The sequence below is a fragment of the Clarias gariepinus genome, chromosome 25 (genome assembly GCF_024256425.1).
Source record: "Clarias gariepinus isolate MV-2021 ecotype Netherlands chromosome 25, CGAR_prim_01v2, whole genome shotgun sequence".
Taxonomy (NCBI): domain Eukaryota; kingdom Metazoa; phylum Chordata; class Actinopteri; order Siluriformes; family Clariidae; genus Clarias; species Clarias gariepinus.
In genome coordinates, this window is record NC_071124.1 from 20,583,779 (window position 1) to 20,648,270 (window position 64,492).

The 64,492-nt window shown below is 37.6% G+C and overlaps 3 protein-coding genes and 1 long non-coding RNA gene across 7 annotated transcripts; 1 reads left to right on the top strand and 3 right to left on the bottom strand.

Annotated features, from left to right (window-relative positions):
* Window positions 1–279: 279 nt before the first annotated feature.
* Window positions 280–8,156, top strand: LOC128512787 (ATP-sensitive inward rectifier potassium channel 10). Of its 2 annotated transcripts, XM_053486204.1 has the most exons (7): window positions 280–455; window positions 1,404–1,582; window positions 5,008–5,329; window positions 5,450–5,661; window positions 6,277–6,408; window positions 6,772–6,949; window positions 7,182–8,156. In XM_053486204.1, exons 2-7 carry the CDS (start codon window positions 1,580–1,582, stop codon window positions 7,568–7,570), a joined length of 1,236 nt encoding a protein of 411 aa, XP_053342179.1. In that variant the 5' UTR covers window positions 280–455; window positions 1,404–1,579; the 3' UTR covers window positions 7,571–8,156. The 2 variants fall into 2 exon arrangements, with proteins under 2 accessions (XP_053342179.1, XP_053342180.1); XM_053486205.1 differs by lacking the exon at window positions 1,404–1,582 and having other exon boundaries at window positions 281–455.
* Window positions 8,157–16,371: 8,215 nt separating this feature from the next.
* On the bottom strand, window positions 16,372–18,403 carry foxl2b (forkhead box L2b). Its single transcript, XM_053486671.1, has 2 exons — window positions 18,251–18,403; window positions 16,372–18,136 (listed from the first exon to the last, which is right to left on the bottom strand). The coding sequence occupies exon 2, from the start codon at window positions 18,129–18,131 to the stop codon at window positions 17,220–17,222; it is 912 nt and encodes a 303-aa protein (XP_053342646.1). The 5' UTR covers window positions 18,132–18,136; window positions 18,251–18,403; the 3' UTR covers window positions 16,372–17,219.
* Window positions 18,404–22,600: 4,197 nt separating this feature from the next.
* On the bottom strand, window positions 22,601–24,232 carry LOC128513363 (uncharacterized). Its single transcript, XR_008356375.1, has 3 exons — window positions 24,082–24,232; window positions 23,206–23,252; window positions 22,601–23,021 (listed from the first exon to the last, which is right to left on the bottom strand). It is a non-coding gene; the product is annotated as an uncharacterized LOC128513363 (long non-coding RNA).
* Window positions 24,233–53,000: 28,768 nt separating this feature from the next.
* LOC128512746 (nucleolar protein 9) lies at window positions 53,001–60,971 on the bottom strand. Of its 3 annotated transcripts, none has more exons than XM_053486148.1 (12): window positions 60,897–60,971; window positions 59,303–59,605; window positions 58,901–59,137; window positions 58,576–58,794; window positions 58,316–58,423; window positions 58,075–58,216; window positions 57,389–57,581; window positions 57,159–57,299; window positions 56,329–56,448; window positions 55,570–55,779; window positions 55,374–55,479; window positions 53,001–53,528 (listed from the first exon to the last, which is right to left on the bottom strand). In XM_053486148.1, the coding sequence occupies exons 2-12, from the start codon at window positions 59,526–59,528 to the stop codon at window positions 53,374–53,376; spliced, it is 1,857 nt and encodes a 618-aa protein (XP_053342123.1). In that variant the 5' UTR covers window positions 59,529–59,605; window positions 60,897–60,971; the 3' UTR covers window positions 53,001–53,373. The 3 variants fall into 3 exon arrangements, with proteins under 3 accessions (XP_053342123.1, XP_053342124.1, XP_053342125.1); XM_053486149.1 differs by having other exon boundaries at window positions 59,303–59,564; window positions 60,897–60,970; XM_053486150.1 differs by having other exon boundaries at window positions 59,303–59,561; window positions 60,897–60,943.
* Window positions 60,972–64,492: the final 3,521 nt, after the last annotated feature.

The window sequence follows — 64,492 nt, forward strand, 5'->3', positions numbered from 1 at the left end:
ATTTTGGTTCCATAAACAGTATACTGTACAGATGTTCAAATGTGTTTGGTTGTTGGTTGTTGTAATACTCGGTTGTTAGTTTGGTTGTTATATGTTTACTCTATAAACATAAAATTGTGTATATAAAATTGTGTTTTGTGGTTCTCCAGAGAGGGTGGTTATATAAATAATGAGCTGCTTGGCTAATCACAGAGCAACTGATGCGAAGACAGGGAGAGAGAGGGAGAGAGAGCGAGAACGGAAGACTGAGAGAGAAAGAGAGAGAGAGAGAGAGCTGCTTCCTCACCTCAGATTGTTTTTTGTTGTTGTTGTTGTTGTTGTTTTTTACCTCAGTGTGTGGGTCTCGAGCCACGCGAGAGCCGTAGTTATGAAGTAACGCGCGCGAGGAGGTGACGCGCGAGCGGACGCTCTATGATTTATTCTGTTCGTTTCTAGCGATACCACAACCTGAAAAGGTGAGCCTTAAACTCACATTCACACACTCGTACAATTTGTTTTTATGAAAAAAGTATATTAAAACTAAGTCTGAAAAGAAATATTAATTTTTATAGGCATATATTTTATTAATACTATGTACTACTTTTATTTTTTATTATGGTCTAGATAAATATTTAGAGACCATTTGCTTGCTTGATTTGCACAAATAATCTTTATCATCGGCCAAAACACAATATTGGTGCTGATTTTATATATTTCTTATGTTATACATATAATAAAGAAAATGTGTGTGCCAAAGAAGCTACTTCTAAATTGATGCAACATGGAAGTGACCAATCTTGCTTCCCTAAATATTTCTGAGCTTCTGACCTGTAAGCATATGACCAAATTGGTAATTAAATTGTTTTTTTTAAAGCTTAAAAATAAAAATAAAAAAAGTCTGTAGTGTCCCTGATCATGCCAAATTCATGTTGCAATATCTATAAAAATTTAGCATTTTAGAATAATACACTTTTTCAGGTTTATTTTATTTCAGATGGAATCTACAGTAAATTGGCCAAGTTTCATCTAAATGACTGTTAAGATTATTAAAGATTTGAATGAATAAAAAATAAAGAAATACTAACATTAAATGAAAGGGCATGAAATCGTATTTAGCAAATGTTTTTTTTATCTGATAAAAATATAAATGTTTATGCATATTTTAAAAAAACAGAGCATAAGTAGCATTAAGTATTATAAAAAATGGTGTAATATGATCCTATCTGAAAATTTTTCACCTAGGTGAGACACCTTTTAGCACCAATACCATGTTTTGACCGTATGCATGTATGTGTCAGGGTCATGGTGGATCCACAGCCTAATATTATCTCCAGAATTTACTCTGGATTGCATGCCAGTCTGTTGAGGGGCAAACATTTATTTTATTTATTTATTTTTTTTTTTTCAAATTTATTCACACTTAGTGCACTTTGGAGTCATCAGTGAATGATTTTGGTAGATGGGAGGAAATCTGAGAACCCAAAGGAAACCTGCATAAACACAGGGAGAACAGAGAGTAAGCTGAGCTCTGGACCAGGAGCTCTTGAGCTGTGTATACGGGTACTTCCTGGTTTGACAGAAGAGTGATTCAAAACTATCCATGGTAATGTTGTGTTTGAATCCTAGACAGATTAAATAAGAACTTCAGAACTTTGTTTCAGTCTGTGTGCATTTAGTTTGAATATGGTGTATGACTGAGTGTGTGAGTGAGTGAGATTCAGGTGCTGAGTAATGTTAACTTCTTTTTTTTTTCTATTTATAACCCTAACCTTAAAAATGGGTGGCAGGGTGGCGTAATAGTTAGCATGTCAAGTGGAGAACCTCCAGCGTCTGGGTTATATTTCCGCCTCAGGGTCTGTGTGCATGGAGCTTGCATGTTCTCTCTGTTTTTGGTGAGGTAAGTACTCTGGTTTACCCCGGCAGTCCAAAGACATGCAGATTAGGCTAATTGGTGTTTCCAAATTGTCCGCTGTGTGAATGACAAATGTGTGTCGAGCTGGCAACCCGACCGACCTCTTAAGTGACTGCTACAGAAATTACGGATATACTGTATCTCCAGGGTGGGGAGAATCAGTCGCCTAGTGTGCCGGATGGCACGTGGATAGACCATGAACTACAGATATCATATCTGCTGAAGGTAATTGCTGTGGGTGATGTTACATTACAAAGGAAGACAACATCAATTGGGAAACACCAATCGACACATGTCTTCGGGGGAAACCTAAGGACCCAGATACCATGCAACACAGAATGAAAGTGAGGGACAACTAATAGTCAGTAATAATAGTGCCAAGCACTAAGCCCCATGCCACTGCAGCTTAACTATACCCCAATTGTGGTGTCTGTGTGCCATGTTGATGGAAGTGTACTAGGCACAGCACTCTCTTTAGGTATTTTAAATGCTGTATACACCCACCTGCCTCATCCATCATGTCGGTCAACTTAAAATAATATTGAAGTTCAATTATTTGTCATGTGTTTCTTACAGGAACAAATATCATGGTTAGGAAGCTGTGGAAACAGCCCCCTTGGGGCAGATAGGGTTATGGGCCTTGCTCAACCATCAACCTTCCAGTCAGTAACCCAAAGCCATCATCATTTCAGACAAAATTACCCGGCTGTGAATTTTTATTTACTCACTTTTATTAGGTACTACAACATCTACTAAGTATATTATATGAAATTGTTGTCTAAAATAAATTCTATAAGGTCGGCATATGAAAATGAAATAAATCATTAATTGAGTATAATGTCAGAAATGCCTGGGCCCAGGTGAAAGCTGTGTAAAAAAAAGAAAAAGAAAAAGCTGTTTTTTTGTAGGAGGCTATAGAAGATTTTCCATTGAAACGTGCCAAGAACTGTGTGGGCTCTAGACCTAACTTGGCTAACAGATAGAGAACAGTTAGAAGCAGAGATTGGATGGCAGAAAGGGATGCTGAAGAGAGGGATCCTTTGAGTTTTGCCCAGGGGGATTATTATCCACTTTGAATTCTAATAAGGACCCTTTAGCTTTTGGTCATGTCTCAGCCCACATCGCTCTCCTTCTGTCTATTTGTCCCTCCCTGTATCTGCCTGGGTTTGTTTTCTGCTCTCTCTCTCTCTCTCTCTTTCTCTCTCTCTCTCATACACACACACACACACACACACACACACACACACACACACAGACTACAAAAATATGTTTGTCGTTGGTCTGTTGTTCCTTTCATCAGTGCATTGAACAATATAATCCATTGTACCAGAGAAAGAGAGAGAAAGTGCTGACCAACAATGAAAGTACCAGAAAGAAAGATCTAAAGAGGGTATAAGTTGTGATCCTGTAACTGAAGAAAGTGTAGAGAGATACCTCATTCAATGGAATGTGTGGATTTGTGGAATAAGAGTGGACAGCATTATAACCTCTCAACTATTTATAAACAGAACCATTATAAAACATGTTGATCGTAAAGAGTGTAAAAGTGCATGAAAAAAGGAAAGAATATTTTGTTATTGTAGCTGTTGTATTTTATAATTATACACACTGTTTCTTGCATAACTATATGAACATTGCCAACAGTAGAGACACACTGGAGATGGATTTAAATATGCTTCATGAATTAACAGTCTAGTGGCTATGCAAATTCCCCTCCTTAATGCATATGTGTTCATCTACAATTTATAATGCAACTGGTGTATAACCAAGCGTTCGTTGACCATGGAGTTTCATAGAACAAAAATTCTGCTTCAATTGACGGTTTAATACCTAAAAAATATTACATTGTGTTGTAAGAGGAAGTGTGATGTATTAAGGCAGCTGTACTTACAACCTAGTTGCAATAAGAGACCACAAACACTTTATAAATGGTTTTGAGAGCCTAAATAGATTTAGGAGTGCACCAAAAAGTACCAAACAGACCACACAATGATAGAACAGAATAAATGGACCACAGAGTATAAGAGAGAGCAACCGAGAGGAAATAGGTGTGTAGAAACAACCAGCAGAATTACAAATACAAATGAAGATGAAAAGATTGGCGAATAGCCTGGGAACTTGGAGAAAGAAACTTTTCTCAGTCATGTAATGCCTTCCTTTCATGCTTTTTTCTTTGCAACAAGTAGCCTCTTTGTGTGTTTAAGGCAGCTCTTGTGTGAAGCAATACTCCTTCCGGTTTTAATTCATCAGATAAACATGCTTGGGCAGGTGCTTTTACTTCTTGTGGTCAAACGAGAGAATGTGTCACAGTGGTAACTTTCATTTTTTTGAGGAAAGGACAAATACAATAACAGTTGAAGACTTGTTCCAGTCTGTTTACGCACATACCAGTCTAGTTTTCATTCTTCTGTAATATTCTAAATTTTTACTGTACACTTGCCTATATTCAACCATGTATCCCAATATACTTGCACCCTGGCCTGCTTGCATACCAGTCTACTTACAGTAAATACTAACTTACTATATGATCAGGCAGCATGGCGTCTTAGTGATTAGCACTGTCACTTTGCACCTCCACGTTCTGTGTTCGATTCCCGTCACGGGTTCTACGTTCAAAGACTTTGCATGTTCTCTGCATACTTGGTGGGTTTCCTCCAGGTACTCTGGTTTCCTCCCACAATCCACAGACATGCATGCTAGGCTAATTGACATTCATAGTGTATGAATTAGCACGTAGCAATTAGCATTAGCATGTGTGTGTGCCCTGCGATGGATTGGAACCAGGGTGTACCTCACCTCGTAAGCCTCCTAGGAAAAGCTCTAGGCCGTCTGGGTCCTGTATACAAGATAAAGCGGTAAAGACGATGACATTGGTACTAAATGAGCAACCTCCTCAATACCAATAAATTAAAACTAGCTTTCTAGAATGCTAATTTTGCTAATGGTGAAATCTCAGCCATGTGAGATTTTTGTCTAAACCTTAGATTTGTGGGTTTTATTTAAAACCAATATTACTTATAGCAAACTCCATACACACAGAGACAGGGATCGAACCAGGAATCGGGAATCAAACCATGGCGCCCTCAATGGTACATATAGAGCTTTTTTTTTTCCAGATGACATCAACACTTCAAGGGCAGAAGGTGTGCCACTCTCAGACACAGACAGATGCCATGAAGCCACTACTTGGAGGGACAGGATGCGGAATCGAATCGATCCGCCTCCGTCGCCGCCTGATGTCCAAAGATGGCCGGAGCAATGTGCGTGTGGAGCAGATGAGCGGGCAGCATGCACTGTACCTACGTGATCCGTGGACAACCTGTGTGGACCTGCAATGGAGATACAAGCTGCTCGTGTTCAGTGCCACCTTTGTGGGCACTTGGTTTGCCTTTGGCCTGCTCTGGTACCTGCTGGCTCTTGTCCATGGAGACCTGCTGGGTGAGTAGCAGGTAATAGGTAGAATAAATATGGAAGAGCATATATATCTATTAAGAAATAAAGAGACGGATTAAAGTGAATTTTGTATGTTTTACTTGTGTTTTGTCTCATTATGTTCAGAGTTTGATCCTCCGGCCAACCACACATTGTGTGTGATGCAGATGCAGACCCTAACAGGAGCTTTTCTGTTCTCTCTGGAGACGCAGACGACCATTGGCTATGGTTTCCGATGTATTACAGAAGAGTGTCCATCTGGCATTCTACTTCTTGTCATTCAGCTTCTCATTACCACCGGCATGGAGATCTTCATCACAGGAACCTTCCTCGCCAAGGTGGGACACAATCATTCCAACTCTCAGGTCTACTTCCACCCTAATGTTAAACTGTTACACTCATACAACTGATGTACATTGTAATGTTTTCATCGTCGATGTGAAAAGTTAAACGTCGATGTGAAAGCTAAGCTGTCCCCATGTTTGCTTTCTTTATGCAAAACTGTCTGATTGAATTCAGTGATATGCCCCCTACTGGAATCCTCTGGTAAAATGAATAGTATGTGAACAAAGACAGTATACTGCAAAAGTCTTATGCACATGCAAATAACTGCTGTAGAGTGTGTGTCTTCAAAAAGCTTTCTACATTCAAAAATAAAAATAGTAGTAGACAGTCATTAATGAAACAAGGTTAAATGGTACTGTTGCAACCCTTTGCTGGAAAACTAATTTTTAAATCAGATTTTTTTTTGTACTTACTCAATAACGAAATCATCAAATAAACATGTATAACAAAGTTTGTACTACAAGAGCGCATTGTTTAACAGCAAGTATATTTCTAGTTTTCCACCTAGCATATATTTAAGAGTATGTATTTGATCAAATATACAATAACCCTTTAAAGCTGAAGGCAAAGCCCCTGTCTCTTTCTAACACTCTCGTACTTTATGTCAGGTCGCTCGGCCCAAGAAACGTGGGGAGACGGTGCGTTTCAGCCAGCAGGCTGTAATAGCGAATCACAACGGGGAGCCGTGTCTTATGATCCGTGTGGCCAACATGCGCAAGAGCCTTCTTTTGGGCTGTCAGGTAAACTAACTAGTGTCTGTTACTAGGGATATGGAATGTCTCAATATTTTTTCTTTATTTTAATTAAAAATCTTTCATGCATAGTGTCAATGTTTTTTTCATTGTATTAAATCATACCAGGTGCTCAAAATGTGGATGTAAAGTCTGTTAAACACAAATGTAAAGTACAAGCATCGTTTTTCCCCCCAAAACAGATCCACTACATTCTAACTCTTTGGCTTAGGTGTACAGTTTGATAAACTCTGGTAGAAATAAAGTATTTGTGTTTCTCAGCAACTATGACGACTGGTACAGTATGATGTGGCAATTTTTTTTTAACTGGATGTGTTATGTGTCCGAGTGATACTGAGATGCACTGTACAGGTGACTGGGAAGCTACTCCAGCGTTGTGCACCTAAAGAGGGCGAAACAGTGCGCCTAGACCAGAAGAACATCCCATTTAGTGTGGACACGGCCAGCGAGAGCCCCTTCCTTATCCTCCCACTCACCTTCTACCACACTATCGACAACGACAGCCCCCTCCGGGAATGGGCAGCCAAGGGTACATTTAGCATAAGAATATTACAACTACAGAAATTTTATGAAGTGACCAGGCCATGGTTATTGATGGTGGTGTACTATTTCAGCCTAGCATATATAAGACTGGAATGCATAATATTAACAAATAATATATATATAAAAAAATGGCCAGTGTATATTATCAACTTTTAAATCTAGTCTGAAGTGATATCTTCATCAGAACCTCCATCTTTCTGTTTCCATCTGTGTGTTAGGTGTGGGCTGGACCGAACCGGAGGTGGCTGATTTTGAGCTCTTTGTGATGATGAGCTCCACGGTGGAGTCGACATCCGCTATGTGCCAGGTGCGCACGTCCTACCTGCCTGAAGAAATCCTCTGGGGCTATGAATTCCCACCCCTCGTCTCTCTGTGTCCGATGGGGAAATACGTTGCTGATCTGGCCTACTTCGACAAAGTTATCAAGGCTAAGACCCCACCCATATTCAGACAGTCCTCACCCACCACCCAGCGGAGTTACCATAGTAGTGAAGAGAGAGGAGACCCAGAGAAGATTCAGCTGGAGCTGAGCTATAGAGAAGCAGGCCAGGAAAGAGGGAGGGGGAAAGCCGGGAGTTCATCAGGAGTTAGAATAAGTAATGTCTAGCACATTTATAGTACATGTGCACACTGACACCCACACGCACAATGGCGTGTTTCATACTTAACAGATGAGGCCCAGCAAAATGCCCTGAGAATCGAAAGTAGCAAATCACCGCAACACTAATGTAAAGGAGTAACTCTGAAATCTTCATCAGCATTAGAAATATATTATGTCATTTAGATACAGCATCTTAAATTACTGTTAATAGGAAATAATCTAATTTACTTTTGTCCTGCCAAGAATTAAATAATGAGGCCATATCTCCCTCTAGTGGTTACACGTATTAAACCCCTAGTAAAGATGTAATATGACTGGTTTCCCTAAAATTTCATAATTTTTGGACACTGCTGAGCATATAAATAGTAATCATAGTGATGATCAGAAAACCCTTTCAGGCCGAAAGTGTGAGCAAGATGTTGCTGTGAGCAAGGGGTTTGGATTTGGACAAGCTGTTCGGTCACGTCATCATGTGCCTTGTTTTTGAACTGTAATAAATTGTTCTTGAACCAGGTGTCACCATGATGCTGAATATTAAGGATGCCTGTATGACACATCGAATGCTTAGAATAAAGGTTTACTGCATTGTGAATACTTTCATTAATACCCACAGATACACATCCACTAAAAATGCAGACTGACTGAAAGGGTTTTAGAAGTCTCTTTTTCTAGTTCTCGTGTTCTCATTGGAAATGAAAGCCGTTCCAGAAACAAACCACAGCATAATATAAGGACAGAATGGATTATCCACAAATTACTGTTTAGCATCTTGAGTTTACCCTCATTAGTTTTGCTGTTTGACCAGGATTTATATATCAATTCATACATATGTCAAACCTGTGTAATATTTTAATATTTCTGACTGAATACAGAATGGTCATACTACATTCACACCTATTAGTGCATTGTGAAAGGGTTTATTGCTGGATTTAATCAAATTGGAAGTTTGAAAGGTGAAAAAGCAATCAGACTAAAAATCACAAGTTCATCTTTTTGTTACACTACTTCATTTTAGTCTGCAAATTTATTCAGAAAAAAGAGAAGCAGATGGGATGTCAAACAGGTTTTTCTGCTTTGAGAAAAAACACATTACCTGCAAACACAATACCAGTCAAAAGTTAAACATTTTAATTCCATGGTCTTTTCTGATTTTTATTTTTTTTGCCCATTGTAAAACAATGCTGAAACTATTCAATAATCTCATTTGAATAGTTGATATTGAGATGTATATGCTACTTGTGCTCTGTAAAGCCTTCATAATGACTTTAATTTGAGGTGCTGTTTAATAACTGGTGATTTCTGAGGCTGGTACCTCTAAATAAAACTGGTATTTTCTCCCCTGCAACAGAGGTAAGTTTTGGTCTTGCTTTCCTGGGATGGTCTTCATCATGGTACTTGATGGAGCTTTTACGAAGGCACTTGACAATACTTTTCTTGTAAGAACTGTTCCTGAACAGCTGACATTTGTGTCTTAAATTAACAACTGACTATTGTCATTGTTGTTGTTGTTGTTGTTATTTATCTACCTAATGCCATATGCGTTATTTTATATAGTTTTGAAATCTCCAGTACTGTTCTTCAAAGCAGAAAATAAATCACAAAACAAAACAAAATTGGTACTACAATACTGGGACTGTAGTTTTCCCTTATTTATATATAGATCAAAAAAGAGGTAGTGGTAGAGCAGTCATGGTTTTTTGAGTAGCAGACAAAAATGGGAGAAATATGGTTCAGCTTAGACACACAAGAGCCAAGTATGGTAGTAGCAAGTGTAAGTGTTGCAAAAGAAAGCAACCACATTTTTTTTTACCAGCTTTTGAAATGTGGTCAGAAACTGACCCAAATATAATAAATTCTAGTGTTGAATTTCAATACAAAAATGACCCATCTGTAAACATGCAGCCTCTTCAAAGCTGAGTGATGACTGGGACATGGAAGCCACATTCACATGAATTCATCACCATAATTTTACAGGCAGTATGTGGGCCGGTTGAAGTGGTCACTAGGGCCCAGTTTATTTACTATTAGGGTTTGTGTATTTGAAGGTTGTGAAGTCAACATGTGACCTTGGGCAAGACATTTAACATGGACAACAAAAAGTATTTGTCACATGTAGATTACAGCCCAGTGAAAATCTTTTGTCACATATCCAAGCTGAAGTCAGAGTGCAGGGTCAGCCATGATACCACACTCTTGGAGAAGATTGTCTAGTGGTGCAGGGGCTTAAACCAACAACCATCTGATCAGTACTCCAGAGTCTTATCTATTAATCCACTGCTGCACATTTATGCCCATGCTTATGTCTCCAAGAAAAAAAAACTGCAAGAGATTGATTATTATCTAATGACAGCTGATGTCATACTTCGATGGACAAAGGTGATGTGTGAACAGTTCAGCAGAATAAGACCCAGGATAACAAAATCATTCATTGTGATGAACTCTATCATAATTCCTGGTGATATCAGGGTCATAATCTGGATAGGAAAATCAGTAACGCTGTCTGTAGCCTTTATGCAAAATAGTCAGCTGTGGAGGAACTAATGTGAAAATGAACAAAAAAAATCTACATAATATTTATTTTTATTGTGAGTATTATTAAATGTTCCCTAAAATATCTCTTGCATGATTAATTTACCTTCAGAAGCCACTTTATTCTGGCTAGAGACACAACAACCCTACTGTAGATTTTACTATGCCTAAATTTGTAAAATCTACTGAAAAGCTTTTAAATCATGGAAAAGTTATTAACAAAAACTGTTTTTTTTTTCTCTAAAGTGAGATTGTTTGCAGCTTCCTTGGCTATTGACCTCTCAAACCCAAAGACATGTGGATTTGATTCAAAGAATTTGCCTCACTCGAAATGTTTGGGAACACCTTGTCTTTTCTGAAGTGCAAAAGCTCGGCAAGAAATGTGGAGAGGAAGGTAATTCGGTAACCCAGTGGCCTGTCCAATCACACTAACCCAATTGAGGTTTTCGGAGAAAAGTTGGATCAAAAGGAGAGCGAGAGAGAGAGAGAGAGAGAGAAAGAGAGACATCCAAGCAGGGAGGGAGCATCTCTTAACAATTCTTTGTCATTCAGCATTTTTCTTTAAGAACACACATTAAATGTTTAACTGTTTGTTAATGATTATAGCTTATAAAGCATTTATCTTATGTGAATCATACAGTATATTGTAGTAGAATATGGAAGTCCAGATTAAGTCATACAGTAAGAGCCCAGACTCATTTTTCTTTTAGGGGACATTAAGGGAGATGTAACAAAGACCAAACAGTCCACATGGAACAAATTTTGAAAGACATCACATGCCATTTTTTCTGCCAATTTTAGGGTTAAAAGCTCTATGTGACATATGTCACAGGAATATTTTTTTCATTTACATTTATTATATATCAATTTGTTTATACATGTTTTAACTGCACCCAGAACATGTTAAATATATAAAATATGAGCTGTATATGTAATAATAATAATAATAATAATAATTATTATTATTATTATTATTATTATTATTGTTGTTGTAATAATAATAAGCTAGTTCTGTCACATGTTCTACCCAGACAGCACATCACCATGATGGAAAATATGTAATAGGCACACAAATTCACAGACTGTCACAAGACCATTCAGACACACTATAATGTTCATTAAATGTCAGTTAAAGTCAGTTAAAGTCAATGATAGGGAGGAACTTTCCAGAACATTTGAAAGATCTGTGTTAACTTTCTTACTATTATTATTTTCTAATAATATTAATAATATTAATAATAATATTTAAGCAGAAGTGATCACTTGTTTTTCAAATATTCGAAGATGCTGCCATTTTATTTTGAATCAAGTTTTTTTTTATTTTATTGAATCTGTTATCAGGTTCGTGTAGGTACAGTATGTATCAGCTGAGTGCAGTGCGAATGAGATGAACCTCCGCTGCACGCGCGGTGTTCACTGCGGTCACTACTGGATCTGAAATAAAACCCGGATCTAACTGAATGCACATTGGCATTCACGCTTTGATAGCGACTCAACTTTTTGTTTAGTCATTTTCTTGTCATTGGTATCATGCACACATGTACTTATATGTGATTATAACTAGCTGATCACTGTCTTTAAGGATATGCAACAAAATTGGATTAAAAACTGCGGTTCGTTACAAATAACCGTTAGGAGCAAACTCAGTAAATAAACAAAGACAATTTCGCATTTTTATTCAGAGCTGATTAAACTGCAAATGAGTTTAGATTAGGTCCGCAGTGCGGATAGATTTAAAAGGAAAAAATTAGCTGTTTACTTGTGAGCTATGTGCACTGCTACACGCCACAAGTGTTCTGCTTTTTTATTATTTCCTTCATATAAACAAAATAATACATAAATTACTAGAGAGATATTTAAAATATTTTAAAGAACACAATGACACAATGCAAATTCATTCATTGTTATTTATTCTGTTTATCTGTACATTATGAAGGCTATTTATTTCTATTTTACTTCATAAATGTATTGATACATTGCATTTATTAGGTTCTGAATGATTCTTTATTTGTATTCTGTTAAAACGAAAAAAATATATATATATTCACGCAATTTAAGTATTAAAATGGAAATATTCTTTATGTTTTTTTTCACGCCTAGTGTATAGTTCTATTTATTCATTCTGCAATATTATTACTTACACAAACACCTGATTCTCATGAGCTGGTTACCAAGGTCACAATAAGTTGCTTTGGGTATGTTACAAGAGGAAAGACACAACACTCTACAGGGATGCGACCTTCAGGACCTGTCAAAGTTCAGACAAAGTTCACAAATTTAAGATGCTAATCAAAAATAATGGAAATATATTTTAACTCAATAAAATAAATACATTCTGTATACATGTATGCATGTATATATATCTAACATTTGGGTGAATTAAATGAAAAGACACAAAGTGAGATTTAAAAAGACAGTGAGATTAGTGATATTTAAAAAGACACCATACAGAAATACTCTTATAGATTAATATTTTTATTTTATTTTATTTAGATTTTAGGATAGATGGCTTTTAATTTACTTAAATTTGTGTTTATTTTTATATGTTAACTTTCACTGATTTGTTCACGGTTAATAAACTCCATGCCCTTTGCTGCATGCACAGTACACTTGCTTCTGGAAATCAGTATAAGTGCCCTCTGGCGGTGAGAGACGTAAAGTGCGCAAAGTTTAATGTTTTTGCAACAAGATTTCACGTCTGCAAATTCGTACAAGTGCTCATAGCCTATATAATTTATCAGATGTCTAAGGTTGCGACACTGTCTCACAATTGCAAACGCGTAAGAAAACAAACGATATAGTTAGGGTTGGTCTGGGGATACGATTAGAGATTTTTTTTATAGATACACCTACATAATCCAGGCAAATCATTATTTACAATTTTAGGGGTTTGTGCAATCGAGCTGTTATCTCGGAAATAAATCATTAATCATCATGTGTTTATATATTTATTTCAGTTGTTACAAAGATATTATTGTTGCTGACTGTTTACTAAAATGTAATAGGCTATAACTTCAAAATTCAAACTCGAGATCCAACCATACGGACAAAGAGGAAAAGATAATGATTCAAACATAATTCTATTTCAACACATCAGTAACATTTAAATATCATCATCATTATTGTTCATGTAATAAATAATAATAATAATAATAAGAAGAAGAATATATTCTCTCATATAATATGGGGGGGGGGGGTAGTTTAGAAGCTCAGAAGTTGCAGCAGTCATAAATATAGTAATTATGTTTAAGTACTACCGAGATGGGAGAAAATTATAATATAAAAAAACTGAAATTACATTTTATTATGAATGCAAATACTGGCTTTATAGAACAACACCAATGATTTTGTGGGCTAAAAATGAAATGTTCTGTTGCTTTCAAATGTTTGAAATAATGCTGAAATAATAATAAAAATCTTGATATTTTTCACCGACATGAATAAATGCCTTTAAATATTATAAGGACAAAGATGCACACAAAGTTACAAAGTTGCATTGTTCGTCCGGATACAGTGATGTCCCTGTGTCACTCAATCGTTCTGAGTTAGTTAAAGAAGTTAGTTTTTACATTTTTTAAGTAAGCATTTTCTTTTGAATAACATGTGATTTAACCCTTTTGAACAGTCTGTTTTAGTAGTAGTGAACAATTCCCGGACTTGCAAAAGCCAGTGAGAGAGAAACCTGTATTCCGAGCAGGATTTATTGTACTGTAAATAGTGATGACCCTGATTCTTTCATTTCAATTGAGTTGAGGTGAAAGCTGCAAAGTTCAACTCTAATTTCATGACATGCAGAAAGGAAACACAAGAAAAAACCCGACTCTGCTGAATTTAATATAAATATTGAAAAGGTCTGTTTAAATAAATAAATACAGAACTAATTCAATGTAGATTGTAGCATCAGATTGATTTAATTAGATTTATTTAATTTATTAATTGATTTATTTAGATTTATTTAAATGTATGGTAATTACTTTAAATGTATGGTAAAAACTTATGGGAAACAAAAAAACTAATGAGAAATAATATTAAAGCTGAAATTGCAACATGTTTATTTGGGTTTTGGGTTTCGAATGCTCATGAAAAAAAAAACTACAACTATCAATCAGCCCGACATCACTGCAATGGATTTTTACAAATAATTAAACTTCAATTCAAAATATTTTTCTTCCGAATTTCGTTTACGTTTGCGCACATTTTCTCTTTAGAATTTGTTCCAACATGTCGGCTGTAAATAAGGCTCCAGAGCATCACTCAAGGTATTGAAGGCTATTGATGTAGAAGATAAAAAAAGGTTTGTTTTGATGCTTTGTTTAAAGAACACTGACAAGTGCCCATGTAAACATTGTACTTTAAGAATAAATGATGAGCAATTACCAAGTGCATGTTAGAAAACCGCACTGACCTCTGACCTGACCTTGAACACAACAAGCATTTAAATTTACTATATGCATATATATTAAATAAAAAACTTAAATTTACAGTGGAGAACATTTTAACCTCCCCGGTTTAAATCATTTTGACCCTCGACCTATTTCGACCTATATATACAGAATCAGCCAAAGTATTTATACACACTTGTATAAAAACTTGTATAAACATTTTAATACAACATTTATTGCTATCAATTATATGTTGGTATATATGATAATGTAATGATAATATTATTAGTATTATATACACACCATTCTACTGAAGTGTGTACCTGTAGCACAATAAATACGCTAAAAAAAATAGATTAATAATAAAAATAGTTTATTATGCTAAATAAGAGAACCAGTAGTAAACGTTGACGTTGTTAGTGCGGGCTGTTGCTATATTAAGTGCCTTGATGTCTTTTTCCTTTTTTTGTATTTTTTTTTTTATATGATTACATTCCTAAATGTGATTTCTAAGATGGTTGGTTGTTAATTGTTGATTATTCTTAAACTAAAACAACATAACTGCAAAATAACAACAAATCTAATGACCATTAGTTTCTCTACTACTACTGTGGTCAATAAATGCAAGTCAAAATGCATTTTTATATTTTTCTTACAGCATTATTTATTTAGATTTTTATTTCTCCGGGTTTTTTATTTAGTCTAGATGTTATTCCGCCATGCTATTTTAAATGTCCCTTTACTTCGACTTAGACGTTTATCTACAATTCACGATAGTCCACATTTTCTGCTCAAAATGGTCACTAGTCAATATAATTAGATTAAATTACATTTTTTATAACGTTATATATTTTTTTATTATTAATTATACCCTGAAGTATTCCGCATGGGACAAATAAGCTAACGACATGCCTTTAAAATTTTAATGAACTTACTTTTTGAAGATTTAAATCCCTTTAATCAAATATTTAAATCAAACAAGTGTTTAAATTAAACAGTTTGTGCGATTGATTTTTCCGCTTCAGTCATTTAAGCACAGGTTTGTGCCTAATATTACTGATACCTCAGTGTCAGTTTTATTTATAATTTGTTTACGTCTTTAGCGCGGCGTCATTCCATTGTATAGCTACAGTATAACTGTTGCCTGAGTCCAAACCCATATGGAGGCGATTTAAATTTTAATATTTATTGCAGTGCCATGCAGGACTATTGTGTATTTATCGTTCAATCATATTGGCATTCTTTTATATTTAGCCTCAGAACTATAAGACTTTTGCTTTTGTTTATTTTACAAAAATGACAGCGAAAATGCGTGCATCATGTTTAGATCGTCAAGCTAACCTTAGGCTGAAATAAAAATTAATTATTTAATGTCATGTCCAATTCGAACTTATTTATCACAGACTAAAAGAAAAGAAAACCTTACAACAATACAGATACACCGTACAGTACACCGATACAGTACCGACTAACTTACATTTGAAACAGGCTAATATTTGGGATTTATTTCTTTTTAATAAGATTAAAATTATTACAATTTACAAATATTTCTAATATGTCTAATATAGGCCTATCAGTTATCCCTATTTAAATGTTCAGCAATACGACTGAAAATGTTTGTGAATCATTAGTTATAGTATTTGTTAAAATGATTTCCTGATTTACAGAAAGAAAATGATTGTCATCAATATTCAAACCACTCAAATGATCTATTTACTAAACAGTCAGAACGCACTTTAAGTTCAAATACACTTTTTTTTTTTACGAAAAAAAATCTTGGTCTGTTTGTTGTTGTTTTCTTGGCAGGTTAATATTTCTTACTCAAACAATATACAAACAATGTGACCTGGAGACTCATATTCATAATATTCATCTGCAAAAGAAATATTTCACCAAAGTATTTTATTTAAAATAAGTGCCGATTTAACATGGTCCCGACAATGTCAACATTTCAATAGAGTATCAAAAAATATATCAACGAAAGGAGGTCTGGTCTGGTGATTTACGATTTTTAAAAAATACAGATTAATTTTCAATGATCTAAAAGCTAGGATGTCAGTATGCTAAAGGGCTAATCTACACTGGATGGGGTAAACAACAGACTGGGGCTACTTTAGCGCTTACAATTATCATAAAAACACTCAGCTTCATTTTTAAAACACTGGATGAAGTTGAATTTACACAGTCCAAGCTCTTTTTACACAACGTCTCATCATCCGTAGGTTGATATTCTTACATTATATACTTGCATGAGCGCTTTAGCAGGCTGCGTGATGAGGCGAAAAAGCATCCAAAAACATCATCCAAACTGTATGCGCAGCAAAACCCTCGGGGTTAAATTAAAACACTCTGTGCTATACGGACCCATCCGTACACAGACAAGTACTGTAAAAGTTCATATCACACGAATTTACGATTTTAAAATCTGTTGTTAAAATATTCTATAGGTTAAATGTGCAGGAGATCCTTTTTGGGCAAAATCTGCACTTCAGAGGCAAATTTTCAGGGTTGAATTAAGACGCTTTTTGACACATGAACATCTACGGACACATAAACTGTATCTCTACATGGTTTAATCCAACGTTCTTTTTTTTTTTTGCTTTCTTCAGAGCTACCCTGTTTCTATTCCGTGTAAGTCTCGAAGGGAAACTATTAAAAAAAAATAAAGAGTGAGACCTCCCAGGCGGCCTAGAAAACGTTCACAACAATGAAACACTTTCCAGGTTTGTAGCTCTCGATTTTGTCTAAATGTCAATCCGAGAGTGCAAGGCTGAATGTTTGGCTTCGTGGTCCCAGTACGAGTAGAGGTCGGTGGGCTGACGCGCGGCGCAGGCGAACTGGAGGCCTGCCGCGCTGTTGCCCGGTACGGGTGAAGGTGCGGATGCCGCTCCGCTTAGCTGCTGCGCCTGGTGCTGGTGATGGCTCACGCCGTTATACGAGTTCATGACGCTGGGAAGGCCCATGGCTTGCATGCGGGAGTAAGGATTGTACGGTGCGGAGGAAAGGCCTTTCACGTTGATGGCGCTCACGTCACCGCTCGCCATCTGGCACGACGCGTACGAAGACATGGGCGGCGGAGGCGGCGGAGGAGGCGGCTGAGCGAGCGGCCAGGCGTTATTCATGAAGCTCGGTTGGATGTACTTTGGAGGCGACAGGTAACTGTACCCGTCTGCCCCGAACAGAGACTTGCCGGGCTGAAAATGAGCAGTTGGAGGCCTGAACGGCCGCTTCATTCGCCGTCTTCGCCGGTAATTTCCCTTCTCAAACATGTCCTCGCACGCGGGGTCCAGCGTCCAGTAATTCCCCTTGCGCTCGCCGCCACCTTCGCGTGGCACTTTGATGAAGCACTCGTTAAGGCTTAGGTTGTGCCTGATGCTGTTTTGCCAGCCCTTCTTGTTCTTCTCGTAGAAGGGGAACTTGTTGATGATATACTGGTAGATACCGGACAGGGTCAGGCGCTTCTCCGAACTCTCGCGTATGGCCATGGCGATGAGCGCCACGTATGAGTACGGCGGCTTCTGGGACGGGTCGGCTTTCTCCGAGCTCGGCTCGGTCCGCACCGGCTCGTCCTTCACGAACTCCTCGGTCTTCACCGCGTTGGTGTCGTGCACCATCAGGGCCATTGCGTCACCCTCTAAGCCGTGGTAAGATGCCATCGCTCCTGAAACATAACAAAAACAAACCAAAACATCAACACAAAACACAAATCGAGACAGGTTACAATGGAGATAAAAGGCACGAGCCACGCGAGACTCTTTTCTGTGCGCGCACGTACCTGGTAATTTAGGAATTAAGTCCTCTTCTTTGCATGCCTTATCGACTGCCTAGACTACTGAAGCGCCATGGAAATGATGGTTAGAAGTTCTCCTGGGATGTAGATGCACCTCTCACGACTCCTGTGTCCTTAGACTCCAAATTGCGCCGCGCACTTCTGCCGCTTGTTTCCTCTAAAAAAAACTCACGGCGCTTTCTTCTGCTTCTGGCGCATCCTATTCGCCCACAGACCTGCGCCCTGATCATGCTCTGGGTTCCGCTTTCGTCACTCTCTCTCTCTCTCTCTAAACCAAGGCAAGAGTATCAGTTACCTCGTTTAAGTTAAAATTGGCCAAAGTTTTGGGTAAACATCTGGTAAACTATGAACACACATTCGTTTCCAAATATTAAGGAACTAAGATTGTGTGATCTGATTTCTTTATGTGATCAAAATAATTCAGATACATTAGTGTTAAGGTATCCCAATAGTTCTGGGGATTTTGTGTTCAATGTAGCTCAGCTAATTACCCGGATAATTTTCTTGCTTCGAATCAGCTTTATATTTAAATTCAATAAAGTCATGTCTTTTTTTTTTGGCAGTCATAAATGTTGGTTTGGAGAGGGGAAGAGGAAAGCCTTTTCTTTTTAATCATCCATGCAACGGGAGGTTTACTGGCTGGCTTGTGCAGGTGCAACAGCATTGTCCTGTTTGTCAACACCTTCCCTCCATTTACCTCCGTCTTCTTTTTACTGAGCAGATAAAATGGTAATAGTTACAAACTTAAATATGCTAATGTAATGTAATACTGCTACTAATAATATCAAAAAATAACATCAACGACGACATCAATAATAATAATAATAATAATAATAATAATAATAATAGGCTGAGGCTTTAAATAAAGGGTAAATATCGTGCAGTTTCTTGTCACCTTCTGGACCGTTATTGTGTATGTTTTACCTATTAAGGCGCCTTTACAGCTTTTCACTAAAAGCTACTGTTTGAAGCCTATTTATATATTGAAGCCCATTTATATACTGTATCATTAAAAATCCTCCCTGTTAACCTTCCGGGGTAAATATACACATACTTAGTTGTTTAGTGAGGATAACACAAAAAATGACAAGGAAAGGTACAGTTTAGTATTAAATAATAATAATAATAATAATAATAATAATAATAATAAGCTTTAAAAATAGACAAATTGTGCAGTTCCTTGTCATATTCTGGAATTTTTGTGTATGACTTTTACCAAGGAAGCTGCATGTAAATAATCATCATCTCAGGGTTTTAAAAAGGGTAAAATCTGTACAGTTCCTTTTCACATTCTGGACTTTTTGTGTGCGTTTTACCTAGGAAAGTGCATGTAATGTACCTTTACAGATTTTCACTAAAAAATGATTAAAAACACCTATTCACATTCTGGCAAGAGTATACACATATTAAGTTTATAAGATGTATACATGAGCATACCACCCCTGTGACAAGGAAAAGTCTAAATTTCAATTTTAGTACTCTATGCATTTAATAATAATAATAATAATAATAATAATAATAATAATAATGCCAACTGAATAATTCTTGCTGTTGTGACTTATTTTCAAAATAAAACTAAATTTAATTGTCCAGTTATAAATTCATCCATTATAAATCATATGACTATTTTATATTACACATGCCTATACCAGTTATGATGTTGGAGAGTAGGCTTTAATGATTAGCAAGGCCCTGTTTCAGTTTCATAATTCAAGAAGACCCGTACACTGCAAGACGTCATTTCTGAACCTCTACAAGCAAAGTGTGATATTTTAGGGAGATTTAAAACGGTTTTTAAACTTCCTGCCTGCTGCTTTGAAATGAGGATGTTTACGGTTCAGAGTGCAGGAATGCGGAGGGATATGAGCTCTGCAGGTCAGCGGGACAGCACACATCTCCTTCATTTTTATTTAGCCTGGACTCAACTAAAGCTCACCATTTAGCCCAAAGGCTACTGCTGCAGTGTTCAGAAAGCGAGAGCGTAACATAAAGACAAGCATAATTTCCTAAAAGATCACGCTTTGGAGCATGTAAAACCACTTAATGTGATTAATGAGATCATTAGATTAAGTTGCTGTGGTCTGTATTATTTAAGGTAAATACAAGTTGGTTGTAACAATCTGGTCAAGAACTTGGTGACTTTATGATACTATAAGTTCCAATTTTAAGATGAAATGAGATTCTTTGTGAAACTTTGGGTTCTTTATGGCTTATCCTTCCTATCACAGCCCTAATGAATCGGCAGGCGCTTCCTCACTTTGTAAAGCCCAGGATTGACCTCTGCCTTAAATTACAAAGCTGTACGGAGCACTGGTGCTCTTCCTGAAGGTGCTGCTCGGTGTGTCTGCTTTGAGAGTACAGACCATGTTTACCTTTCTTATCAGTGACAGGAAACTTATGGGAAACTCTGAGCCTTTCTTCCAAACAACTCGCCTGTCAAATTACTATAATGCATTGCACCCTGGGAAAAAAAAAATCCATAAATCCTTAGCACACTTTATGTGGGACCTACATTTTGGCTACTTCATTTATTTGATAGATAGTCCATAACGAGTCAGTGATTAAAGATAACAGCAGATCTGAGGTTTTAATTTCTTGAATAGGTCCTATATACTATATGTAATTGTTTTTAAAGCTGAAAGGTGGCAGGGTAACGAAATAGGAGCTGCAGTTAGAGTTCAGCTACTTCTAAAAGATGTGGTTTTGACAGATGTAGTAATTGGTTTGACAGTAATGCAGGTATTTTATTCTTGTAAATCCTTTCATTCTCGTAACATTGCAATGTGACCCAAACCAGCAAGGCTACTTAGAGTGAACAAGGGTAGCGTATACAGTATATAATTTATCCACAGTTTCAATGCAGACTGGGTAAAAGCCTGAAACCTTCCAGCCACAACTTTCTGTATCTTCATGCATTAACATTATAACCCTTGTATTCATTCTATTTGTTAAACTGGAACACATTGTAGTCCTTAAAACTAAGAAAATTTACCTGTTATTACCTGCATTTATTTTTTATTTTAATAATCATATATAGGGCTGAGTTGTGCATTATAGAGTGACATTACCTTGACCTTTTTTTCAGCCCAAAATAGGGAATATTATAAACTGAATTTTATATATATATATATATATATATATATATATATATATATATATATATATATATATATAAAATTACCAGCTATACAAACATGAATGAGTAAGAAAAAAAATAAAAGTAAAAATAGGTCAGTAGCACAGTCACATGTTTTTATGGTTGTTTTCTATGACCATGATAAGCACATGATATATATATATATATATTAAATGTCCTTGGATTAATTGTCCATCGACCTATACTTTGTAGCTGTCACAGATGTGGTTTTCTTTGGTTTAAGGATTTAATAACCACATATAATTTTTGTTAATCACAGCCAGCCTTGAGTATAACCTTTCATTAAAACCTGCCAGTGTTGTTAGACTATTTCCCCCCTATGAACTATATAGCTGACTCATCTGGATCTGGCCAACTAATATATGACTCACAACCATCAGAACTGAGACACATGTTCCAACTTGCCTAATGGCATAAAAAGAGCAATATTAGGAACATGCACTAAGAGTGATCAAAAAAATTGTATCAGATGAGGTTCATATGACATCACAGAAATGTAACTCACATGCATTGTGCCAGTATTGGCTAGAAGTGTGTGTGTGTGTGTGCGTGTGTGTGTGTGTGTGCATGTGTGTGCACTTTGTATAAGTCTCAAGCCTCTCCTCATTTCTTCATATTAAATTAAATTATGTAAATTAAATACAGGAAATTTGAACAAAACAAAGTGCGTAATTATGCAATTTAAAAATTGTTTGTTTATATAAAACTTTAGCAGCAACCTCATTTCCCCTCTCGTCTATTCCAACTGCATCACCAGTATACTAATCACCAGCCTAAGCATCTTAGGCATCACCTGTACCTGCACTCTAAAAAATAAAACTGTGCTGTACTCAATTTTTTTGGTGAAACATTTTTACACTTAAAAATATTGAGTAAATATAAAAAAATATAAAAATCATGTAAAATATACTTCATGAATTGAGTACAAGTCAGTAAAAAAATTAAGTAGACCTGAATAACTATATTTAGTACAATGATGTACAAAATTGAGTAAATGTAATGAAAATTAGAAGTTAATGAAAAGTGAAAATTAGTAGATATAATTGAAATGGAAGGTAGAAGATACTGAAAATTATACTATTATTTAATAAACAAATGTGCTACATTTACTAAATATTTAACTGAATGAAAGAAACAATGCACACATTTTTATTTTAATTAAACATTTATTTGGCAAATTTGACAAGACATGAAATCTAAACTCAACCTGGTTTACTTTGCAAATGACATGTAACAAGATCATAAACAAAGAGCTGAATTTATGTTATTAGTAAACAGTTTCAGAAACAATACTCCTGCCACAAGTATTATACAGTTAACACATGGAAAGTAGACTTTTGTATTAGAATCTAATGAGTCACATTTTACATCTGAAAGATTGCACACCTTCACACTTCAGTTTCCTGCAAACTGTGGGATCCATACAAATGTGTGTGCAGACCTTCTCAGGTCTTAAAGAAGCAATGACAGTCTAAATGAACACAGGACACTAAATATCCATGACCAACAGTACCATGCTTCACTCGATAATGATCGAAATTCCTTTTGATGATACGACAAATGTGCAGAGCTTACACCGCCATCCCATAATGCTGGCACCTGAAAAAGGAACAATAGTATACAAGTAAGTACAAGTGTGACTGTTAATATAAAGTCTACCAGACTGGTAAAATAGTACTTCTGTTCAAATACATACTTTTTGGACTAATAGTCTATTTCTATCTTTGATTCAATGGTTAAACATTTCATACTTCTGTAACATTTAAAAAAAGTTGACATTTACCTCCTGTTTTATCTCCATTCAACTTCTCTTCATTAGTGGTGTTGGTGCTGTGAAAGAGATATAGAAAATATATAACATGTTTCACACAAATACACACACACAAAATCAATCAGTTTTAGGTTCTCTTACTTACATATCAGAACATACATAATGTTTCACTTCAATATTTTAATTTCTTATTACTTTCTCCCAATTCTAATTCTGAGAGAAATGTTGTATTTTCACTAAATCTTTATATTTCATAGCTTTAATTATTAGTACAGTACTTAGCACTTTTATTTTATAACATCTGCTGCTGCTGCTTGCTTAGTGTTTAATCATGTTAAAAATACTCATATACAGTAACGTATAAAACAGTACCAGAGTCCGGACACTGCACCGCATTTCTGCTGTTTAAACCGGATTTGTTCTGAGTTTCTTCCTTAAAGTGTCGGAGTGACCGAGCAGACTCGCGGTTCAGTGTGTGAGGTGGACCGGTACACATGCTAGTTTTATATCCTCGCCACAGTGGCGGTAGGCTGCGCAAAATCACTGCATTTGGCGGGAGAAATTCAAATATTGCGGCACAACCGCCGCCGTTTACACCGGGAAACCCGGAAAAAACCCGAACATGCACGCGCTGCTGCTCGGTGTTAAATCTCTCCTTTTACACCAGATTTTAAGTGTCTGTATTAAACGCGCTTTAGCTGAGCAGTTTGGTGGTTGGAACAAACAAGCTAAAGCACACTGAACCCCAGGACTGGCCTGTTGCTAGCTATCGTTAGCTCTGGAGCTCGGCTGTGACAGGATTCAGAACAGTAACTCACACACTATAAAGTTGTGTGTGCAGGCAGACAGAGTCATTATTACAGTAACTTGTGTTAGCTGTTTACTCACCAGGATTTGTAAGGAATGTTCCAGAATGTTCCAGGTGCTTCATGTCCATTCTCACATCCTCACAGCCTTCTTGTCTCTGATGTTACACCAGACTTCCCATGAGCACTTGCACAGGGCAATTTACTCAATTATTTAAGTTTTTGTTGTTAAAAATAAAGAATATTGAGTTGGAATAATTTATAATTGTAGTTTTTGAAACTAATCAGTACAATTACTCCATTAACAGATATTTTGATTGAAATGTATAAAAAAATATTAAGTGCATGTTAAAAATATAATTCAGTTAGTCAAATACTGATTTTTACTAGTGAAGTAAACTTAAATTATAGTGTAAATTTAAGACAAAATGAATAATTGTTTTTTTAGGCATTTATTTTGATTTGTCTAACTCAAACAATCATGTATGTGACTTTTAGAGATTTTATTAAGGTAACATAACTTTTTTATAACTGTGAAATTTACAAGGCCGCAGGATCATTTTTTAGAGTGTGTTTCTCACTGGTTCATGCCATACTTTAGGTGGTTTTAATGCTTGAATTATTCTTAGGTCACTGTGTGGCTTAACAAACGACTGCTCTGGTACAGGGACTGAACTGAAAATGAGAGCCAAATCTTGCCAAAATTGAGACCTGACAAAGTCCTTGAGGAAGCCTGGAGAACTATTTCTCAAGACTACATTAAAAATACAAAATGGTCTCTTTAGAATCAAAATATAAAGAGGAAATTAGATAATTAATTATGAAATCATTTAATTATCATCTCAGGACATTATAAAAAATATATACATATTATAAGCAATCACAACTAAGAACCAGGGTATCCTATGCAATTAGTTCATAATAATCAGTATTTGTCAACGTATCCAATTACAGAAAAAGACTCTTTTAAAAACAAAACAAAAACAAAAAAATCAAGTTTAGGAAGAAGTACAGCACCAGGTAAAAAGTCAGTAATCATCTTATAATTATTGTAATTCTGCCATAATTTGAACACACAGTTATTTAAAGAAATAAAGATTTTTTCCACCACTGACCACTAACACTCTTCATCATAACGAAATGATTAATTCAGGAACTTGGGTATAAAAAACTGTGAAAATAAAACCTTGAGAAAGAGAAAGTTTAGGGGCAGGTTTCTTTTCTTTTTCCATATTTCTACAGGCACATTTCTACAGATAGGATAACAATATTATTTTACACACACACACACGCACACACACACACACACGCAAATGATGGATATGATGATAATATTATTTAATGTAATTAGTACCATATTAACGACCATTTAGTTTAGCTTTTTAGTTGGTAGAATTTGTATATATAAAACACACACACACACTTAAAACTCTACCTAACGTTTAGACATTGTGTACATTTCCATAAACAGCTTATTTCCGAATCCAAAGCAAACAGCTTTGAGCAGGTTCACATATTATTTTGAAATGATCAGTTACCTTATATAAGCAGAATGTCACAATAAATCAGTAATAACACAGTCAGTCGATTCGCGAAGCTGACTCGCTCATTCTTGGTCGCTTGCAGGCACGGTACAAAAAGATTTGTCTAACCACACCTAAAGTGAGGGGCTTAAGCAATAAAGACCTAAGTCTAACTCTCAAACGGGTTTTTGTTATACATAGACAGCTTTTGGGGGTTTGATCCTCATCTGCCACACACAGCAGCCATCACTCGAGGTCTTTGATGGCGTGTTCTCCGGCCCAGGAGGGAGCTTTCTCACTGCGCTATTTCTGTCCCGCTTACGCTCCTTTGTTTCCCCAGAAGAGCAGGTGAAGGTGCCTGTGCAGCTTTGATCAAGAAGACCTGGGCTCTGTAAACAAGTCCCAACACGGTTTAGTCAGATCGAGGCTCTCAGTTCGCCTGCACCTTTTCCTGAGCAGACTGAACACACAGCACAGAACAATAAAAAGATTAAAGACGTTTTTTTTCGTCCTAGAATTGTTGCATGAAAAAAACTAAAATAAAGATTGTGTATGCTTAATGAGATTGTCTGACTGAGATGGCTTAGAGGATGGAATTTACTCTTGGTCCGAAGATGTTGAGGAATCTTCAATAACAACAGTTCTGATTATAGTTCAGTTGGAAGACGAATCACAAATATACAGTATAATATACAGTATTATCCTTTCTATTGTAGCAAGAAATACGTATGCAAAAACAAATTATTGTTGATATGGTGAAGTTTTTAAAAAGAAGATGTTTGTTTATTATTGAGGGAAGGAGTCTCCGATGCCAGGCCAGTTTTTTGCCATCGGATCATCATCAGAACAGAGGACCTAGTTTAGCTTTTCTTGTTTCTTCAAACCAACAATAACATAATAAAAAATTGGATCATAAACATTGTATACCACTAGAAATGGTTTAAAAAATAGAGTGTGTTGGTCATCCAAGAAACTTTTCCAAAATGTTGGGAATTTCTGGAACAGAATGTGCTTTTACTGGGAAATGATCAACTATTAACAAAATACTCAGGGCATTTTTGATTATTTTTCAACAACAGCACACCCCAAGTGTTTAACTCCCAGACAGGAATAAAATACCCAGAAGGGAGACAGCTATCATGAAAGAAAAAGCCACAAACATGGCAAAAAAATAAAAAAATCCTTTTAATTATAACAATCCTTTGAATTTTACATGATGCGTGAATGCATTACATGAAATTCAGTTCTGAATAACTAATAAGCCTTGGTGTAAATTCACATTAACGTTTCTTGTTAAACTCCCATATTGGAATCGTGATGTTTTGGCGGCTTGCAGACACGGTGTTGACAGCCCACGTTCTGGGTCATTTTGCTGCCATATGTTCACACCCTTTTTGGTGAACAGGTGCACTGCCCTCATTTTCTTTCCTCTTTCTTTCTTTTCTCAAGTGCTGCAAATACAGATCATGTTCATGCTTCCTTCATCAATTCCCCAAAAGAGAATCTAAAATTAATTTTAACTCACAAATCTTTATGTTATCGTCAGATTAAAAAAAATAATTATTATAATACAGCTGAAAGCTAAATTTAATTAAGTAAAAGAAATGTCAGGGTTGTGTGCTTCTTGTTGCTCAAACATTTCCCCCCATTGTTATGTTGAAAATTTTCAGAGAACGTTTTAGCATTAGTGGTAGCATCGAAATATGTCATCAGGAGTCAGCTAGACAGGATGTTTAAAATAATTGGTGATGTTTTTCATATACGTTGGCATGTTTAATATTTAAAATCATAATCCCAGACATGCCCTCCAAGCTATATCACTGTGGTACTAAAAAATCTTTGATATAGAAATGCTTCTACGAGGTTATTTTTTTTCTATTGAAATACAGACAACATAAAAAAAATAAAAAAAAACTCAATATGGACTTGTCAAATCAGCATGGAGTAAAATTTACTAACAGAGACAGGATTTTCAATGTTTTGCCATGTGCGGTAAGGCATATCCACCAAAACCCATCATTGCCAAGCGACGTGAGTTCCTGAAAGGCCGTCTCTGTGTGCGGCTGAGCCGCGGGTGACGGCAGAGGCCGTATGCGCCTGCTCGGGATTCAATGTCCTGTTTATGTTGAACCTCAGTGCAGTCTTCCTGAGGGAAGCAGGACCATACGGATTTGGTGGCCTCGCCATTTGGACTTATCTAAACACACGTGTGTGTGCTCATGTAAATATGGAACACAACACATTCAATAGAAATCTCAGAAACTCCTAAATCTTACCACTGTTTCTGCAAAAGAAAGCATGTAACTCATATTGGTACTCGGGTAATATGAGAGGATCGGAGTTCTTCCATGGGGGACGGGTGCAGTATCCATGTGCGTGTTTGAGAGTTCGCAGAGGGACCGAAGGGACGACCGGTGGCATGCGGGTCACCCCCTGTTGGGGGCAGTGGAGGGTCATCTCGCAGCAGGCCCTTTCTCTTGGGGGGCAGGCTCTGGCTGCAGTTCTAAGCAGAGGAAGGAGCTGGGGCGACCCCGGAGAGAGGGACCCCAGCAAGGATCGGCCCTGGCCAATGTGTTCTCAATCATAGGAAACGCAAACAAAAAAAAGGAGAGCCTCATTTAAGAAAAGGCCATGGAGCTCTCCGGAGAAACCCCCCTTTGATTCCTCCACTAGAGCCACCCAGAGCCCAGCGTTCGGCTCTTGCCTCCTGGAGAGGGGGAGGAAGAAAAAGAAAAGAAGGAAAGGAAAGGTAAAAAAAACAAACACCTTTCTTGTTAACAAGGCACAGAAGCATCAGGTTCCTCCTGTCCCCCTTGTCCTTCTCCCCTATTTTTTTGCTTTAACCCCTCTGATTCTACCTCCACCTCAAGCTCTTCTGCCTTATGCATGTGTGCAAGTGTGTGTGTGTGTGTGTGTGTGTGTCTTAGAGTATGATGAGGATTTGCCCCCTGTGAAGCAAAACAAACAAATACAGAGCTTAAGGAGGTGCCGCCACTAATGAATGACAGCTGAAATGAGAAAAAGAAAACAATTACAGTCAGGTAATAGTGGAAAGTTAATACATGGGCTTTAGCAACAGTCAACACACCATCAGAACAAAGGGAAAGACATTAGCTGTAGTTGCTTGTGGGGTTTGGATATTTCTTAACGTAGTTGTACAGGGCTTTAGATTCTTTTAACTCTTTCTGTAATTTAGAATTTCAGACTTATGCATTTGTTAAGTGTCAAAGAAATTGAAAAGACTCCTTTGTGGTTATGGCACAGATTATTCTCATGAATGTTATCAAATTGTTGAACTATTAAGCGTGATCACACATACTTATAGGAACCATGAGTGTTTCTTTTGATGTAATATTGCACAAAAATTTTTTATTTTAGTGAATAAAATTTCCTATATTTGTTGAAATTGCACTTTGAATGATCACGCTGCATATTTCTTAAATTAGTTTAACTGGTATCATTTTAATTATAATATTTATTATGTACAGTGTTATCTTGAGAAACAGTCATGTTCGATGATGTTATCCTAATTGTTTATCAGGGTCCTTTGCAATTGTAAAAAAAAAAAAAACGCCTGGCACTACAATATTGCATAATAAACATTAAACAATATTAGAGGTTTTAAATATAAGCACTATTACAATAATCATAGGTTGATTCCGATTCATAATCCTTGAAAATCCAGGATATAAAAGTCGCCCTTTAAACTCTTAGATAGCATCATGAATCCCACACAGCACAATCCAAACTCATAATCGACCTGTTCCTTTTGGATTTGCTGCAAGCTTTAGGATTAATAAGCGAATAATAAGCACGCTTTCAGGGCTGTAGCGCGAAGGGATAAGATTTAAGGGTTTAAATTTTACTTACAGCTGTGTGAACAAGTCAGGCCACAAATATACAAAATATTCAAACCTAAAGATGATTTTTTGACTTGGCTTTTTTTCCTTTTTCTTTATCGAGCATGTCAATTTGCGTTCATGTGCTGTAAAGCCTAATTTTGCTGTTGCAGACAAAAATCACACCCATTTGATGATGAGTTGAGATGGTGTGAGGTTACATAATGTACTGTACTCACTGGCAGCCAGTTTAATGCCACTGCGACCAAAACATCTGACAACAAGTTTGAAAATTTAAAAAAATCCTAGATCATGATCCTTACCTAAAAAACCACCAATAAAAGGATGAAACACACAGAATTACCCTTAAGCTACAAATACAGTACTGTGATAATGTATAAATGTAAATGAAACACAAGGTTTTCCTACTACGGTACCGTACCTCAAGCTCATGAGAATGTTTCTGTTTATCTAGATAAATAAAATAATTATAAAGATTTTGTCAGTACAGTGGTCAGAACTCACTCTATCAATCATATCTTTACATTTCATTATGTGGTAGATGAGAGGGCTAAGGTTAGTTATTAATCGGAAGGTCCACGGTTCGAGCGCCTGCTCCACTAGGTTGCCATTGGTGGGACCTTGGGAAAGGCCTTTAACCCTATCTGCTTCAGGGGCGCTGTATCTTGGCTGAGCCTGTGCTCTGACCCCAGTTACGCTGGAATATGCGAAGAAAGAATTTCAATGTGCAGTAATGTATATTTTACACATAAAGGCTCAACTTTCAAACTTCATATATTGAATAACCCGAAATCAGTCTCAGAATGTCTGTCCTGCCAGATTGGTTGGTTGGACAGCATTAAACGAATCTTTGCCAGTACTTACTGTAGATATCTGCCTGAAGTTTAACCTGCATCACACTGTAAGTAAAACCAAAATGTTAAGTAAAAGCAATGTTATGAACTGTTATGTGAATTTTACCAGTGTTGCAGTCATTTTAAGACAACACTTCATCTTTATCCGATCTACTTTTTAAATTTCTCATCTGTGATTTATTCTCCGATTACCGAACAGGGAGTGTATTTGGTTTGGCTTTTGATGACAAAAGGAATACAATTTATTGTAAACAAGGTGTAAGACACTCAACCCTACAAAATTGTATTTTTTTGTATTAATAAGTTAGACAGAGAGTTCTGCCGTACAGAAAGACAGACAGATGTGTACGTGGGCTTCAACCTAAAATAATTATATTACTCATTACATTAAAGCTGATCTGATTATTTTTAGCTTTAACCTTTTATCCAACATGATGATGATGATGATGATGATGATATAAGCAGATCATAGACATTTCTGTCAATTGTGAGTCTATCATCAAAGAAATGCTATTGAAGGGTATAATCTGACATGTTTCATCCCATAGTCGATTATATATTTTAGTCAAGATTTTATTACAAGTACAATTAGACAAGTATTATAAGCCATTGTAAAATTAATCTGTAGTACAGTGTAACCGGTTCTTCTGTTTCTTCGGTTTCTGTAAAGGAAAATGGTTGCATCCAGAGACGAGATGAATAAGCTTTAGATGTTAGAAACGTCTGATCGGGGAATATTCCACTGCAGTGCTGGTTTCGGCGTCGGGCCGAGCAGCTGTGCCTGTAGGTTGATAAAAACAGAACAGATCTCAGCAGGCCACATTCCCAGAGCCTCTCCCTGTGGATTAGAGCTAACAAACTGCTGCAGTGAAGCTTTACATGAATTCAGTTACAACTGTCAGACATCCTTACGGTTTCTAATACTACAGAACAAGCTAGAAGTGAATTAGGTGGGGTGAGACAGGCTTAGGGTGTAGGTGGAAGGTGTGGGGGGGGGGGCGCAGTGGGCATGTGCGGTGAGTGTGCAGCATTAAAACTAAGAGAACTCATCCACATCTCGCACCTTTCGGGGCGATCAGTCATTTTCACACATGCTGCCACGACATCTTTCTCATCCTGCGTTCAAGCATGACGCGCGGCAGACAAAAGCATGGACACCGACGGCTTGCCTCTGCCATGTGAACGACCCCATGTTTTGTCTCACCCAGCTGATAAAATGCGATTAAGGTAGAGGGGCCTGCCACTGCACTACTTAGCTTCACACTCTTTTGTATGAGTAGCAGTTAACAGGAATATGAACTCTGCATGGTCTAAAAAAAAAAAAAAAAAAAAAAAAAAGAACGAACCGGGCTGCGGGATTGACAGCACACCTTCCTTGAATTAATGCAATGGAGTTCAACGGTTCAGGTTAATGCCGTCCATTCACTAAGTCGGGCAAAGAGACCCACATGGATGTTACCTCACATGTAGAACAAAGTCTTTTTTAAAAAAAAAGCTTAAGACAGTTCACACACCCTAGTCAATTTCTGGTACATATTGTACACTACTTCGTTTATGGTAGTCAGAGTTGGCAGAGAGGCAGAGACTATCCCAGGACGTAACACACAGCACACACATATCTACACACAGAGCAATTCAGCATACCTAATCCACCTACTAGAAACTGGAGAACTCGGAGGCAACTAGCAAAGATATGGGGAAAACTTGTGGGATGCGACCCAGACAGTAATTCAAGCTCAAAATTAAACCAATGACCTTGGAGCTGTGAGGCAGCAATGCTACTGAAAATAATCATGTCAACAGATGTGATTCTGTTGGATCTGAATCCAGGTGTGGGGGTCCCAAATGTGTCCTTGAGGAAATCATCTATATTATAGAGAAGAGCTCTTTTAGCTAATAGCTACACCAACCATTCATTCATTCATCTCGTTATTATCTAGACACATTTTTCTCACACATACACAATTTATTATTATTATTAATATTTTATTATTTTCTTATTATTATTATTATTTTTATAATTTATTTATTTTTTATTTATTTATTTATTATTATTATTTTTATTTTGAATTTCTTTCATCTTTGTGAAGCTGCTTTGAGACAATGACCATTGTTAAAAGCGCTATATAAATAAAATTGAATTGAATTGAATTGAATTGAACTAGTTTACTCAATGGCAAGTTAATGCTAGTTACTCTGCTCTAGGTAATGTTTTCACTTTTTCTTAATTTCTTTTCACCAATCAATCCATCTAGGAACCTCTGTAGTCCAACTAGGTACCATGGAGTCAGTGGCGACGACTGGAGGCCAATAGTGACCATGGTATTTATTCCCATTTTACTACCATGGTAGGATCTCTGGTCAACACATTCACACCCTAAGGACAATTTGGGAACACCAATTAGCCTAATCTGCATGTCTTTGGAATCTGAGAGGAAACTGAAATACCTGGAGGAAACCCACCAGGCGCTTAAAAAACATGCAAACTCCATGACCACAGATCCTGGGACGTGAATTGAACTCATACCCTGGAGGTGCTAGGCGACAGTGCTTACCACTAAGCCATTGTGCCACCCTTGGTATTTTAATATAAAACAAAAGCGCAATTGAGCAATGTGTTCCATTACTAAGTGTTGAAAATGTTTTACATTGTTTTAATCTTGTATAAAATATATATATATACATCTTGCAGGATGGATATTAGCAAGAAGTTAATCTTTTAGCTATTCTATGTTTAGTTTTCTCCAAATTGTTTTTTTTAAAGAAATAATTAATAAATCACCCTAACAAATTAGTTTTTTTAAAACCTAGATCACTTTGGTTAGCCAGCACTAACCTACATTATTTGGGATAGCCAGCACTAACCTACATTATTTTTGCAGCATACACCTTACATCCTTACACGCCTGATCCTTGATCCTTAATCTGCATCTGTCTGTGGGAACTGTCCACACTTTCCTTCACCAACATCACTTGCATATTACAGGAACTTGGCTGAGAGTCCTGACCTCCCTCCAAGCCATTTTCACACGTTTGGGCCATTAAAGGAGTTCCTGGGAGGCTAGTGTTTGAGACATGGAGCAGGCAGTGTGATCATGGCTCCGGCGTACTGAGAAATCGTTCTACCCTCACATTATCCAAGCACCAGTGAAACGCTGGGATAAGTGTATCAGCGAGGCTGCTTTCATGATTGCGTTCTGTTATTCTGCATGATCAAACATCACGGTTTGACGTGTACATTTCAAAACACATTGGGCTGCATATTAGCTCATGTCTCAGGAACAGAGAGATGGAGTGACTAGCTTACCAAGCAGGGTTCATTTTGATCTACACACCAGCCTCCCGGTAGGTCCCATCTCCAATGCTGAATGCCACCACAATCCCAGCGATAGCGGACGCTCTAGACATAACACTGCTCACTTTGTTTAGAATTCCGATTGTCATTTTATCGCCTTCCTCAGAACAGCGCCTCTACGATAAAAATGGTGCGACTCATAACAACGAAGCAACAAATACCCCTTTCTCAGCACCCCGACTTACAGGAAAAAAAATTAATTACATTTCTATTATCGGCTTCACGAAGTTATTTAAGAGCACACGACACACATTTGGCTAGTTTACTCAGCGGGTTATGTATCTCTACTCTAACACTCAACAACTCGGCTCAGTGAGATTTACCGGTAAGCTCTGGTGAGTCATATGTGACAAAATGTTTACTACAGTCTAATCTCCTTCAGATCTCATAACGCATAGTTGGCAAGATAAAAATAAAGGGTGTTTCAGGATAGTTCATTATGTGGACACAATTGTCATAGCAGGGATACCATGCAATAGATAATGGCTTAAAAAAAATATACACTTGAAATGGTTTTGCAATTTACACACAAACTTTACACAGACAGAAATGTACTTTAAAATCATTGCAAACAATACCATAGTTAAATTATGACATAATATTATTGCAAATGTAATATTCACTCTGGCCACTTTAATAGGAACACTTGTGCCCCTGTCCAGCAGTGTGTAAAATCATGCAGGAGTTTCGTTACACACGTCACGAAATGACAAAACAACAGAACAACACATGAAGCTCCATAGAAAATTTTAAGACAAGTGGATGTTTTTTTCCGCTGTACAGTTTTTTTTGGTAAACTTCTGCCCACTGTATCCTGAGATTTCTGTTCTTTGTAGGAGTGGAACCCCATGTGGTCTTTTTCTCAAGGTTTAGATTTTCTATTTTGTGTTTCTACTTCTACATACTGTACCTATTAATGCTGCTGTGGCCGGATGTAGCCTTATTTTCACATCGTTTTTATGTAAATTGGAAGAGTCTGTTGTGCACCTATAATGTTGAGGGACAGGATATTTTTCTTTTATCAATACAGTCTAGACATGACGGGTTAGTTCTGTGGCCTTAGACGTCCAGGGTCCGGGTTCGATTCCCACCTTGGGGTCTGTGTGCATGGAGTTTGCATGTTTTCCCCGTGCTTGATTGGTTTTCAAGGGATACTGTGGTTTCCTCCCAAAAACATCCAGATTAGGGTAATTGCCGTTCCCAAATTGCCCATAGTGTGTGAATGTGTATGTACGTGTGCACCCTATGATGGATTGTCACCTTTTCCAAGGTGTACCCGCCTTGTGCCCTAAGTCTCCTGGAATAGGCTCAAGCGCCACCACGACCCTGTATGTGAGTAATCTGATCTATCCATGCTACCCTAAATTATTCCTAAAAATGTTTTTAGTAAGAAACAGTCCTGGTTTTGGCCATTCCTTTGGGTTTCACTAGGTAATATTCCACTACCATGGAGGCAGGCCTTTTTTCAAAGCTCTCTATCGGACGCTCAGACCCTCATCAGTTCACCATGTTCTGCCTGTATCTTGGTACACGGCGTCACATAGGCACAGCAATGTGTGTGTGTGTGTGTGTGTGTGTGTTGGCCACTCTAGGCCTCTCCTTCGGGAAAAAGACTCCCACTTGTGCCTTATCAGCTGTTGACATGCAGAAGCTGTTAGACTTGGTCATGTCAGCTCTTCTGATACGATCACGTGTCATAGCTAGCGATAAATACAATACGAAGGAAAATTCTCGAATAAAATACTTCTCACAGCACTTGTCCTCACTAAGAGAGTGAATGATAGCTTGTTATGATTTGCTTTCGCGGTGCTCAGTTAGACTGACTAAGTAGCACTTTTGCTTTTTATCTCCATTTATTAGTCACTCGTCATAACCATTATGCAGAGAGCTGTTTTGATCGGAGAGACAGGAATGGCTGGTAATCCTCACGCAGTTGACTAAACAATCACAGTGTCGTTATGTCAAGCGAGTCCATGACACAGCGGCTTCCCCCGAGCTTTCACTCAGCCCTTTAAAGCGTGCCCTGTGTGACCCTGAGTGCAGGAATGCTAAGCCCGGCACAGGAAGCCGCTCAAGTGCTCGGTCATATCAAAGAGCCCAGGTGAGTGACAGGTAATCCCGAGTCTGAGAAGACATGACCCTGCTGCGCTTAGGCACAATAGCGGCATGCACCTGTGGTAGAGTGTGTGGAAGAGTGCTGGACCCCCCCATTCCCAAACCATGCTTAGACTTGACCATGTACAGACACACACACATATCACACTCCCCGCAGGTGTTCACAGTTATTGTTAAAAGCAGGTAAGCAAAACCATGGCTCTGACACTGGGGGTCCTCGGCAGGATGGGGGTGAGGGGCGATGACTTGAGGAACTGTGCTGGAAAAACAGACGGGTGAAAAGGGGACAGTTACGTCGATGAAAAATCATCCCAAGGGACTGTCAGCAAACTCTGACCTGGAAACAAACATATTGTTTTTTTATGTTTTTATGCTCCTGCATTTTCATGCTGCAGAATGCCTTAAATAATTCCGACACATAAAGTAACCAAGAATAAATTACAGAACGTATATGTGTGGAAATAATATCCATATTAAATGCAAAGAAATGGATTTTATATTTGAAATTTACTTATGTAATAGTGAAACTTATGATAACAGTATATGCAAACACTAATGCTGTGTAGATATACTGGGAGTCTTTACCGAGCTGTATAAATGCATGATAAATTTTGAACACTTTTTTTTTCTCTTTCTATAGTGATAATGCTCCAGTAATGTCAAGCGGATGTCATGTCAGTTTTTTCTCCCTGAACATTGGCAAGAACTTAGCTTAGCTACACGATTATAGCGGATTATAGGGATCGAGGAAGACATGCATCTAGACTGGTGGAATAAACTTTATCTAGATATCTGTGGCAATCTTTACAAAAAATCTGTTTCTTGGATATTTTTGTTCCCCCACCCCCCACCAAAGCATGATCCAGATGCCTAAATGTAAAGGTAAGAGAATACCATGTCTTACATAACTATTCACCCAAGTTTTACTAAGGAAAAGAATTCTGGCGTGTTTGTGCCGTTACTCTCTGGGTATAATGCTTGGGTGATTGCAAACATCTAATAACAACAGATACATTAATACTCTTTATATTTCCTCCCTGACATGTCCAGGCACATGTAAATGCTTGAAATTTCATAACAATGTACTTAACTCAAGATAGAGTACTGCATTCATAATAAATAATCATTCTTGGGCGTTTAAATTATTATGATTTTCGAATGAGATTACAGTATGTTGATTTGGAAGCACTGGTGTAAAAAGACACGTAAAGCTTTAGACGCAAGTGAACATGCAGTGAAATTTGTTACATATATTGTAAAATTCCGTTTTTAATACGTAGTTAACACATTGTTGAATTTTTTTTTAGCAACTTTAATCAACAAGCAAAAAATCACCCATGCAAACAGTCTTTCATGATCCCCGGGTCGACCAGATCATGACTCTGCTGATGTTTTACCCTTTCCTTTAAACTGAACCATGATGCTGTTAACAGTTGTAAGGAGAAACAAACCGAGAAACAAACCGATTTCTAAAGCGATGGTGGCCTAGTACTGTATTAGGTTTCTCAGCTTCCAATGCAGAAGACCTGGGTTTCGATTCCCAGCCGAAGCCCAAAACCCAGTACTGTACATTGGATGCAGTGCCGGTCCCAGGCCTGGATAAAGTGGAGGGGTGGCATCAGGAAGGGCGTCCAAACTGTGCATGGATTGGCTGATCGGCTGTGGAGAGTTTTTTATTATGTAATTCAACTTTTAAAACCAATATTTTGTTTTTTCATTTTAATCTCAGCCAAAATGTACCTCTGCCTGAAACTAATTAATCCTGTATGGTAATAAAATGTTGAAAGTTGATCAGAAGTGCTCCTAATAATATAATAGAGAAAGCATCAAATACAAGTATCAAAAAGCACTATTCTCGAAAGCAACACCAAATTACTGCAGAGTGACTAAGCACTTGTACTTCGCCCAAGGACAAACCGAGCCACGGAGCATCTGGAAGATTCCACTGAAGTTTGTCTCTATCTGAGACTGAGTATGGGAGTAGACAGGGAGTGTTCAATTCATCACAACATCTGCTTGATGTAAGAATCAGTCAAGTCCTCAATAGGTGTTTTTTTTTTTTGCAAATAAATTCAAAATTTAAACAACATCAGGCACTTGTTAAACCTCTTATTCAGACTTTTTCATCAGTGGCCATGTATGTGCATTTGCTTTAGAGAAAAGTATAAATAACTGTCATAGAACTATTCTATTACCATTAGCACACTGAGGACTTACTGGTGAAGAGAAGTCCAACTGACACTTTAGAGGGAATCATCGCACAAAGTCAAATCAGCACCAAGTTCTTCTTACTCACAGGGTTACCATGACATCAGTTACATCAGTGGATTGAAGTATTGTTAATCAACACTAGGCTACTGTGTATTTTCATTGATAACGACCTAGTGATATATTTAGTTTATTCAATGCTTTTGTTGCAAATGTGCAGGTCGCTTTAACTCATACTGACTCATATTTCAAACTTTTCAATAGCTTACAAACTGTTCTTGGGTTAAACCCCAAATAGTGTCAAATGGAAAGCTAGTGCACTATGTAGGGTATACAATCACTTGTTTTACACACTAAGTAGTGCCCTTGATCAGGGGTTAGACAGGGACCCTGTTTTGGAAGCTAGTTGGCCATGAAACACAATGCTAAAAGTTCAAAGGCACTTTGAAACAACTTGGGAGCAGTTACTAAGGAGGAAAAGAAGTGTTGTTTAAGATGACATAACGTTATCGTTAAGATGTGTTTTCTTGCTGAAAGTTCTATTGTGACTTTTATTGTAGGTGGGTTTTGGCACCGGCATTCGATAAGCAGCATCCCTTTTGTCATCCGGTAGTGAGTGGGACCATAGCGGACAGACGATGTGACATGAAGCGCAAAAGGTCAGTACTTTGTTTTTTCAAAGATGACCCCACTCCCATCCACAAATTGCAAGGGCCCACTGGATTGTTTGACAATGATGAAAATGAATTCATCAAATACAACCTAATAAGAACTATGGACTTGGAAACTATCATCAAATCATCTATTGAAACAATAATGCTTTGCTTCATTCAGTACAGTTTCAGAGACTTATAGGCATCCAGTCAAGGTTCTTGTGGCTCATGTTGGCTTAAAATGTTCAAGTTTTCCCTATTTATAAATAATAAACAGAGGGATATAAAAAGTCAAATAAAATATTTTAAATTGTGACACCTAATTGAGTCCCAAATGGCAGTAGTCTAGAGTAGTTTGTAATTGTGTGTGTATTTATATAGTTCTACCACTTTGAAGGAACACCCAGATTTCAACACATCGTTTAAGGGTCCAAGACCTTCCAGGTGTGAGTCTGTCACTATAAGTGTGCTTCCGTCCCCACCCACAGAAGTCTACCCGGTCTAGCCAGATAGCATTACCAGTGCCTGGGGGATGTTTACATTGAAAGATACGGATTTTCACTTATGATCGCTAATTTAAGACAGGGTTAATATTGCCGCATAACTTCTGCAAGTTGCTCTTTAGGAAGCATCTAAAGTCCAAGTCTACTGTAGGTCTGATAATGTAAAAATCAAAATTTAAGGAAATGCATGGATTTGTTGATGATGATGATGATGTTAATGATGATGATGATGGATGAGTAATCAACAGGATATACTGTAAGTCGTTTTTTTCCAAATATATACAGTACCATGTCACTGCATAGACACCCGTTCTATAGGTCCATGAAGAGCAAAGCAAAGTGAGCAGCCGAAGATGAGGCATTTGAAAGTTGTATTCAAAGACATACAGGACAAAAGCAAGACCCAGCAGGAGATGAACAGAGATAAATATCCTTGTAAGAGTGAGATAAATGGAAGTGGAATGTCCTTGCTCCCTCCTCCCTCATTCACAGAGTGAGCAAAGCCACTAAGCCCCTCTTGGTGAGCTTGTCTATACCTGCCTTAAGCCTCAGCAGCCCTGGGTTAGCTTGAACTCCTACAGAAGAAATGGGCTGCACTATCTTGTGGGCCCTATCAGAGCTGATGGTGTCATCGCTGTCTGGAGATTAAAAGCGGCTGAGTCTGCGACGCTGGAGACTTGGAGCTTGGGGCACAACGGTGAACAATAAGATAAAAACACGGTTGATGCAGATGATTCATCAGGCGTTTTGAAACTGGCAGGCTAAGCTACCTGATTGCCCCTCGGACAATAGGATCTCAGAAAGAATTCCTAGAAGTGTAACAAGTGATGGGAATCTATATAAGAAATCCAACGACTTTGCATTCCCATGAAAGGTGAATCATGGCATTCAATTAGTTTTCAGTGTCTACAGTGTCTTTAGACATTCATAATCAAGACCTGTCAACAAAAAAGATGCAGCAAAAAAAAAACTTTTTTTGTCATGCACTCATCCACTTGTCCAAACTTGACCTGCAGATTCCTACGTTCCAAAATCAAACCTTCCCATGCCACCATTCCAGCTCAACAAAATTTCCCCCAAATGCGGCACAACAGGGTAAAACTCCCACTCTGTCTAAGATGGCATGTGACTCAACGAGGACAAGTGAATGTGAGTGGTCCCATCTTGGGCCTGCCCCCTCCGTTGATGAAAAGAGCAGAGCCCCTGTGCAGAAGCCGGTATCATTGGGAGTGTAGTTCAATGGAGGATGTGATGCAGGCGATAAGGGTGCAGGGAGTTGCTTGGTTCAATGCCAGGCTGCTTTTTGCGTATGCTGGTATTCGTGACTACTCCCTCCGATGCCAGGGCTGACTGGCTGTAGGTGGTGGGTGATTGGGTTTTCCTCAACAGGTATGCTGATTAATGGCAGATAAGCATCTATTTCTAGAGGCGAGTGACAAACATGTTCTGGGAAGATGGTTGTTGGGTGGCTCAGCATGCTGTATATAGACAATAGTTCATCACAGAATGAAGTACATTATAATGAAGAAAAATATAAATTACAATGATCTAGATGACCTTTCTGGATTGGCACCACACAATTGTAGATGCATACATTCTTTCCTTTAAGACTACAGGTTAAGGTTCATAGGACGTCAGTTTCAGACTACAAGTTCATTGGCGACCAAATGACAAGACGTGAAAAAAAAAAAAGTCTTAGTTAAGATCAGTTATGAATTTGAGTGATGCAGTAGTAGATCTTGTTTAGGCCACACCCAGTTCAGGTGTAAAGCTGATTACAGTTACAGTTATTTGGAGCATTACACAGATATAGTGTTATTGCATTACACCGCCACTGTCTAGCTTGACCTACGGCATGGTTTACATCACATATTAACAACATTTGCTTAGCATAAGTGTTCTACAGCTTGCTGTTTTCAAAACAGGGTTTAAGCAGATCAAGTCATAGAAATACAGTCTCAATCTAGGACCTCGACTCTTTAGCGCTGTATAAAAGCCCTGCCTAACAGCTGCCTCTCAAATGCCCACCCAGTGGCGAGTGCTTACTATAGGACATCGTCAGCCAAAACAGCTTCTTTTTCTCATGTCTGCCCCCCTCTTGTCCTTCAGATCCATGTCAGGAGCAGGTGTTAAGAGCTAGAGGAAGGAATTCGACGCTCTGAGGGCAGCAGGGCAGCGGGTGTGAGATGATGGCTCTGTCACTGCTGTCAGCTTCCCTAGCCCGGACTTGGGTATAAGACAAGCTAAAGCGGACTGTACAGATGATTGCAGTGTGAAGGAAGGATTCAGGGTTGGGTTTATATTGACAAAAAAAAAAATGTTTGCTTAAAGGCTTCTTTGAATGGTTTACACAAACAAGGGACAAGTCACTTTTGTTGCTTGTAGTTTGTCTCTTGTGGGCATAATCTTTTGCAGACACATGCTTGTGGACAGCCGCTATTGTTGTCAGTGCACAAAGTGTTCAGAATTATTATAACTTCCCAATGCAATAACAGTAGTAGCTGTATATACTGCTTGGCCAAAAAGAATAAAAAAGAAAAAGAAATAAAGAAATAAAATGACCACCTTTAGCTTTGATTGCAGCACACACAATGTGCTGGCCAAGTCACATGTGAAAATGATTTCTTATACGCCTAGTACCACTGTTTCACAATCTGAGTCCTGAAATATGCCTGTACCATTATAGGGAAGATATGAACCTGGTCATTCAGTACATTCAGGTCATCAGCTGACTTCATTTTATTGCAACACCATGTTGCTGAGCATGGATATGACCCCAGATTATAACCCTCCAAAGGCTTGTCCAGTGGACACAGTGCATGATGGGTGCATCACTTCATGTGCTTCTCTTCTTACCCTGATTCATCGTCTATTGCTCTGAAATAGGGTCAGTCTGATCTCATCAGACCATGACCCTTTGCCGTTGTTTAAGGAAAGTCCAATCTTTAAGGAAACAAGTGGTTTCCTTAAAGCCACACAGCTGTTTAGTCCCAATCCTGTGAGGTCTTGTCACAATGTGTGCATAAAGAAACACTCTTTAGTGTTAAACATTCTTCTAATTTCTAATATACATTTTTACTATGCAACTTCACAAAATATTTAAGTGATCTTAGTTCTGGTTTTGATGTTTTAATCACATTCATATACTTGTAGGATTTGATCTGCTGAAGTGTTCCTAACCTACTGAAGTTCCAGTTTCAAATCTCCTTAGTTGTTTTTTTTGCTCGACGCAGATCAATAATTTGACTGAAACAACAATTTTAAGTATTCCATAAATATACAGCTGCAAAAAGTTAACTAATTAATCATAGATTAAGTAATGCCCAGTAAATAGAAATGAATTGCAGGGCGGAACTAAAGATGTGAAGGGAACTGAAGAAATGTTGGGATGTATGCACCATAGGATTGGTTCAAGCCAGTGGTTTGGATTTACTGTGTCATAGGATGTTTGCGTAGGTTTATGTGAACATAAGATAATGGATCGCGCCTTCCGTAATAATCTCTTTGATTCTGTAGTTTACTAAACGACCCTAAAAAGCTCCACTAGTAGGACAAACTAGTCTCCCCTACTAGTAGAAAAGACTGCTTAAGGGCATCATGAAGGCTTTTCTTCTCTTGTCATGTATTCATAGTTAAATTGTTAACAAGCCAACAATCTTTCAACTGACAAAACACAATAGACTTAGGATTAAAGTACAGTTTTGGGATAAGGATCAGTTACAAGATTCTCTGCTGTTTCACAAAGACTGCATAAAGATTAAATAAACTCCATTTGCCATTCTTTATCCTTGTTGATTTTCAAACTTTGGAGCTGATAATTCCCAAAATTCAGCAGGGCTTAGTGGCTAATTCTCTTAACTTTAAGCTGTTTATGTAGAACTGTAGTAAGGTTCAAGCTGCTCCATGAGATGGGTTAGAATTACACTCAGATGAGGTTTGAGGTTGTGGTAATCTTGGAAACCAGAGATTCTAAAAAATCTTACACAACTTTTAGTTGAGGTTCTCGGACGAAACCATCCATAAGACTGACCATAAACCACAAGTCCACTTCAGAGAGTCACATTTCTCTCTGTGTGTTCAGTGAGAATGCTAAGGCCTGTAAACAAGAGCTTTATTACTGGGTTCATGTACTGTAGGTGTCTGCTCCCACTACCATGATTTATCAAAAGGTTTCCCAAATTTTCCAGAATTTATAAAAACATGATTAAGATTTCAGCCAACACTTAGTATGAGTATTGCTGTATAGGAACCTTTTAAATTTGAAACAAATCTGTGGAAATTTTGAAGTGATAGTCAAAAATGTACAAGTGGAAGCTGACAAAAAGTATTTAAATATGATCTTTGTACAAGGTTCGTTCATGTCAAACCGAGAATTTTGATTGTGACGAATAACCAAAGAGCGTAGGAAATTAAATTTATTCCAGCATTCATGGATATATGGCACTCTTTAAAACATTTGCACCATTCGAAAAGTTTTACTGCGGTTACTGCGGTCTCAACACTGTACTGTGCTTGAAGTCATCTGTAAACAAGAAGAAATTGAATCAAGTCCAGGATTGACTTGAACACCACTTGTATGTTTAAATTATATGCACATAAAAAAAATTCTGTTGTGAATTTAGTAAATTCATACAGTATTTAAAAATATATTTTTTGTTGCTTATGCAAACAATTAAAGATTTTAATACAAAAATCAAAAATACAGATTTGGTGTAAATTTGTCATTTTAATGTAAAGGTGATAAAACACATTTTTAATGTATATAGCTAGTTCTCTACAGTAATTAACCCACTCTAGCGAGTTCTAGCTGATTAGGCTTTGCTAACTCTACCGTGCTGCTAAAAGAAAAAAGGAATTTTTTTTTTTTTTAGAAAATAAAACGTTTAGATGCACGTATCTCTGTGTCTCTTCAGTTTATTTTACATGATGTTAGCATGACAGTTGACTGTGATCAACTAAATGCTGAGTTTGGCCAATTTGAATGTGTTTTCTTTTACCTTATTGAATTTTATTTCATATTCCTAGGTAAAATTTAGATTATTCTCAAATTTTCTATTTTATCATAATTTTTTATTGTATTTGTACAACTTCAATTCCAGGATAAAATTTTAACTTTTTTAAAAGTTTATCAAAAGTCCTTGAATACAAGATAATAAAAAAAAAAAAAAAATCAAATGCAGAATCTAATCTAATTAGCATTTTTTTTATATATATAAATAAATTATTAAATGTATTTCAGAAAATGTTTGCATTCCCAGTGTACATACATGCCCTAAAACTCGATTTTAGCTTTAACCTTTAAAATCAGTAGGTCGGGTCCTTTCACATTCTTACTTCCTTTCCTGAAGTTGGCTCATTGCCAAATGAGTCTTTTATTGGACATAATGGCACGGCTGACGGCAGCTATTGTATTTGCAATGTGGAAATGGTTGTAAAAACACTTGTATCCTGCTCTGTGCCCGTCGGTGCGTTTGGGTGCTGCTCACTCGTATCACGTATGTCCTCTGGAAGTTTTCCTTTTTGAGTTGAAATCCTGAAACGGTGACAAAATAAAGCATGACTCTATTCCCAGTCGGATATAACGTTCTATTAAATTAGCAGAACAATTTTACACAAAAATTTCTTTTACTGGTCTTGATGAAAAGCACAGTTTGTGGTCAGCTTTGCTTTGACTGCCATCATTAATTGTGACATGTGTCCAGATCGCTGTCTTTATGTGTTGTGTGTTCACCCGTGCAATATCATCACGTAGTATAATCTGGTATGTTGGTACCGAAGCATTTGTACAAGTATGAGTATAATGAGCATGATATTGGGAGTGAAACTATTCGAAGCCATATTTGTCCAACCTTCTCATGATTTTCCCTTCACAAAGCGCTCTTTCAGGAAAGAAATACACCTTTTGCATCTGAGTTCTACCTTTCACCTTATCACCTCAGCGAGCTCATGTGAGGGGCACAAAGTTCAGAGCTGCCAGACTCAATAAAGCGTGAGTGTGAGTCGGTCCTGAAGCCGCCTGAGGCCACTGGACGCCGGGCCGGGCCACAACCTCGCGCTTCCACGGCTATGATTCTCGTCATCGCTGAATGCAACATGGCACCGCTTGCGCCGTTACCTCACAGAGGCATGGGCGGATCAAAGCCAGACGCTTCAGCTGCGGATATGGGCCAAGGAGAAGTAAATTAGATTTAAAATAAATGGGACAGGGTCCTAGGTTGACAGAGGGTGGAGGCAAAATGGGTTTTAATTTAGAAAACAAATTGGTAACCGATTTATTACGCAACACAATCCAGCCCCCAGGAGGCTCCGATGCTTTCGGCTCCTTCTGCATGCGTGATCTCCCGAGGCATATTAGCGCTAGTGACCTTTGTCAAGGCGGAGGATTAATCTGTACCTCGGCACTCTACTTAAGTAAAGTGCGTTCTAGAACAACCTGTTTCTTGTTTAGTCTTGAATGAGATTCTGCAAGGTTTCGCAGTCATTCACATAAGAATGGTTGGCTCAAGGTCAACTTGAAAGAGATAGGTTTGGCGAAATGAGCATGCTGGAATCTTGGAGATTCACACAAAAGCAAAGTCAATAACCATACATCAGGCATGAATATCAGTAGATATTGGTGGTCTATGTGTGTGTGTGTGTGTGTGTGTGTGCGAGAGAAGGGAAGAGGAGAGCATCAGCGCGAGAAACGAGGTGAAATCTGGAGAAACGTGACCTGGGTTTGCTCCGGACGGCCCCTCTCTTTGGGCGAACCCCTAAAATTCATCAAATTGGATCAAGATGACATCAATAATAGACTCAAGCTGGAGCACAGAGAGGACCAAATGATCCATACACTGTTTTTTTTTCCCCCTCGATAGCACATTTCAACTACGGTCACCATCACGTTTATGACATCAAAAGATTCATCACAGATGTCAACACATTGACGGCCTACAGGACCGTTTCATCTTATTTCAGGTCTTTATCGCATTAAGCCCAGCTCCCATAATGCTTTTAAATTCTATTAATGAGTCACCCTGCTCTCCTGAACAGGATCGCTGTCTGAAATTATTAACCATTGCCAGTCACAGTGGACAAATCCAAAGCAAATGCATGCAATGAGCCTGACTAACAATCAGTAAATAGGAAATTTGAGGCATAACTCAAGACTGGGGAGTTATGGCACACCACATACCTTATCTACTGTGTACGTCTGCCTATCATATCTAGCTATGAGGACTATTGTGACCTCACTGTTGTTGTACCAAGGTCGCTAATCAAATTTCCATTTTTTTTTCTTTCCCTCTCCAGTTGGAGAACGTGAAGGCCCATGATAAAATCCACGCCTGCCCTGCGCTGCCCGCTGAACACCCTTTCTCTCCTTCTTCTGGTCGATGAGGTCAGCCCGTGTGCAATTCCTGAGATGAAAGACAATCCTTATGTTTTGATTTGGCGAAAGTGAGGGAAAATCAGCTCTAGGTAGGCCCCCGCTAACCACCATATGGGGCAAAACTGTGTGAAATGATGGCGATGTTTATCAGGATCCGAAGTCGTCTTTTTCAAACGGCAAATGTTGAACAAATGTTTTAATTTCATAACCGTAGATAGGCTAGGCTTTTTTTTTTTAACCAAGATGTTTTTTTTTACTTATCCAAATAAAAAAATTATTTACAGAAACTCTAATCCATCTGTCAAATCCAACATCCCTTTTTGACACCACATGAGCATACACTGAAATGAAAAAAAAAAAAAAAAAGGCAGCACAAACCACATCCACACCTTCGTCCATCAGTCATCCGACCTGCCATCTAACATGAGATGTGGACGCCCGGGCCTCCACTCTATTCATGCCTCCATCATTAGAATAACAGCCGCATCCTTCCATTGTAAGTGGAATTGGCGAGTGCCAAAAACCTGGCACGTGGGCGACCCTCGGTGTGCAGTCTGAACATACGGACTTCCTACACCCAACGTCTTTTGAGGCACTTCGGCACTTTTCGGCCTTCCAGAAACCCTGAGCGGCTGATCTTACAGGAAACAGCCTTCGGATATGAGCCGCGGGCTCGCGTCTTAATGGATGGAGTGTTTTACTTGGCACCCCGGGGCTCACGGATTCTATCAGGACCAGGAGTTGCTCCATTTTTTTATATGTTTATTTTTCAACATGTCTACTCGTCAAAAAATAGTAGTGTACAGTATAGGGCAGATGTGGATGTGTTGTATGTTTATAATAGACTTACAGGAACTATTTGATTTTATTTTATTTAAACTCTTAAAGAAAAATTAAGTTTAGATAATATAACAAAAAAAGCTGTTAAATGAGTCAATACTGTCAGTATATACAGTACTGTACAAAAGTCTCCTGAACCATATTATCTTTAGTTTAAATGTTGGTATGTACAGTACAGTATGTTTATTATGTCTGTATTATTATTATTATTATTATTATTATTATTATTATTATTATGTACAGAATCATTCATTATTTCGGAACAAACCTCGAATATGATTAAATAAATAACAGTACAGAATAATATTTGCATACCTGTAAAGAAACAGACAAATGAGAGACAAGCCTTTAGATACAAGCAAGAAAATTTAAATAAAGTTGTTTCCAGGGTTTTGCATAAAAATAGAAAAAGCACGTGTGACAAAGTTACCAAAAGAACTCATATTCTCCAGCACTCTAGTGTTCTCTAGTGTTAGATGCAGATTTTATAAGTACTGTAAAACAGTTGGGAGGTTTTACTGAGTGTGCTGGAGAGTATGCCAGTTTCTAAAGTTTCTCTGGTAACTTAGATTTTTGTTTGTTAAGTGATACCTATGAATTATTCAAACACAAAAAAAAATGATGAGAAACAGGTGCAGATGATGACAGATGATCAGGTCGGTGTGTTAGTATACTGGTGATGCTGAATGCTGAGCAACAGACGAGAGGGGAAATAAAGTTGCTGCTCAGGTTGTTACATAAACAACCATTTTTTTAGGTAAAATAAAATATTTCTTTCAATAATTCGACAACATTTTCATTTCATTCTAACTGAAAAAAGGATAAAACGGTATAGAAGATGAGTGAGTGAGTGAGTAATTATATATATATAATAAAATGAATGATAGAAAAGCAGAATACATAGAAAAGTATCAAAATCTTATAGAAAAACACACTGAAATAGTATTATTTTCAAATCAGATAAATGTTATATCACACAGCCATACTACAGGTGTGAGTTATTAATCATTTGTTACGCTCACAATTTGTAATAAATAATAAAAATAATAATAGGGAAAATAATAATAGAACTTGTTTTTGTACCAGTGGAAAAAATTCATATCTAAATCTCCCATACACTCCGACATCTGTTTCATATTAGAACAGGGATAGACCGACATTTAACCACACAATTTCAGCACTAAATTTCTCCAAAAGCCTGATCTTATCCTTCTCTCATCTCATCCCATCAAAGGCACCTTCCTAATAATCATTACACACAGAATGTATTTGTTCTGTTTGTTTTTCTGGCGCTTATCTCAAGCCTTCACCGTGCATGTGGGCGTTTGGACAACTGATTTCAACCCATCTCCTATTGAGTCCTTCTCCGCTTGCTGGAGTAGAAAAACACCTCACACAGAGACAAATAGCCGGTTCCAGCTCTCTCCGAAATCCACCCTCCCCTCGCCATCCCAACACCCTCTTTCATTACAACTGAGCTAATTACTGAACGGCAGCATGAATAGGAGATCGGGCTAATTGGTGATGAGGGATCCATTTAAGCATCTCTCAGTCCTGGGCCTAATTAGAAGAGAAAAGTTAAAACAGCCGGTCAAACTGTATGGCTCTCTGAAACCTGAGACTCGAAGGAGTGTGTTTGAGCGGCTGTGTGTGTGTGGGGAGGAAGACGCGAGCTCGAAATTGGATTGGTCTTAAAAGTGATAGTTGGATAATAATGATGTTTTAAATTAAAATTCCAGCAGTGTATCCTAAACAAGAAATGTTTACAGTGGAACAATCCTCTGCACCAGGACGACTATTAATTCCATCTTACTGTAGGTAAGATACCTGATAAGGAACAGAGCTCTAATCTAATCTACAGATTGGATCATATAAGTTGCCTGTGACTGATTTACTGTTCTTAGACACACTCTGCAAAGACTTGCTCATCTCCAAATCGTTTCCCAGAAGTAGGGTAATATCTGTAGTTCTAAATATCGCAAGAAACCCAGAGCACACATTCAAGCTTAATCTAACATCACAATCACGTCACTTCTGTGTTGGGATGGGGGGGGAGAAGAAAAAAAAACCAGATAGCTCAGGCTACTCTCTTAAAAATAAGGGTACGAGAAAAGCTTCTTGTCATAGTAGAGCTTTTTTTTGTTGTTGCCACAAAAATGCTTCGATATGACGTAACGTTTATGATGCGGGACAATTTTTGATGGGTTCTACAAGACTGCAAGAAAAATAAAAACCGTTCTTGCATGGAATCTCAGCTTTATAAAAGAATGTAAAGTAGGAGATGAGCTAGAATATTACCTTAATCATTACTAAGTGATTAAAGCTTAAACATTACTATTAATCACTTAAAAGCAGAGTGATAACAGTGCTTAAGCAAACCAACCAATAATAATATAGAGATTTTTTTCCCCTGACAAAGCTCTATATTATTTTGATGGTCTATAAGTGTTTAAACAGGGAGATAAATAGTCTAAGACTTTTGTTTTTGATATTTGATGTACTTCTGGTACAGTGTTGGTCACAATGTGTAAACCAATTCATAAGCCTAAAAATATTTATTCAGTAAAATTGATTTGGCAGAAATGTATTATGGTATACCGGATATATATATATATATATATATATATATATATATATATATATACACAGGATATAGTGGTATAGAAGATGAGTGAGTGAGTATTATGTTACTATGGAAAAAAAATTATATATATATATATAATCACTCACTCACTTATCTTCTATACCGCTTTATCCTGTATTTTGGGTCGCAGGGACCTGGAGCTTATCCCAGGAGACTTAAGGCACGAGGCAGGGTACACCCTGGAAAGTAAAAAAATAAAAAAATTAAATAAAAAAATTTCTAAAGATGAGGGGCATTCAAATTAAACCAGAACTTTTGATTGTGCAAATTAACACAACACAGTAATGAGAGTAAGCCTCCCAGGAACTCCTTTAACAGCCTGTACGTTTAATACAAAAATAAATAACCTTTTTACCTTGAAGGTATTTAAGGACTAGTGAAACAGTTGGATAAGTACATTAGTGGAGCAGGGGATTATATAGACAAATAAAGGGAGTTTTGACTCTCATAACTGTGTTCTGTACAATTAAAAGTCCCAGGTTGACTTGAACACCCCTGTACTTCAGTCGGAAAAAACACAAATGAAAATTATTCTAGATTATTATTTTAGGCGAGATTGGATGTGTACGAGTTTTATGATGAAACTCACTAAACGCATAATTTGCTTAAAAACGTTCAACGTATTAATTGACCATATGTACTTTTTATAAATCTTATTTACTACATATTAAATTGAATGCAATAAAAAACAATAAAAGTATAGTATACTTTTGTGGAATGGAATAAAATATGTATAAAATGCAAGATCTCCAGTTTCACATTTGAGATAGCTTTAACTTTTTTTTTACACTTCTTGTTAAGATACATGAAATACAGAAACACATTTCAGTTGTTACAGATTTTAAATGTCCATGCTGTTTTCCCAGGACACCACACACTCGGAGGTAAATATAATTAAAGAAATAAAACAGTGACAGGTTTATGAAACCTCACTAATATTCAGTGCATCCCACTGTAGTTCACTTTGTAATGATGAATATGTTTGAATAACGGAACTCAAAGTTTTCTTTAAATGCTTTATATCTTAATATCTCACAACAGGGTTAATGAAAGAAGCAACGAGGCTATGCGCCAGAACAATGCACAATCAGCTAGTTCTGCTCTGTGAACGTTTGTGTGTGTGAGAGAGAGACAGAAAGAGAGCTATCCAGCTGGAATAACTCCACTGAAGGACCTCCTAACTGATAAGCGTCCACAGCTGCAGGACCGGAGCAGATGGGCAGCTCCAGAGCTGATCCGCAGCTCCACAATTAGCTGTGCTATCCATCAACGGATTGCTAATGAGGGGGGAGGTTACGGAGGCACTGAGCCCCCCAGGAAATCCCCAACATTCAGGGTCCTGCGGGAGAATCAAGCCTGATAACTGTCACCGGCTCACTGAAGAAAGGCTCCCTGAAGTTTGACACTTACAACGCCGTAATGAGTTTATCCGTGGAAAGAACGGACCAGTTCGAAATGAGGAGCGGAAACATTTTCTTAAAAGACCTCAACGTGTGTTCTGTTGCATGTCCATCAACATCATTGTTAAATAATTCATCAATAACCAATCTATTTAATAAAGGATCAATGTAATATTTATTTACATACATTGTACTAAAAGGATTTTACCCAAAACATTGTAACATCAAAAACTACCTTTCATTGTAGAGTGAGCAGCACAATAATCACTCTGTCTGTCATTTAAAATAAACTTTTAGGCAGGAAAGCAGACCTGCATCTTAGATCAGCATTGGTTTTATTAGAAAACATTAACATTGTGACTTAAATTAAACACATTTTTGATGTATTATTTATTAATATTATTTAATCAATTAATACAAAGATGTTAATGTTAAATCAATTAATGACTCAATTGAACAGTTCAGACTCAAAGTTTTTTTTTAATTACACTTTTTACAGACTGGCAACGGTTTAAGGACAAAAATAGAAGAAAAAAAATGTTCTTAAACTCCCTTATTTCGTCATTGAACAAACTCAACTCTAAACGAGTGCTTTGCCATAAGCGAGAACCAATACGTAGAGAATGAAAAACTAGTCATACCACTAACTGTAGTAACATATAGAATCAATAAATACATGCTTGAGTGATCCATGTTGGCCTTTTCCTAATGGAAATAAAAAAAAAATGGGAAAAAAAAGAAGGAAAAAAAGTCACATTCCTCATTTCTAGATTGTGTGAACTTTTCCCTCCTTTGGTGGAGTTTTGGTGCCAAAACTTTTGACTCTCAGAGTTTGGATTCAAGACTGAACTTTTTTTTCCCTCCACAATCCTACATTCTGCATCATTTAGGCAGAAATGAAACGCAATATAAACTATTGTAATATTTTATGACTTATCTTTTTTCCCCCTCCCCCTCAGCCTAAAAACATCAAAATAAGAATCAAAGTAATTTAACAAAGCGGTATGTGAGAACTGCTATCTACAATAACAAACCGGCCAGACGAAATCTCGTCTCTAATCTGTCTCGCACCGCTACATAAAACTCTTACTGTTCTTTAATGGACCACACCGACACCATCTCCTGCACCTCTGCGGATGAGTGATGGAAAGGCGCTCTAGACAAAACCACGGCGGCCTTTTAATTTAACTCATTCGCGCGGCGGCTGACGTTAATGGCCGTTAGCGAGAGTTGTTTGACGTTCCCAGGCCCTCATGTGAAGCGTTCTATCGGGATGGTGTTGACTCGGTCAGGGGATCCTCGCAGCTGAATGTCACATCGCCCTGTGATCGGGCTCGCAGGCTTCTCCCTTCTCTCCCACTCGAGGAAGAGAGATAGAGGGAAAGAGAAAGTGCAGGAGAAGTCACAGCTGCACTCTGATCGCTCTCTTGCTTTTCTTCCTTCACTGGTTTTTCTAGTTGTGAGTCACTAATCACTCAGGACACCTCCACCGCGAGCAATAGAAACGATTGTTACGGGTCAATGGGAAGAAATACCATAGATATAGAAATCATTCCATCAATGTCAATTTCACAAATGGATAATGTACATAGAAACACTTTCTTTTTACTGTGGGTCTTGTGAAATAATAATAATGCACTAACAAAAGAGAAATATAATCATTAAGTCTCAATACACTTCCATTTATCCAAAAATAGTTTATTGATTAATAAAATCTATCCTTAATCAATCAATTGTTTTAACATCAGATTATATCCCTGTTACATATGGCCCTGTTGCCTTAAACACGTCATGCTGTCATGAAAATTCTTCATGTATCTTGATATTTTAGACGACAGAGCAACTGCAGAGAGTAGAAAAGCGCACGGTTTTATTTGTACACGTCACCGACACAGAAAAAGCTCAAGCGTTAACATCTGACCAAATCAAATACCAGAGGATTAACTGTAACTCTGTCGGAGCGGTGTTAACGGTGTAGGATTTCGGTCCACAGGAGGTGATTTAACACTTGTTTAAGCCCTGAAAAAAAAAAAGTACCAGTTCAAAGCAGTTACTCCAGAATGTCACTGAACATCTTTCTCTTTTTCGATTCTCCCGTCTGAAGCTCCATCCAGGCACCGCGTCTCTTCTGGAAGTGCGTCAGGCCGAATTTCGCCCAGACGTGACGCGCAAACTGATCCGAGCGCAGCTGAGGCTCGCTGGGGACTGAGAGAAAACACACACATGGATTATTCGTTTATTTGCGTAGCTATAACGCATTATACGCGTACGTGGTGCTGCTTTTTATCTACTTAAGGATGAGAATTAAGGTCTCGATTAGCTGATCAACTGGAAAAGATGAGTGTGAAGGGAAAAGAGTTCGCTAAAGTAAAGGAAAAACTGCTTTTAGAGCCAGAAAAATTGAGGTTTTTATCCCTTTAGAAATATGTCCCCGTGGAACAAAATCAACCAGGACAGAATGAAACACTTCGGAGGCGTGCTGTAATAGGAAAATAAATAAATGATTGACTAGTTTGTTACGGTTACAAATAGAGATGGGTATCACCAGGGATCATCCAATATCATATTATTATTGTTATTATTATAATAATACGATACCGAGGTGTCGATCCGATTTGAATTGAGATTCTACAAATACTCCACAAATTTTTCGCTCGTACCACACACGATGCCGAGCTGCCTGCTAACGTGTGAAAAATTTAGCGTGCAGGATTATGGATGGAGAGGAATGGGCCAAATTTACCACCTTTTACAAACATAAATATAAATTACAATTTAATTTAAGTAAAATGGATTTCGATGATAAGGGGAGATAAACAAAAACAAAAACAAAAAATAGACAATACATAACCAAATAGATTTTTTTCTCCTATCTTCAGTTCCAAATTGATTATTATCCTAATATTCTACAACAGCACGGCTTTTAAAAACAGCAATTTTCCCCAAATTAATCAACATTATAATTTTCTGTTTTTTTGTTTACAGTTACATTCAATGTCTGTGTCTTATTATCCAATTGTTCAAGTCTGTTAATGTCTAATTTTATGTTGTAAGAAAACATGACAGGATCGGTTTGATGCATCGCAAAACAAAAAAATCTAAATTTTAGTCCAACAGCAATATTATTTCTATTTTATTTGATTTCTCCTGCAACACAGAATTGCAAAATAAATAAACTAATTAATTAAAAGAATCGCATTTCATGACTTTTAACCATTTAAATTTACATTTAACGAGGTGGAACCTCCTATCAGGACGTGTCCTTGTTATCAATTACATTACAGCCGCTATGAACTGTTTGTCATTTACCAGCCTCTTTTTATTTCTACCTTGAAGTTAATATGAAAAAAAAGCAGCTTATCTGTAACTAAACACTGCAATCTCAAATGACATTTTTGCACATTTCTAGATATCTGTAAAACCTTTAAGGTCACCCTAAATTTGAGTTTTTTGCCATAACATGCTGCTGTCAGGATTATGAGACTGATCAGAAAAGTGCGAGTTAGTGATGATGATAAAGATAAAAAAAAAAAAAAAAAGAGATATCATGTCATGGTCGCTTAACACTAGTTTACAATTGAATTTGCAAATACATAGTATTTTATTTGGTGGGGGCTTTTCTGCTTCAAAAATAATAAGACAACAATCAAAACAAGCAAATCTTAAATATTAATTTTCATAAACTAACCAAGTAGATTTACTGTACGTGGGGTTAGTTTATATACGTTTTCTCCTCGTATGCACATTATTGTAATTTGAACCATCTGGGTCTTGGGCATCATGTACCATCTTGATAACCAGCTGAAAACATGTGCACTTTCTGAAAACTGTTATTTTGACTCTAGATATGAATCTTGCATGTATATATAACAGGAAAAGAAACATGAGCGTTTAGTTTAGGTGTATCTTTTCATTTTTCTGTCTTATTTCTACGTGCATTGAACCTTGAACTAAATCTACAAAAAAAAAAAAAAAAAAAGGATCTTGATTTATACTCGGGTTGTGACGCGATACATTAATATGTGTGCGATACTGTATCCGTGAGCTCACCCAGCTGCTCTGCAATGCTCTGCCTCTGACTGATGGTGGCGCTGCTCCACACGGCCTCCAACAGCCGACTGCCGTATTTGGAGCAGGCCAGCTGAGTATAGATCCCCTGCGTGAGTGAGACAGAAATGAGAGACAGACAGATCAGATTTAAGCAGTTAGAACTTAGCCGAAGAGCAGACGATCTTAACTGTCTCACCTCCAGCTTCCTCAGGATCTTTCCTTTGCCTTTGTCGCTGGAGAGCGTGATGAGGGCCTGGAAGGCATGGCTGCCCCTCTGGTCCGTCCCCAGGCTCAGGAGCTCGGCTGTGCTCAGGTTGTGCAGGCTGTTCATCAGGATGGAGCGGTCTTTAAAGCGGGCCAGCGCTTGGACCAGGAGCGAGCCGTGGTAGCAGATCGAGAGGGGGCGCTGCGGAGGAGAAAAAAAAAAAAGAAAAAAGACCATCACACCATCCTAATCTCAAGGCCAGCTGCTGAAAAACAGGTGCGTGTCTGCAAACACACTGTTCCAGCAACATGGTGCTTCAACAAAACACCGGCGACAATTACGCTCTACAGAAATCTGTTAATGGAGATGAGGAGAGTCTGGACCCCAAAAGGAATCATGCACTTTTTATACATTAATGCAGATGTTCATGTTATGGGAGAAAAAAATACTGAGTGTCACAAAGAGCTGTCAGTGGAGACTCCATCTATTAAATATAAATAAAAGTCTCCTCTGGGAAACCTTTTCCAGAGCAACAATTACACGTTTGGTTAAACGTGTTTACGTGGAACATAACAGCGCTGGAATATATTAAAAAAAAAATTAAAAAGGGGAAGTATGCATATAAAAAAAAAAACTGCACTCCCTTTCATAACTCCTTCCTGGAAATGAACAGACATGGTCTTTTTTTTTTTTTGCTATTTTTGTCATGTTCTGGATGAAAGCCTGTCGAGGTGCAGGAGGTGTGTATACCTGAGGAACAGCGTCGCCCTCTGCTGCCTCCGTGTTGTAGTACACCTCGAATGTGAGTAAGGACAGGAAGAGGGGGAGACAGGAGAGGTGGCGTGTGAACGGCTCGCTGCAGTGAAACGCCTGCGAGGAAATCCGGTTAATGTCGTTTAATGCAAGAAAACATATTTCTTAAATTTACTACAACAGCATGGCCACTGCGTGGTTCATGATTGAGTTTTATGGTTTCATTATATTAAATTTAAATTTGCTTTGTTCATTAAGGCGGTGCATTAAAACAAACAAACAAAAACAATAAATGAATAAATAAATATAAGGTCACTTATTTAAAAAAGAATCATTCAAAAATATAAACATGTAAAAATAATATTCATATACACAATAGTACTGGTAATAAACAGTAGAAAATATACCACATCCTATTTCATATTATTATTACTATTATTATTATTATTATTAACAACAACATTATTTAAAATGTTTCTTTATAAACCAAAACAAAAAATAAAGCAAACAATATAATTTACACACAACTTCTGTAAATAAATTATTTATTTAGTTAATTAATTGTGTATTTATTTATTTATAACCTAAAGTTGCACTTATACAAAATAATAACAACAAACAAAAAAAGGATTATAATAATAGAGTGACTCCTGCAAGTGTAATGAGAATGCAAATTTGGAACACCACCAACCCTCCACAAGCCCCGCCCCTTTCACGGTGCTAAATCTATGCAAATATATACGCGTTAAAATGTGCAAACATTTGATTAGCCATAAAGTGTGTATGCCATGAAGGCTTTGTACAGAAAAAAAAGGTAACAGTTTCACCTCTAGGAGGAGCTTTAGCATGTCAGGCTGCTTCTCTTCTCGGTCTACGCAGCTCTCCACCAGCTGCACTATGACCCCCATGTGCCCCGCTGCCAGGATCGCCTCGAACCCGAGTGCCAGCTCATCAAACACCTTCAGGAACTGAGAAACAGGGAGAGGTTTACAGAGCACTGAGGAGCAATAAAAGAGAATAAATGCTAAAGATGATGTGGCTTTGAGTAACAACACACCACTTTATACTTGACCGAGGCTGCGATTAAAGACTGGATGGTGTAGTTTGCAAACGGATGGAGAGCGAGAGGCATGAGCTGGTTCTTCAGGTGGTTCTTGTAGGTGTCTCGAAGCAAAGCTTTATGGGAGAACTGGAACACTGTCTGGATGAGACGACTGCACGACTGATCCTTTAGAAACACCAAGAGGGGGCTAGAGAGAGAGAGAGAGAGAGAGAGAGACTATTACATGACAATGACGACATACATCTATTCATTTATGTCACATCCACCTGTCCATCCATTAACTCATCTACAATGTCACTTTTAATCTTTAAATCCATAAATACTGTCCCAACACCTATCCCATTATGCTCTTAACATCCATCCATCTGTCAATCATGTTGCTGTGCTCATTCACTAATTTATTCATTCGTAACCATCCATTCACATAATCATCCGTCCATCTGTTTACCCATACTGCACCAATTCATCTCTTACTCGACAAGTACCATCTATCCATAACTTCAGTTCTCCAACTCGTCCCATCCTCGCATATATTTTGCATCCATCTATCCAATATATCTCCTTCTTTCATTCATGTCCATCCATGGCATTAATCCATGTTTTCCATTTATCGTTATGCACCCTTATTTCATTCATCCACTCCCCCACCCACATGTCCCTCATCCATCCATCATCCTGACCTGACTCCAGGAGCTGAGCTAAGTGATGTCAAGTATTCCATGATGCCCTTGTTGAGCTTTTTGCCCAGAATGGGTCTCTTCCTGTGGCAGACGGTCAGTAGGGTCTGGAGCACAGCGCTGGCAGTGGGATTGGTGGCACAGACTGGAATGGAGAAATGAACAAGGAAAAAAAATTAAATACAACATAAGTAGGAGCTTGCTTCCACATTTTGTTTACTTTATCATATCATGCGGCACTCACCGTTAACTTTTTCCATCAGAGACTCTGAAAGGTACTTGAGCTCCCACCAGAATGACGTCGGTGCCTCAAAGTCGGTCAGCTCTGGTTCAGCTTTCTTCTGCTTTTTAACTATACAAAACAAACGCAAAAACAAACTTGTGGCTGCAAAAATGTTCCTCCTACAGGTGGTGCACTTTTAGACTTTTAACTGCGGTACAAATAAATTCGTAATGCACAATAATGAAGGTTGTTCTTATATGTTAGATCCCGGGTTCTCCCACCTGGACGTGCGTCTGGCTGCTCTTGGGTCGAACATCCCGCGAGCACGTGTATAAGCGTCCGGAGCACATGAGACCCGTGAGCGTCTTTCATCAGGTCTACCACGTTCTCTCTCACGACTCGGCACAGACTTAGCACCTGATCCTCCAGGGTCCCGCTTCTCGCGCCTTCTGGTTCTTCTTGTTTATTTTCGGACTTGCTGTCCTCTTCAGAGGGGCCGTCTTTCACAGGGGAAGACAAAGTCCATTAGGAATCAGGATAATACAGAGAAAAACGTCACTCATTCTTATTGTTCATATATACACTACAAACATGCGTTATTCTTACCTGTCCACTTAGCCATCTGCTTGATACCAGTTTCAATCACATGACCGCCACATCTGTCACACGAAACAGATTTAAACTCTGACCCCGTCTCTCCGCCTAGTTCGACCATAACCTCTGCCACCTGACTGGGGCTGGCCTGTGACAGGAGCTTCTGGAGGGCCAGACTGCCCGTCATGTCTGTGGAGACGAGGCCAGCTTTTCCCTTCACCTCTGAGAGAACGTTTTCAACAAACAGAGCTATGGGAAAGAAAAAGGCTTTTTTGTTACATCTGTTTATACAGTGAAACTAGATTATTTTATTTTAAGTCTAGAAGCAAGATCTGGAATCAAATATGGCATGAAAAAAATAGGATTTCTCACTAAACCAATGCCTGTAGATTAAGACATGACTTTGTCTCTTACCTCGCTCCTCATCATCAGCAAACCCTTCGCTCAATCTCTCACTCACTCTGCGAAAATAGCCCACGGTCATCGCATCCAGACGCTTCCTCCTTCCTCCTTCCTCACCATGGAAGCTGCTTCCTCGTCCTCGTTCTCCTCCTTTACTCTGATCAGGCTTCTTTTTCATCTTCTTCTGCCCTTTTTCTCCAAAATGCCTTTGACCTTTTGCTCCCATCTTTTCCACCATCTCTCTTATTAGTGTATTACAGAATTCAAACAGCTTCTGGAAGGCATTTAATCACAATTTCTCTAGTTCTCAGTAAACTGAAAGATAAATGCAAGCAGTATTAACAGCAAGTGACAGCATTAGCTATTACATTATTATAATAAACTGCCTTTAAAAAACAAATTCACATATCAAGCAACACGTGATATTCAGATGCGCAAAAGATTTATTTGCTGACTTTTAATCGTCATGTAAATGTTTTACTTTGGCTAACTTTTTCCTACAGAATGTGATGCAGCAAAAAATCTTTTCGTTCCTCCAGCTCTTGTTTCTCCTCATCTCTACAGTCCTAACAGATCAGCGTTCAAAGCTTCAGATTTTATGCCAACACTTCGGTCAACACAACTGTGCCCTTGATCTTCTAGCCCTCGAACCTCAGTCATAACTTGGTGCACCTGCATTGCATTCTGGACTTTGCCCTCAAGTTTAGACATTAGATTTCTTATTAATACACATCAGAAAAAGGCCTTCACTTTGATATAAAGCAAAGATTGGATTTTTAATATTAAGAAAAGATTGGACTTTGAAGCAATGGATAATGGTCACATGGTCTAATGACTTCAGACTGACCCTATTCCAGATGGGAATGTCAGGGTAAGAAGGAAACGCATGAAGCGATCTACCCGTCATGCATAGTGGCCTTCATACAAGCGAGGCAGCGTGTTATAATCTGGTGTGGCTTCAGTTGGTCAGGTCTAGACTCAAGTCAGCTGATGACCTGAATGTACTGAATGACCATGGTATCACATCTATGGAGTTTTTTCCCCCCCCTGATAGCATGGATATATTCCAGCACTCAGATTGTGGTCAGAGTGGTTCTAGGAGCAGAAGGAATCATTTTCACATGAACTGGATACCACAATGTGTAACTTAATGATTTTTTTTTTTTTAGGCCAGACAGTGTATAATGATAAAAATGAGTGTTGGAAAAACAAGTCTCTAGTATTTGAGATGACAGATTTGTTTATAAACATCACTGGCATTGTGACAGCAATAACAATGTCCTCATGTGACGTCAGAAAGGTACAAACCAGGTACAGAACCAATCATAGAGGATTATAACACACATTACTGAACACATCAGAAATAATCATAGATTAAACATTTTGGCTTTTAGGCTTTGGACTTTTCTTTAACCTGTAACACTTTGGTGCTGTTGAGTAGCAAATGATAAGAGTTGGTTTATTTAGTCCAAAAACAGATATGACTTTGTGTCATAAACCACGTGTCAGCCATCAAATTAAAGAAAAAGTTAAATATTTGTAGTATTTTATATCATTAACACACTACACTATGTACACACAGCTATTAGAATAACCGAGTTCTCACCTGGACGGTTTATATTCCTGCAATGCTCATCTCACATGGCCAGTGGAGAAGGCGTTGTCGCAGCGTGATGACGACACTCGGACTGCGTCGCCGAACTTTTACGACATGCCCGTTCAGACCTTTTTCGTTTTTTTAAATATTTGAAACGTCTTGCAATAATTACTGTACGTAAATACCTGATCATTAATTTTTTTTTCTTTTCTTAATAAACACAACTTAAAATCCAAAGTTTAAAAGTTGAAATTAAATAAACTTACCAAAAACTCACACAACGGTTTATTGAAATTTAATTGTCATTGTAAAATACATTTAATTAATATATTTTAATGTCTAGGTATTTATTGTGTAAATATAACGACATCGTGAGTATAAAGTAGCAAATTCATTTAATCCAAAAACCCTCGAACAGACTATGAAATTACCAAAAGTACCAAGTGTGCACACTTAGAGTTCGACCACTAGAGGGAGCCCTCGTCTCTTCTTCATACCTATTGATCTCATATTAGATCTAGAATACATTACACTGTCTGTCCAAAAAAGTAACATACTCTTCATATTTCATTCAGTCACACAATGTGTGAACCAGCTCATGTGTGAAAATGGTTCCTTATGCTCCCAGGACCACTCTTCTACAATCTGAGTCCTGGAAAATACCCCCATGGATGTGATAACCTGGTCATTCAGTACATTTAGGTCGTCAGCTGACTTCATTTTATTGCCACATAATGTTGCTAAGACTAGAACTGACCAATCCCAGATCATAAAACAAGGCCACTATGCATGATGGGCCCAATATTTTATGTGCTTCCCTTCTTACCCTAATGAGTCCATCGCTTTGGAATAGGGTCAGTCTGGACACGTCAGGCCACATGACTCTTTTCCATTGCTCCAAAGTCCAATCTTTTTCCTCCCTAGCAAATTCAAGACTTTTTCTTATGGACACACAGTTGTTTAGTCCAAATCCTGTAAATTCTTTTCATATTCTGTGCATATAGAAATGCTCTTACTTTTACTAATAAACATAGCTATGGTTTGTACTGTTGATTATTATATTTTTTTTTACCATGCAGCTTCCCCAAGTGTTTAAGTAGTTTTCATTCATCATTTTTTCCAATCACATTTTTTCCACAAAGTTTAGCACTATCCTTCAATATTTCAATAATGTGTTGAGAGGTTCTTAACCCAATTCCAGTAATCTCCTCAATTGTTTTCTTTGCTTGATGCAGCCCAATGATTTTGACCCTTGTGAAATTGTAATTTTTAAAATTATTATTATTTTAAAAAAATTCCTGTCAGTGTATAATACATGTTTTGTAGATCATAGCAGGCAGTTAAAGTAGATCGTTGCCTACAGGACATCACCTGGTCCCTAGTAAGGACCAACCCTAATAGAAAATTCTGCTTGGTCTGTCCATCTATCAGCTGCCATGACGAGGCCGAGCTGGTCAAACAAGTAGACCATAGGAGTTATTGTCCAGCATTCTCATCAGTTTTGTACATTTCTCAATGGATAAAGACAAAGGATTTCCAGTTCCCATAACACTGTGTTTTTCCCACTTAAAGATGTGTCATCTACAATGTAGCAATAGTTATTCAGTAATTCTAAAATAATTTCCTTTCTATCAACCCTAACCCCATAACCTGCAGCCAACACATTTTTTAATAAATGTATATTATACTTACCATTAATGAGCAACAAAGTTTGAACTTTGTATATCCCTGTATAAAACACTGAGTGGACATTTTTTTTTAAAGATCACACAATCTAATATTATTTTTTACATATACTTATTTTATGACATTTAATATATGCTTTATGCAGGAAAAAATTTTGACCCTTCTGAAACAGTAAAATGTTTTTGGCCTACGATGTAGCAAAGTTTTTTGTTTTAAAGCTGTCTGCTTCTCACACCTTTAGTATGTAATTACAACTGTCACTTGAGAGTGATTTTATTAAGGGCACCCCACAATCAAAGATTAGAAAAGCAATCTAAAGAATTTAACATTTTTCCGATGATTAAGTAAAAAAATAACAGGATGACCCAAAGAGGCCAATAACACATGAAAAAGAGAAAAGGAAATGTATATGTAGTGTAAGTACACTTTGAGGTTGTAAGAAAACTATAACAAAAGTAGAAGTGTTATTGCAAATCTTAAAGTCATTATTATTATTATTATAATAATAATTATTATTATTTTATTTTATTTTTAATAAGATCTATGTAATATGTGCAAATATATCCTAATAAATAATGAAATGTGTTATCTTTTTGAGTCAGGTACCATAAGTACAGTATGACTTGAGTTTTAGGTCAAAAAGGGGAAGCATGCTTATGACTTATACAGTAGCTTGCCACACCCTAGGCATAGAACTTGCCAAAGGTTAACAGGACACATGTGCTTGTGGGTCTGATGACTGAAATTATTGTTTCTTGTGGTCCATTCTTTATTAAATATATATATATATATATATATATATATATATATATATATATATATATATATATATACTATAGGTAATAATAATAAAGACTATAAGATCTGAAATAACACTTCTACTTTTGTTATAGTTTTCTTACAACCTCAAAGTGTACTTTTATACATTTCCTTTTCTCTTTTTCATGTGTTATTGGCCTCTTTGGGTCATCCTGTAGTTTTTTTACTTAATCATCAGAAAAATGTTAAATTCTTTAGATTGCTTTTCTAATCTTTGTTTGTGGGGTGCCCTTAATAAAATCACTCTCAAGTGACAGTTGTAAGTACATTATAAGTATTATATTGTATAGGAGCCATTTCAGTACCCATGATTAAGGCTGCTAATACATGCATAAAAAAAGCAAATGAGCAAATGATATAAATTTTTACTCTGCTTGAACTGCATTACTTTGCATGTGCCTAAGACTTTTGCACAGCATTACAATATGTGAGAGCTGACACACACAACCAACATTGCACTTTCTGGATAAAATAAGCACGTCACTGTGAACTGATACGTGGTTATTAATCAGTGATGACAACAAGTGGCAGGATGTGAAAAGTTGCTGAACTGGACATTTGTCATGGCATGACCCCGAAGTAGCCAGAAATGCTTGTTCTTGTGCAATAAAACTGCTGAAAGTTCAGGGCTGACCTTCAGTTAGAATGTGGAAATACCAGTGAAATACTAGTATATTATTCATCTGACCCAAGCACAGATAGTCACCAACATTATAATAAAAATACAGCACAGGAAGAAGCATTACAATTACAATATAAAACCTTTTAAAAATATAAAAAGCACTGTTGCCTTGCACCTCAAGGGTCCGGGTTCGAGTCCTGGCCAGGTTCGATTCCCACCCCGTGGGATGTTCTCCCTGTGCTTGGTGTTTTTTTTTTTCATGTGCTCCAGTTTCCTCCCACAGTCCAAAGACATGCCGATTAGGCTAATTGGCATTCCCAATTTGCCTGTAATGTGTGAGTGTGTATGTGTGTGTCTGGCAATGGATTGGCATCCTATCCAGGGTGTATCCCCCCCTCATGCCCCAAGTCTCCTCGGATAGGCTCCAGGCTTCCCGACACGAACCTGTAAACAGTATTAAGCGGTATAGACGATGAGT

Coding starts and splice junctions, on each gene's coding strand:
- LOC128512746 (XM_053486148.1), bottom strand. CDS start 59,528: ATGGTGGAAAAGATGGGAGCAAAAGGTCAAAGGCATTTTGGAGAAAAA. Junction 58,424..58,575: donor GCAGCCAGACGCACGTCCAG/GTGGGAGAACCC, acceptor TGTTTTGTATAG/TTAAAAAGCAGAAGAAAGCT. Junction 55,480..55,569: donor AGATCCTGAGGAAGCTGGAG/GTGAGACAGTTA, acceptor TCACTCACGCAG/GGGATCTATACTCAGCTGGC.
- foxl2b (XM_053486671.1), bottom strand. CDS start 18,131: ATGGCATCTTACCACGGCTTAGAGGGTGACGCAATGGCCCTGATGGTG.
- LOC128512787 (XM_053486204.1), top strand. Junction 6,409..6,771: donor GCCTTCTTTTGGGCTGTCAG/GTAAACTAACTA, acceptor TGCACTGTACAG/GTGACTGGGAAGCTACTCCA. Junction 6,950..7,181: donor CCGGGAATGGGCAGCCAAGG/GTACATTTAGCA, acceptor TCTGTGTGTTAG/GTGTGGGCTGGACCGAACCG.